Source organism: Centruroides sculpturatus, unplaced genomic scaffold, assembly GCF_000671375.1.
Source record: "Centruroides sculpturatus isolate CEXI.00-Female unplaced genomic scaffold, Cexi_2.0 scaffold492, whole genome shotgun sequence".
Classification (NCBI taxonomy): domain Eukaryota; kingdom Metazoa; phylum Arthropoda; class Arachnida; order Scorpiones; family Buthidae; genus Centruroides; species Centruroides sculpturatus.
In genome coordinates this window covers 409,318-481,406 of record NW_019385105.1, presented here as the reverse complement: position 1 = coordinate 481,406, position 72,089 = coordinate 409,318, and the positions used below count along the sequence as shown (strand labels likewise).

The window sequence follows — 72,089 nt, the reverse complement described above, 5'->3', positions numbered from 1 at the left end:
CTGGTGTACTTAAAAAATTTGCATACTTTGAATACTGTGTCAGCCGAAATCTATCGAAGGGACGGGTCGAAGAGGACAGGGAGAAAAAAAAATATAGGGAAAAAAAAGAACGTTTTCCCTTTCAAACTAAGACTGACAGCAGGAAATGGAAAAGAGATCATTTCAATTTTTATCTCAACCTTTTCGCCTCTTCCTAATTGACTTTGAAAAGAATTCTCAAGTAACTGATAAGATTGAAATGGTCTTAAACCAGAAAATGTTGAAGAAAACTAAACAATGAAGCTTTTTACGTTGACTGACAGCAAGCAATTCATGGTTTTTGTACTCTTTATGTAACTTTCTCATTTAAAATATCCGGGAGAGGATGGGGGTAAAACACGTCACACCACCGGTTAAAAACTGTCTAAGTAAACTTTAAAATAATATAAATATTAAAANTATCCGAGATAGACCACGTCCAGAAAAATTCTTGGGAATTTTCGACTGTCAGAATGCGATTTTGGGTTCTCCAGAGCCACAGAGTGACGCTTTGGCCATCCCACTGGCAAAGACGATAACTACTTTTTATATAATCAAAATCAACGAGCTAGAATATACTACATAGAGTGGCAGTGACCATGGTTACAGCACTCTTGGTGGAATCAATGGGTATTATCACTTTTACGCAACGAATTGGAATATTCTAACTCGTTGCCTTCACGCAACACAAATGCCACGTTCCCTTGACTAGAAAGAAAATGGCGGACGTGTATTCAATTTTCCTCAAACATGGCGTCGCTTCAGCTACTCTATGTAGTATATTCTAGCTCGTTGATCATAAGACTGAAATAGAGAAAGCGGGACTGTAACCTACGATAATAAGGATTTTGGCAGGTATCCGAATATCATCAAGAATGGCTTCTTTCTTCTTCGTTTTTTTTTTTCTCTTTTTTGGTAGATAAATCTGTAAAAAAAATATAGAAAAGTATATTTTAGAATAAAAAGGTAATTTCGATATTTATTTATTCTGGATAAGGAAGAGAATAATCCTCCCGTCTTCTCTGGATTAATGAAATAAGGTAACGCAACATTTGGAGATCTGCCAATGCCTCTTAGAGGAATTTCCGAAAGAAACTGGATCCTATTTAGGTGTTGGGTAAATGAATAAAATCTGAGAAATTCCACGCGGCTAGCATGTTGTCCAGGCGCGAACCCGCGACCACTGTTTAATGGTTTTGTGCCCACCAGTATCCATACGGATACTGGTGGTCACAAAACCATTAAACGTGCCTCCTGGAGGACCGTTCTATGGGGAAACTGGCTCCTATTTAGGTACTAGGGATGTGAACAAAATCCGGGAAACTCCACGCGGCCATCCTGTTGGTGAGGCGCGAACCCGCGACCAGTGTTCGGCGGTTTTATTCACTGGGCCACTGGTTGTCCGCCTTCCCAGACTACGCTCGAACCTGACGTTAAATAATTATATCCGTTTTATTCTTTAATTTTAAACAAAAGAAATAACCAAAACCAAGTTTTTTGATGTAGATTAACTGATACTAATTCTACGAAATGTAATTTAATCGGATTATAATGATAAGAATTTTAATTACATTTAATTAATTATAATTAAAACTACTGAATAACAAATCTTGAGTTTTGAATTTATGAATACAGATGTATAACGAAATGCATTTTTGTGACATGAAAGATCGGTAAATATGTATTGGATCAAAAATCAGTTAACCGAGGTGTAAGAAAGCGAGTCAATTCGGTTTTAACCGACTTTTGGGCCACCGTGTATATGAANATCTTGAGTTTTGAATTTATGAATACAGATGTATAACGAAATGCATTTTTGTGACATGAAAGATCGGTAAATATGTATTGGATCAAAAATCAGTTAACCGAGGTGTAAGAAAGCGAGTCAATTCGGTTTTAACCGACTTTTGGGCCACCGTGTATATGAAAATGATACTCCATTTAATTTTTTAATATACTTAAACACATAATGAACACAATCGAACTTCGATAAATCGTCTTCCGAATTAGCGCCACCATCGTAAAGTGCCAACAAATACTTGCTAAATAATCTTCTCCATAAATAACGTACCGTGAAAAGATTTGCATGAAGTACAGTTATTTTAAAGAAATTAAAATCATCTGTTAATCATGCTTGCGTTATGTGCCACGTCTTTCGCACGTAACCAAATAAAGCATAAAAGCATGGTCCGAACTGTGTTATTTGATTTGAAAAAATCGCGATGGTAAAGAGTGAGATCTTCGGATCTCTTCTGCCATTCTGAAGAGCCAGGAAGACTAAACTAGAAGCGAGTGAAGTTCGAAAAGAAATGCAACATAGGGCAACTGAAACACCTCGTGCATAAACATGGTATAATCGCGTGATGGACGCAAGTTACCACTCTGAATGGCAATGACTTGTAAGGAAAAAGATCGTTTTGAACCTCCTACATGTTCTGCCACTGACGAAGCCAAAGGCCCACCAGCAGAAGAGCGAATAAAACCACCGAACACTGGTAGTTAGTTGGTCGTGGATTCGCGCCTCGCCAACGTGCTAGCCACGTGGCATTTTCCTGGGTTTTTTTCACGTTTGTAACACCTAAATAGGGGCCAGTTTCTCATAAAAGACCTCCCGGGAGGCAGAGTCGCCCATGTGTCCCGTTGCCGTATACGAATATACCAAATAAAGCTAAATATATCAAGAAATATAAGTTTTCAAAGAAGGTGATGGCGTGATTGTCCATTAGCGAGTAAGGAATTTTCAGTTTGGATGGGCTATGAATGTTGCATAAAGTTGAAGAATTAAGGAAAAACGTTGCAAAAATGTCTTCTGAACAGATGTCGACAATTTCCCGTTATGTCGAAGAAACATTAGATGAACTGGAGAGTTTAAGGATTACATTTGCGCCAAAAGATTTAAATCCTCCTAACACGGGACAAATTTAAAGGTAAGCCGACTTCAATAATTACAGGGCTAAATCGATTATAAGCGGGAGATTCAGTCAGAGCTGAAGAAAACGGATAAACCGTTAACCCCTGAACTTCACTCCTGAACCGGCTCACCAGTGGCCAAGCTGTCTTCGTACCCTGAAAACTGAGAGTTCGGTTGTGGGTTCGCGCCTTGCCACGTGGAATTTTCCGGGTTTTCTCCAGGTCTGTAACGCCTAAATAGGGCCAGTTTCTCTTAAAAAGACCTCCCGGAAAGCATCCCCCTAGGCAGATCCCCCCAAATGTTGCGTTGCCATAACTTAACAAACACTCCTGAACCACCTTAATGAAGCCTTAATGTTTTTTACACTAACCTTTGACATCAAGCCATTTTTTTATTTTAGTTGACATTCGAAACAGATCCACAATAAAAGGGAAAAGACTAAGATGATAATTATAAATGATGATGAAGATGAAAGAGAAGATAATTTAGTTACATGTTTCTTTGCAAGGATTATAATAATGTAATTAAACATAATTAATTAACTGAGCTATCAATTAAAACTACTTCGATTTTTTATGGAAAAAAGCAAGAAAAGTAATTAAATAATTAAACTTTAAAATTAAAAAAATCGAAAATAGCAGAGCGTGAAATCAATTTCTTTTGTTTTTAATTTAAATATTTAATTATTACAATAAAAATAAATTGTAAAATATTTTAAGCATACCCGTATTTTTTTTNTTAGAAAAGATTTTTCTATTTTAAAACATAATTTTTTTTAATAAAAACATTATTTAAAATATTTAATATTATAATTAATAAAAACAGAATTGATAATCTTCAGTTGTAAGAATTAAAGGGTTTGCTCTTGTAATTATATAGAGAGGATCCATTCATAGGTATTATACGCCTTACAAGTGTGGCATTATATAAAGGTTTGAGTAATGAACTAATTAACTTATTATGATGTTTGCTGCTTGATTCTTTCCGCGTTGGGCGCAGTAAAAGGAGCTTTTAGTTCTAAACATCGTGGGTTCAGCCAGGCCTACATTGGAAAATAGCAGGATGATGAGGAACCGGGCTCCACTTATCCGAGATAGACCACGTCCAGAAAAATTCTTGGGAATTTTCGACTGTCAGAATGCGATTTTGGGTTCTCCAGAGCCACAGAGTGACGCTTTGGCCATCCCACTGGCAAAGACGATAACTACTTTTTATATAATCAAAATCAACGAGCTAGAATATACTACATAGAGTGGCAGTGACCATGGTTACAGCACTCTTGGTGGAATCAATGGGTATTATCACTTTTACGCAACGAATTGGAATATTCTAACTCGTTGCCTTCACGCAACACAAATGCCACGTTCCCTTGACTAGAAAGAAAATGGCGGACGTGTATTCAATTTTCCTCAAACATGGCGTCGCTTCAGCTACTCTATGTAGTATATTCTAGCTCGTTGATCATAAGACTGAAATAGAGAAAGCGGGACTGTAACCTACGATAATAAGGATTTTGGCAGATGTTATTCCGTTTATTTCGTTTTGAGATCTGAAACAACTTTTCTGAGCCGTTAAATTACTTAGTTGCGGATAATTTCTGACATTTTGAAGTTCATAACCGAATTATTTCACTTTTTCTCATTAGCAATATGTCACAGCCGTTCAAGCGGCGGTCGTGAAAACTAATGCCGCCAGATTCAAATCATCTTCATGAACACCATAGAAACTGCCGGATTAGTGAATCCCGTATTAGTGAGATTCAATCCTGTACTTTAATATAATTTATTTATTATTTATTAAAATAAATGCTAAATAATAAATATTGTATTTCTTTATAGATACATAGTTATAGAGAGAATTTATATTATTATTTTTTTTAAGTTTTAATGCATAAAATAATTAATATTTTATAATATTCTTGTGTATAACCTGCCGTCACAATAATTTACATGCTCTGTTACTTTCAGTAGATTATTAAGTTTGTTATTGTTATCGTGTTATACGCGAACTTTTACAATATTCAAAATTAAAATAGCATAAAATATTGCATTTATAATGTTATGTATATTATATATCACGTCTGTATAAACAGTTTAAATTTTGAAATAAGATTATTTAAATCTAATTTAATGCAGAAACATTATAACAAATTAATTTGAATTAAAACCTTTTTGCAAACGCGATAAGAGAGCCTCCAAGAGGGCAAAATCCATTTACATATGGATCCTCCTGATTGAAGCATGACTCGTTTCCTTGCTATCATTTTAGGAGGCTGTTATATCGAATTATACACCCTTTTCTACGTTCAAAGACCTTTAAATAAGTAAAATATTCCATTTTCAAGTGCCAAATCTGAAAAATTCATTGGAGTTTTATCTTCCAGGATTCGATTGCTGATCTCTCAGAACGGTACCTGAGCCCTTAACTTTAAAATAAAATAAATATATAAAATGCCATCAATCAAGAATACCTTTATTGAAGGCAGTAGCAGTGAATAAAAATAGCCGCTATAAAAATGCGTTATTATTGTATCGAGCTTGCCAAATTTATCAGAAACGTAAAATAAAATTATAATATTTTTATGAAATTTTATTTTTACAATATTATAGAATTAAATATCTATTTATATTTGTTAAAAGGAATAATTTCATCTCTTGGAATTAAATATGGCGGCCATCTTAATTGCGCAATTTTAATTAATTTATCTTCTTTGTTTATTGGATCTTCTATTATAGAAATCTTTGGCATAATTCGAATGTTTCTGTTGTTTAAATTTTGATAAAGCTGGTTCGACTTTGTTTCTATTTTTATCCGATTTTCTTCCGGACAAGCTTTGAGAAATTCCAGTTCTTCGATAGATAAACTCAAATCAATGCCCGGTTTACCACAATAACGATGTGGTCTTCGAGCGACGATTTCTTCGTAAATACTTTTCGAAGTGGAATTTACTTTCTTTTTTCTCTCTGGATTTACTTTTTTCAATGTAAATTTTAAGGATTTTAATGGTTTACAACTGGATTCGTCTTTAGGACGTTTGCTTTGCGCACATAAATCTGGAGAATCATCGCTCCAATTAAATAATTTCGTTTCTTTTTTTGACTTAGCGCCATGCTTGTCTTTATTAATTGAAAATTCTTTATTATCTTGTTTAATTAAGGAAGACCACGAGATGTTTGGAGACGAAATGGCGATAGAAGAAGGCATGACAACATCAAAGCTTACCAAACTCAAATATTCTGGAACTGATTCGGGATTACTGTTATTCATCATATGCAATATTAAAGAACTGCTATTGTATTTTACGTGTGTAAGAGCATTTGTAGAACATTCTAGAGAAGATTCCAGATAAATTTCAATACTTTCTCTTAATTTCAAATCGATGCCATATTTATAATTTTGAAGCACTTTAACTGGCGGCTGTTCTTTAAAAAGTGGAAGGATTATTATAATCGTATCTTCTACATTTTCTAACCTGCTATTCTCAAGAATTGAATCAGATTCACTAGTGTAATCATGATGATTTAATAATGGATACTTGCGATCGTTTAGTATTTCAAAAAATTGCATTTCATCATTGAATAAAGCTATATGTAGAGGATATTCATAAAATATATTGTTTAAGGTTGAAAAATCATTTACATATTTATTACAAATGGAATTAATTCTCGAAAAAAGTTTCTTTTCGTTCAATAAAGAAATAACTTCAGTCGACATCATATTAATTCCCAATTCTTCATTTGGGTTTTGTGTAATTTCTGATTGTTCATTGTTTATAAATGGTGCCATTTCGTTATCATTGGTGTGAATCGTATTGATTTCTCGAAATTTCTTCTCTCTCCGTTTAGATTTCTTAAATAAACCTTTTATGAATTTTGAAACAGATGAAGATTTCTTAATTTTCGTTTTTGTAATATAATTTTCTGAATGAGAAACTTTAGGCGAGTAAATGAATTCATCCTCGTTTTTTGATATTTTTTTCTCAGATACAGAAGAATTTAAATTTTTATTCAATTTACTTTTTACTGTTTTGCCACAGTTTTTAAATTTAAGTAAAGATTTTTTCTTACATTTTACCAATTGCTTTTGTTTGTGATTAGAGTCATTCGTTTCATTGTCTTTCGAGCAACTTTGCTGCTTAGGAAATTTTTCTAGGTTATCTGATCGCCAGGAAGATTCATCTGTATTATTATTATTATAAAAATTGTTTCTGTTTTCTGAATTTTCCTCACATTTTGAACTTCCACATTCCTTCTTTTGATATTCTGAATTATCCATAGATGATACTTTTATCACAGTTTCTACTGATGTAGAAGCAGATTCAGATGATTCGTACGGATGTGACATGGTATCATCTCTTTCTTCTTGCAACTTACTTTTATTTAAGGAAACGTCTTCTTCTGAATATTTTTTACTCGCGAACTTAGAATTTAATTTTAATGCCATGGGTATATTTATTTCATTGTCTGATTTCACCATTTCTTCACAATCACTTCCAACGTTGGAATTTTTGTTTAGAATTTCGGAAATTTTTATCTGTTTATTACGATTTTTCATGGATTTCTTGTTTCTTATTATACTTACGTAATTCTGGACCAGGTCAATTAATTCTTTTTCATTTTGTATTAAATGATTTTTTAAAACATTTCGAATGGCATTTTCCATTTCCTGGCGTACGTTTTCATTGGTTGATATTAGCTCAAGATTTCTTGTAAATTCTTCAAGTGCATCTTTTGTCAATAGATTGATTGCATTTCGAAATTCCGGATGTTGTATCAAATTCCATTCTTTAGCTTTGGACATGATTTCATCTCTAAATTGATCCATTCTGCTTTCAATTTTATCAATATTTTCCAAAACGATTGAAGAAACTTGCTCGATTTAATTAGTTTTATTGAGTTTTCTTGTCAATAAGCAGACATCGATACAATTCTTTATTTATTGAATTCAATAATTTAAAAATTGATAATTATTGAACAATGCTTTTGTAGTTATCGTTAACACAAAATTTCCTAAATGATAAGCTTTTCTACTGGTTATTTTATCAGTTTTACAATATTTTTATTTCGTGTTATAATATCAGAATAAATATATAAAATTCTTATATGTATATATTGGATATTTATTATCTTAATATCATGGAACACTCTTGTTTATATTTAAAACAATATACACATTTTATTGTTAAATTTCTAAATCTTTGATTCTTATTTTGGAGATAAATAAAAGAATTAGAAATAGGAACAATAGAAACTTCAGATTCCTCATGGAAATGGGAGAGCATTCGGCCGGCTGGACAGTTTTTACTTCTATTAAATTTATATTAATTAAATATATTTATCTGATTTATTACATCTCCAGGTCATTATTTATATTATTTAAGTTAGGTGTTTACCATCTATTCTAATAAATAAATATGAATTTTCGTTAATGAATAATATTAAGGTTTTAATTTTCTGTATTTTCGCAAATTGAAACTGAAGTTTCTGTTATCAGATAATGTGAGACGATTTTAAATTTGAATTTTGTATTACAAGCTACTTTTTATATAGGTTAACTATTGTAATGGATAACGGGGGTGACTCAACGGTACATCAACCTATTATTTGCTCCGTTTCGCAATTATTGAACTATAAAATATAAAATTACATATCCTCTCTGATTTTAAGAAGGCTCGAATGCTTCTAATTGAAATTTGATACCATCAACAGAATGGTCAATATATAAGTACAGTATTATTAATCAATAATATAGCCCATAATTTGATAAAAGACTAAATAAAGGCCTTATTAATTATTATTCTAATCAAAGTCTTCCATGAATTCAAACTCAACAGAACAGTTTTAGGATGTGCTATAGGGAAGATAAGCGAGCAGGATCGTCGGGAGCTTGTATGGGATCCGGAGGTAAAGCAGGTTCCGTTTGTCATTGTTTTTGGAACAAATAAAATACATAGAATATATCTTTATTAATATACTCGACCTTCCCATAACACTGTTGATAATTCTGTTTTATATGAATTCCATGTTGTACGAGTCACTTAGATTTTACAAATACGTGTGCCGGGCTGTGAACGACTCACGTATTTGTAAAATCTAAGTGGCTCGTATAACATGGAATTCATATAAAACGGAATTACAACAGTGTTATGGGGGTCGACTGTATTAATAAAAAGCAGTTTTAAAGATTCTTTTTTGTTAGTAAAAATAACAACTCCTCAGGGATATTTCGTGCGCGGTCTGTCCCAGATGTGTCGAGCGCTGTTCTTCACTATCCGGCCGAATCCACCATAGGTATGGATAAAAGGCCCTATTAGTATCCAGAGAAAGAAGAAAAAAGTACAACTTATTATTTTTAAAATAGACTCTAATTTATATTTTAAAATAACCAAATTCTTTCTTACTATTCTAATTCCATACCTCGTTGCGGATCTGATTGGCACTCGAACCAAATCTATAATTTATCATGGGCAGTACGGAATTGGGGATTGTGCCTACTCCCTCAAGCATACTGTCGATTCCATTAGGAATCGGATCCGTCTGCACTGAGCATATTTGTGATCATTGTATTGTGCTGGTTTTTTGTGTTAACTAATTAATCTTTCAATCTCTGAATTTTTTTCTATTTAAGATGTATATGATTTACATAAAAAATTTATTTTCTTAGCATGTTATATACTGTATACTGTATATATAGTATATTATACATACACATATCGTATGCTAATATTATAAATCATATATACTTAAAATTTGGTCGAGTATTAATTAATAGCATCACTTTTAATAATTGCTGGATCAGTTTACTGTCTTCTTTCGACAATTCTTTGATGAATCACTCCCTTCGTTTCTGATGTCATCACCACTTACTTCATTACCTTTACAAGTTTAATAGGTGTAACAACCTCTAGAAGGAAAGAAACAATAGAAGAAAGTATTTTAATGAGTATAAATTATTAATAGACCTCGCTTTACGACTTAACCAGTTGTTCCTAGAAACTCGTCGTTAAGTGACACGTCCTATTTCCCAAATTCAGGGATATTTAACTTCAACTGTATAATATCATACTAAAATGGCACTCAAGTGCGGCATTTCATATTTATAATAGAAAATTTTATAACAGTATCAAAAGAGCGAAAGGTCTTAAAGCGGGAGATATGTTTAATTAACCAGATAAATTCGGGCAAGATTTTAACAAAAAAATATTTAAAAAATTAATTTATTGCTGTATAAATCATTCAGTTCATTGCTACTTTCTACAATAATACATAATAATTTACAGAATCAATTAAAAATGATTCATTATTCAATTTTTAACACGAATATTCTTAATTAACACGTGGTAAATGCGCCGTAAAGTTTTACAAAATTACAGTTTTTTTTTTTTATAATTAGAAACACTATATTATTGTATTCATGAATTGTTTAAATGAGTATTTTTCCCCCTCAGCTTTCTAGTCACTTTGAAAGCTAAGTGCAAAGACAATAACCTATTTTTTTCTTTTTTTACTGACATTTTTACGTATTTCATTAACTCAGAACACTAGAGAATAAAAAGTAAAACGTTTTGGGAATGTCTGGAGTAAGCATTCGTATAATCAGTGCCAAGTTTTTTTTTATAAATGAACTGTTCTGTTTCTTTGTGTAAGTGACGTTTGAACTTTACGTAATACTAGAATACAACACTAAGTGGCGAGCCCCGGACCTGATTTGGATTGTGAAACGTTTTTATGATTAACAAAAACAAATAATCCAGTTTAAGTTTAAATTTTATATTTAAAAAATAAATATAAGTAATCTAACAGCGTTATTTCGAGGGAGCTTCCAAATCTGGAAGACCCTATACTCTTTGAAATCATCACTAAGAAGGTGTTTTGTAGACCGTGTGGCACTATATTGGAGGTGTTCGTAGTATTCGAATTTACTCTTTATCAACGTAATATCGAATACTTTCTAGTGTTCGAGTATTTTAGCGGATAATATTCTCCTATCTATAATAATAATAATGCATTAAACTGAAATTATTAATATGGGGTGAAATCGGGGATTTCTCGGTTAAGTAACTTTGGTTCCTATAGATCAGAGTTTAGAATTGTATAGAAGACATACAGACATTCTATTATATATATATATATATATACTGTATAGGATTATAGAGCATAATTAAGACGTAATAATTCGCAATTTATATTACTGCTTTATGCAAACTTAATTATCAATTTGTAAAATTTAAATTATTCTTTTGTTTTTTTATAATATGAAGGACAATAAAGTTTCGGTTAATTAATAATATGGCTGCTGAATGAATCATAATTTAAAAGATTGGTGTCGTTATGCTTTACTCGTGTAGATGTAAAAAATGATTAGGCCTATATAATAAAAATATATGGAATATATGGAAAATATATCATTTTTACTATTATTATTTGCTATTTATGCCTATAATTTACATTTTTAACCATTTTTCATCGGAAAAAATCGAACAGAATCTTAGGAAAAGTGAATATTTTTAGGAAAATTAATGTGAAGTAGCGTGGCTCGTTTTACGACGGTGGACGTAACGATGATTTTTCTAGGAACCAAGAAGTCTAATGCGTTATTATTAACTCTATATTAATTATAGTTGATAATGTTTTTAAAATTATTCACAAAAAATAGGACAGAGAGATAAGCTTCGCCCCCTCACTACGTCTCTGTGTAGATTCTCGAAAAATTCCCGTAAATTCATTATATACATGTGACTAAAATGAGTCATAATCAAAAGATCTTTAGTCATAAAAAGATTTTTTTTTTTTTTAAATTTAAAGAATGTTTTATACATTTATAAAATATTTTATCATATATATATATATAATTAATACAAATAGTTTACACATTTTGTTGTGTGTATAAATAGTACATAGAATCATAAATTCCTCTCTGCAACAATCACTTCATACACCTTACACCCACCATTAAGTAAAAAAATCCCAAATTAACTCGTGGCTCGCGGGTTTGCGCCCTAGCAACGAGTTAGCAGCCACGTGAAATTTTCCGGATTTTTTCACGTGTCTAACATTTGAATTTCCCATAGATCGTCCTCCCGGGAGGCATCTTTCTTGGCAAGTTGCCCTCGTGTCGGTTGTCATATTCCATCAAACCAAGTTAACAACGAAAGAAGAGATTCAAACTTAATAAATAAATTCGTGCATAGCCTACTTGGTGGCCCAAAACTAGATTAAGCAATACATTACAATTATTTTTTCGGTGTTTTTTTAAACCAGTTTTATACGTAAAAAAAAAAAACCTCCGTTTACCCGTACCCTTGAAATATATATATAGAACGGTTAACTGACTTTTGGACCACTTTGTATACGGTATAACGGTATAAATACGAGATTATATGCCTTGCTTTTACTTAATTATACTAAAAGATAAGTTAAATGTTTAATCGTCAAGGTGACGAGCTTTAACATTGAATAAAACTGAAAAAAAAAACAATAATAATAAACCGGTAGAGAAACTACATTCCAGAAATTCCGGTCTAGGTTAACCTGTCTATAATTTTAACTAAAATATATATAAGTGTGTGAAATTTAATACTTTTATTTTTGGTATTATTTCCCGTATTAATTTTATATAATAAAAAATTATCGTTGTTCCTTTTTTTTTTTGCAATTTATAATTTCGTTATACTTCCTACAGATGGCCAACCATGTTATGACGCCACCACGGAAGTGACGTCAAATAACGCGAGCAGAAAGATATATCCAGCAGCCTTCTGATCTGATTTGGTATGTTTAAGATGGCGTCGGCCTTGCATTGGATTCCCGATTCTTTGTACAATACAGCAATTACTACTGTCGTTTCGTGTTTTAATGTGTTTCAGAAAGAACTACGTACATTTCCCGAAAATGTACTGTTTGATATTTATTATAAAGTAAGTAATAAGGAGTGGTAATGGATATTTGTTAGATTTTTTTACATATGATACCTAATTTTGTTTCATAAAAATACATGTAATGGCTAATGTAAAGCTTTAATAAACTTACATTGGATATAACAAAAGAAAATGAGGGGTATTTAATGCATTAAACATAAAAAAACTGGCATGCAAATTCCATGTTATTAATTAATTACCATTTGTGGGAAGATTGCAAAGAAAATTACACATTTTAATCAATAATGCACAAATACAGATGATAATTTGTAAATTATCTTCCATTAAAAAACCCTAATGTCAATTCTATTAATTAAGTTATTTTTTCTTTTTTTAAATTAGAAAACATCAAATAAAATGATTATTAATACTCATAAAACAGTACATGTGTATATTTATGTTTGTATTTCAATTTTGTATACGTAATCTTGCTTGTTTTGTGTGAGAACAAAGCAAACTGTCCGTTGGCATAAAAGTTGTTTGTTTTTTGGTTATTTAAGTAAAAACGAGTGCTTTTTCACGTTTCAAAATGTCATCCTGATGATAAACATTCTTATTCTGTATCGAGCATGGCGAAGATTGTATTTATAGAAACTGCAAAGTGGTTGCCGTTCTCGCTTGTTTTGGACGATGCGGTTTTGTATTTTCTCGCTTTCCTGTATTTAACGTCCTGACGATTACGAATTTGTATAGGTTAATGGTAATTTTTAGGTTCTAGAGGAGGTCGCGGTATCCTCGTCTTCTGTAGATTGTAGATGGACAGCTTATTAAATGTCTCAAGTGTTGCCCGATCAAATACCGATAGACTTTATGAATAATTTATTATGGTATGTGTGTTAAATCTAACAAATAAATACATATATGTATTCACAGCTATTCTAATTCTAAGTATTATTGCTTTGTGTTGTTTAGTTAGCATTTTATATATTATTTTTGATATTCAAAACTGAATTTACTCAATTAGGATTTATTATTTTATTTTATTTTTTTTAATGTACTTTCATGATATCATTTTTCTTATTTTGATTGAATACATTAATACAGCTGAAAGAACTTACTGTTTTAATTGAGTTTTTAATAAAATTTTGTATTTTCTGTAATGCTTACAAGTATAATAAACAAACAATGAACTGGGATGATTTGAAAACATTTTTTTTATAACTGTAATAAAAAATATGGACTTCTATATTTTAATCTGTCTTGTTATGATTAGACAAAATTGTTTGAAAAAGTTTCTACTAATCTGCAATTAATTAATGTGAATATGTATTAATATAAACTATAATACTAATATTGGCTGTGTAAGTAGCCAAAAATGTTAGTATTAAAGCCTTTAACTAATTTAATTAGGTGTTATTTATAGGGATTATTTATATACGAAAAATTATATCCTAAAACAATGTTTATCAAATTTATCCTATGTTCTATTAACTGTTTTTATTACTTTGTAAATTATAATTATGATGTCAGTGTGACCTTCACAGATTCTAGTATTAGCTTTTTTGTAAATGATATTTTAATCATTTAATGTAAGAGAAAACTAGCTCAAATTCATCTTAAATTATTTAAATAAATTCTGTGAATATATCACTAAGTGTTTAGATGCATGGATAATGGGAAAATGTTTGTTTCATAAATTATTATAAATTGATATTGAAGAGAATGATTATTTTAAATTATTATTTCTTTATAAACAAACTAAATGCTTATTGATGTGACATTTGCTATTGTTAAGTTTATATTTATTTAATAACTATAGTTGAATATATAAAATTTTTTTATAAGATAAGCTTTCTATTTGGCTTTGTATATGTATAAATTTCACAGTAATTCTGTAGGCTATATCTTGGCATTAATGTTTTTAAATGCTCTGATATATACTGTATATGCCTGTATGTAACTCATATTTCTCTAGAACTAGGGGTTGACTTATATGGTGGGTATGAAATACAATTATTTGTTGCAGAATTACTACTTTTTGAAAATGATTGCATTTCATAAAGTGGTACAGTTCTTTTAATCAGTTTGCTATGGCTAATAATTGCTGTATGCCACTTTCATCAGACTTGCCACAAATATTTCCAAAAGTTAGAGTTCCAAAGTCTAAAAGTTGCATTTGATCAGCTTACTGTATGTAACATAATTAATATATAAGTAAAAAGTTAAATTTAAAAATTCATGCCAAGCTTTGTATAGTTTCTGGATGAAAATTCACTGAGGACGTTCTTAACGGAATTTCTGGACACATGGTTTGAATTTAAAAATTCTGTTGTTTTGGAACATTCTTCACGTTCGGTTTGTTAAAATGTGTTCATTTCACCTGAAGACGACAATTATACACTCGTTGAAAGTGCTTGTGTTAATGCTAAAGGAACTTTATTAATGCTGAACTCAGTGAATTTTCATCCAGAAACTATAATTAATATAATATTAAAAGTTTAGTATAATCAAACACTGTACAGTATTCTGTTTTCAGCAGTTTGATGTGTCAGCTTGAATAATGCCGATATGAATAGCAGAACATAAACAAAGGCATACTACAGATTTACTATCATATATTGTACGTGGCAGTATTATCAGCATACTATACTTTGCACACTATTAATGTTTTATTGGAGATATTGATTTTGTCTTGAATGTAATTTACCAGTAGGCCTGATGTACAGGGTGTCTCGAAAGGGAGTTTACAACTTCAAACTTTTATCATGGCTTTGAATTGACATATAGGAACCTACTATGATTCAAGTGATGTACCGGCTTAAAAGAGTTTTTACATCACCGTATTGGACTGTTGTTGTGAAAGATAAGCTGATCAAAACTTTTCTGGCATGTTGGATTGATAGAGGCAGCCTAATTGCCTGGCCTCCTAGGAAAATTCAACAACAGTAATTCTAAATTTACCATTTACAATACAAATGTATACATATCTTTCCTCAACAATGTTATAATAAAAAACATTAAGTGAGGACTTGCTAAAATTTGTTATCAGTTCATTCTGTAGTTGTGATACAATTACAACTACTGTAGTTAAATAAGTTGTAAGAATCTGATATTTTTGTAATGCAATTTGTAATGCAAATGAAATAAAAATACAAAATTCTACAATAAAATAGTTTGAAAAAACTAAAAGATTAAATATTAAAGAGCTAAATAAAATAAATTAGTATTTTTTGACTTTAAACCATTCAAATAACAAAATGTTTTAAGAAAAATGATTGTTGTTTAGTAAAATGCCTTTCTTTTTTAAAAAAATACTCATTCATTCATTTTTAGCTTATTCATTATTATTTTTCCTTATTCATCCAGGTATTTTTACAATAATTGATAAGTTTTACTATCTATAATACTATTTTACTATACAGTATTTGTTTATTTTTAACAGATTACATTTAGTAAATAAATGTTTTCTTTAATGTACTTTCATGATATCATTTTTCTTATTTTGATTGAATACATTAATACAGCTGAAAGAACTTACTGTTTTAATTGAGTTTTTAATAAAANATTCATTATTATTTTTCCTTATTCATCCAGGTATTTTTACAATAATTGATAAGTTTTACTATCTATAATACTATTTTACAATACAGTATTTGTTTATTTTTAACAGATTACATTCAGTAAATAAATGTTTTCATAAATTTATGGTAATTATGATGTCTCATTATGTGTTAAAACTGCAATGAATGAGTATTTTTTTTAAAAAAGAAAGGCATTTTACTAAACAACAATCATCATTTTTCTTTAAACCATTCAAATGACAAAAAATTTTAAGTCTAAAACTTCACTGTAGTTATCAAGAATTTTTTGAAAGTTGCCTTTTTTTGTTTTTTTTTTGTATAAGCTTTAAAAAAGTTGTTGTTCAAAAATTTTATCTATCTTTGGAGAGAGATATCTTTCACATTTGTCTTTTAATGTCATTGAGATTTTTCCATTCAGCCTTTGTTAAGTTAAAATTAAATATTATTGTCAGGATTAATACTTGTCATGAACATCACTGATTGGACTTGTAGTTTGTTGTTTAATTAATTAATTAATTTGGGTAGCTGTGGCACACCAGTTAAATTGTTGTATCCATTGTTTAAATTAGATATGTTTTCTGCTGTAAAATCATAATTTGAGAGTGTAAACTTTGCCGTTCAATGTATACATGGTTGTTAGAGTTAGTGCCATTGGTTTAAATATCAGTGTCAATCATTTTCTTAAATTTATTTCATGCCTTTTATTTCAAAGATGGATGTTTGTTACACTCACAAAAAATCCTGATAAGACTCATTTTAACACTTTTGGTACTTTGACACTGTAAAGAGATGGGATAGGTTGAGGAGGACAAACTGCATATTGCATACAGAACCTTTGCATTTTAGTGCATGAATATTGCAACATTGTATATAACAAGTCTAATACAAGACAATAAATATTAAAAGTATTTTTACAAAAATGTTAGGTTCTTTTGAACAGGCTTTCTTATTCATATCTTTCATAGCATTACAATTATCTTGGCTTAAAATTTTTATATGATTCTGTTAGTCACTGATTACTGGTTTAGATGATTATTTTGTTAAATGTGATTGATTTATTAATTTATTTCTAGTTGATTCGTTTTTTGAAACCGTGTTTTCATATTTATTTACTATTGAACACAAGACTGTGTTATTAAAACACTTGACTCTTTATTCAACTGAATAAAGAGGAAAAATGCCAAGTGTTTTAATAATAACACAGTCTTGTGTTCAATAGTAAATAAATTTATTTCTAATCGATTAATGTAGATATAAGCCATAATTATTTAGTATTTGTAAAAGCCATAAAAAAATCTTATTGAATGTAACATCAAACAAAAGCATAAGTTTTTAATTTTAAAATTTGCTGAAAAACATTTAAGCAGATGCACAACTCCATAAGAAAACACTAGAAATCATTGAAGAAATATTTTTTGAAACTACACAACCCATCATCTGATTCTACAGAATTGCAATGAAAAATGCCTTTTGTTTTTTGTTCCAATTCTATGATGATGGGAGTGTAATTTCAAAAAATGTTTAATCTGAAATAAATCTTGGATTAATTCAGTGATTCTAGTGTTATGCTATTTTTCTTCCAGAGAAATATTTACACATTTACATGCTTTGTCATTTTAAGCTATATATTCTTCACTTAACTAATTGACATAATTAATGACTAAATTTCTAGAATGACATTCTATTGAATTACAGTTATATTATCTTATTTTAAAATATATTTATTTATAGGAAGAAAATACAAAATTAAGGATAAAAATATTATTTTTTAGATTAAAAAAATATCCAAGTATTTAAGTAACCTTCTGATTTTAAAATCAGAAGGTTACTTAAGTATGCAAGAATTAAATAAGTTTACTAGTGAATGAGTGCCTTGGACCTTTATTTCTTAATTTTTGATTGATGTGGGACCAAAGGAAATAGAGTAAACAGATACACAAGAGGTCTAACTATTGTACCTTACCTTTAGTCATCTTATGTCTTCATTTCTACTTAATAATATAATTTTGTTTGAAAAATTATAGATATCAAAATTAATAAATATAATTCCTATAAACTTGTATTCTTTATTTATTTTTTTCTTTTTTTGTTGCATTTATATTGTGTCATACTTGGATATAAACAGAATAAATTCATTGGGCTACAATTTGAAAAAATTGTATACCTATAAATTTCCACTGTTGTCTGTCTTTCCTCAATCTTGAGAATAGATTTAGATGAAAGCCACGACCAGATATGGAAACATTAAGGGCAGGAGGCCCCAATTAACTATATACAAACTTCAGATGCAAACTGGAAATCAAGTTATTTTAATTCAAAACTTCCCCTAAATAGCAGTTAATAAAAGACTGGCACAACTCCATTGCTAATAGAAAAGTACAATGTACAGGGGCAAGACACTACAATACTAATTTGAAGTAGAGATTTGTATATTTTAAATGAAATAAATTAAAAATGTGATTAAAAATTGCAATTCAGCATTGTGATGATGTCACAATAAATAATTGCTTGTTTTAAGTACTTTTTTATATGACTATATCCTAAATATTTTTTTGTTTAAATATTAAAACATTCACAGGAAGACCTAAGCCAATAGATTTTTATCGAATTAGATAATAAATTGTGATAATTTGATGTACCAGTACCTAACAAATTCAGAGACTGCTGCTAGCTCTGCTTATTGATCTGATAAGACTGTTTTGCATATGTTACTATGAACTGCTTGGATACATGTAAAGGTTTCATAATCCTGTCAGTCAAAACAATTTAGTCACTTTTGGTGCAATTGCTAGATCTAATGAACTAACTACAGTTTCAGCTTTTTTGTATAATTGATATTGCTTGGTATTCAGACTTCAAAATTAATATTTTAGAAAACTTTTTTTAATTATATGCTTTTGCCACTGATTGTTTCAGAAATTTATTTTCTAGTGACTATATGTACATACTGAAATATCTTAGATCAGCAGTTCCCAATTTATTTTAATTATGGAACCCTTTTCACCTGGATAAAAAGTATTGAAACGTGACAATCTGCACTCTGATAATAAATAAAATAAATCAAAAATAGAATATACAAAAAGATTGAATTAATAATATTTGCTTTTTTATTATTAAACTGATAATTAATATGAAGGGTGAATTTTCACATGTGGTTTTTGTCAGTGGATGTGGTGAGAGTTCAATTACTGGAATATTAATCAAATGCATTTGATTTTTTTTTTTTTTTTGTAAATTGCTAATGAACACTGAAATATTCAAATATTACTAACCCTGGGCAACAGTTTCTTTGATAGGAATAAACACTTTAGTTTTCAAATACAAAGAATTGGATACATACAATAGGAAAAAATTAATACATGATTGATCTTCCACTGTTAGATTCAAAAATTGTATAATTTTGAATTTAACAGAAACAATCATTCTTTCTTGAAAATTTTTATATAAAAAAGTGTGTTTTCTATTTTAAATATATTGCTTTCTCATTACTCCATTCTTGATCTTTTTTTAAAACTTATAGCAGATTTTGTAAGTTGAGGCCATAATAAAAAGATGGTCACAGATAAAATTGTTCATTGCTACAAGTCTTTTAACTGTTCACATTTGCACTAATTGTATTATTTGAGTAATTTTAACACAATAAATTTTGTTAGTAGTGTATTATATAATAGTATCTTTTAAACAACAATGTTTCTGTATGAAATTATTGTTGTTATATACAGGTGATTGATTCTTAATCCATCAGTTATTTAGAAGAAAAACTTAAGTTTGAATATATAGAATTTCTACAATAATAAATTGAAGCTTTAATAACACCCATGCTTTTTGTCAAAAATTTCTGAAATTTTGCAGGGAGGTTCATATATTAATGGATTAATGCTATTAACTTTTGATGGTTAAAGGTCGAGGGAGTGGGGCGATAAAGGAGAATCGTGTCATATCTCGAGTAGGGTCTGACCTAATGAAGGTTGTACTCGTTATTAGCATTTACAATTTTTATAAAACTCATCCTTACCCTCAAAATTAAGCTTTTTCCTGTTTAGTAATAATTAATTATATAAAAAACTTTTTAAACTAAAATATCATAACAGATGGCACTCCATGCAGTTTTAAATGTCATTACTTAGAAAATTCAGCAATTCATTACTGGAATGTTTACATGTGATTTCTTAAGCCATGAAAAATTTAAATTACATTTAGATTTGAGATTGCAATTTAATTTAATAAATTCTCAAAAATTGAATCAAAGCATTTGTTAAGTGTTTCATAAAATATTTAAAAAAATTACAAAATTAATTTAATAGTAAGTATGTTTACAATTTACAGTATGGCCAATATTTAAAAATAAGAAATTATATCCATTTCTGTTTAGAAGATTGCATAATTGTGGTATCTTATAGAAACATAAATTTAGTCATTAAAATATTCACAAAATATGATATATTTATAAAAGTAAACTTATAATTTCATTATTAAAATTTTTATTTTAGTTGTATAAACAAGGACGACTTTGCCAGTTGGGATTTGAATTCTGCAATCTGGAAGTCTTTTCTAGAGTACTCAAGGTGAAAGATAAACGGTAAGAATAAAATTTAGAAGTCTACTATCTTTTAAAATAATATAATAAAAATGTATGCTGTTTATTATCATTGTATTATTATTATAAATTTTAAGGAAATTAAAAAATGATATAAAATTGTAATGCTAGATGATCTGCTGAATTATCAGGCTGTAAAATGCCTAATACAATTGTATATACAAAGTAATTTGTTTAGTGGTAGATGGTTAAGCTGTCATCTCATGATAATTATAGTAAATTAATTTTAATTTAGAATTTCTGGAAGAAAAAAATCAGCTCAGAGTGGGAATTGAACACAGAACTTCTAACTCTGCAGATGCATTACGAATTACGCTATCTGGCCCCCTATCTAAATAACCTGTACAGTTTTATCTAAATAGTTCTAGAAGCAAAGGTCAGGTGGAGATCTAGGTTGTGTAACTGGCAATGCATCTGCACAGTTAGAAGTTACAGATTCAAGTCCCTGCTCTGAGACAACTCTTTTCTTCCAGAAATTCTAAATTAAAAGTATCGTGAGATGGTGGCTTAACTACCTGTATCTAGACAAATGACTTCATATCTAATTATTAACTTAGTCTTATCATAGCCTAATTATTTGGCAAGATTGTCTGGCTTTAATCAAAATGTAGGTTTGTGGAGTTGTTGTTTATATATAAAATTGTAAAACAAAGTTTACTATATAGTATATAAATTTTTGATGTTGGGAATTAGTTGATATTTGAGATTAACACTTTCTACATTATTAAGTAATTTTTTTCCATAATTATACTATTTTAATTATTCTTTATTATTTTTAGTGTTATTAAATAATCCATATCATCTTACTTTACTTTTATTCTTAAAGAAAAATGAGTTGTTTCAGTTAATGCCTTTAAAAATATTTAATATTTAAATGGACAATTTGATATATACTACATGTGTATAATTTATAATAAATTGTTTTTTATACATGTAAATAATTACTCCATTGTTCTTTTTATATTAAAATATCTATTTGTTTTAATTTGAATTCAATCCCCTTACTTTATTTTTCTTTATATTGCCAATAAATGGATCAATTATAGATCTTGCTTTTGGATAATCAATGTAATTTATTTTCTTGTTTTCTGTCTTGTGACCATTACACAACTCTAAGCTGATATTTCTGAAGAAGAACATTTAAACTTGACTAGGGAAAAGTTGAGAATAAACTATATATTACTAGTTTGTGTATCATTAGAATACATTATTTTAGTACCTAGTGTACTGGTGGTTATGGGATTATGTTGGTACACAGCAAGCTTCAAGCCTGCAACTTCGTAAGAATAAAATGAATGCAGCCCTCTGGAAGTCTACAAAGTCTCTTTTCCACTCTCATCCAAAAAAAAGGTGGCTTATCACTGCTTTAAATTATTTGTGCATAAAATTAAGGTTAAGTTGTAATTGTACCTAATAACTTAGTTTTTAAAACAACTTTTATAGTATTGGAAGCAATTTTTTATTTTGGCTTTTTAATAATGGTTACCACAGATATGTCACTGAATAGTTACTGTATCTATCTATACATTTAATTTACATTGATACAGCCATGCAGTGCTCTTATAAGCCAAAACAAGATGGTACACACAAGCATCCTATGCTTATTTGCACAGAAATATGATATAATATTTTTAAGGTAATATTAAAATAGAATTTGTTTTTGCTTGTTTGTTTGGGCATTTTTAGATTATTTATTCTATAGAAAATACCTGTTCTTCTTTTATGTTGACAGATTAATTAATTGTGAAAAAATATATTGTATAAACTAATATGGTGGACCATGTTAAATTCTATTATTTCACAACTCTTAAATAGATCTAATTATCTTAAATTTAAAAAAAATATTGAAGTACCATATAACAATTTAAATAAATAAGGGAGATTTTGTAAAGTAAGTGAGAAAAGAAAATTTCTCTCATAAATAAAAAGCCATCTTTATTTAGAGGTCATTTTTGTGTCTCTCAAAGGAAACCTTTTAAAGCAGTTTTCACTGTATCTAAAAGATGATTATATGTATATAAATAGTGTGTGTATAACATGTAGATACTTGAGTCATGATGTCATGATTAATGAAAATAAAGCTGCTTTGTTGAAGAAGAGAAATGAGTTTTTCAAACAATTACTATAAACATTGTGTTCTGTATATAAAATTTTAGCTACTATACTAAAATACAGATAAAATTAATGATTACAGTATTTGCAATAATAGAAAATGGATTCTTCTCAACTAATTTTATTTTTAACACTGAGAAGATCAAGATGTTATAAAGAACCCAAGGAGTGGGTACATATATTAATTAGAAACTTTAATTATCAGTTTCATTATAGCAGAATTAGACCCAAAAAATTATTAATTTGATATTTACTGTTATTGATCATGTCTTGAAAAATTAGTTCACATTCATATTAATACAGGTATTAATACAGGCCAAAATATAATGATTAACAAAAAAAAAAACTTCAATATTCTTGTAAAGAATTTTTATTTTTGATTCATTAGATGTTATTTACTTGCTGTTGGTATTGCTAATGTATTTTCATAAGATAAAGCTTTTAAATTCTGTTTAAATTTTTACAATTATATTTTATTTTTGTATACAAATGTTATTTTATGATTATGACAACAGTAAGCTTTTAGTAATGACATGAAGGTGAACAGCAACTAGACCTTCATGTTGTTACTATATTCCTAAACAGTTGGTGAATAGAATAAAACAATTCTATTCACCAACTATTTGCTAAGTTGTTTCACAAGCATGGTCTCAGTGTTAAGTATCAGACAGAAGTCAAAGATTATAATTTGGATTTATACCATCAGAGTAGAGATTTTAACTTTTTTCATTTCTGTAAGTCAAGGTCATCAGATCACGCTTTTGCACCTCATTAAAAAAAGGCTCAATTTTTTTTTGTAATGCAAAATTTTATTATTACTTAAAAAATATTTATCCAAAAAGTATATTTTAACAAAAACTGTATTTTCTTTGAATATTTATAAATGTATATATGATTTATCCCTCTGCTTGTATTCTGTTTTTTAAAAATTTCAATATATAACTAGTTCAGACACCATTATTTTCTAGGAATTATCACATCCACAGACTCTGAAAATACTAGCCAATCAATGACTTTTTACTTATTTTACCCAGATGCATTTCAGAAATTATAATATTTTTCTCCTCGGTGGACTTTCTTTCATACAAGCTAAACTATGCACAAACACTTTTGTCCATAAACTAGAACCAATTAAGGGAGATTGTTTAAAAAATATTATGCAAAAAAGAAGGATGTTGGATATTTTAAAGATTATATCAGATGCTAAAATGACTTGTGACCAATTACAATTAACTATTTAAGATATGGACATTGATCTGACAGGTGGAACTACCAATAATGATAGAAGATAATAGATAATTGTAGGAACAAGTAAAAAATACAACTAGATATGAAGCAATGGAGTAGGATCACCTCAAAAACCTATAGAGTTTTCTTGACTTCAGTGAGTTCAACAGAAGTCAATCTGTCAAATATTCTTGATAATATTGTGGAAAAGGGTAATGAAGTTGCATCTAATATGTCTGTTTGAAATTGTACTTGGAAATTAACACATTTACAACACTACTGGTGAATTTGCATATTTAACTCTAGCCATCACAATGGCACATCACCATAGTGAAATGAATGCTGTTTAGTTAAACTTATATATGATTATCATTATAATTAAACTTATAATGAATTTAACTTCTTATATTGAGTTTATCCTTGATATGTGGCTGTACATAAAGAATTTTTACTATTGTATATCATTTTTAAAGCATAAACATTTATTTGATAGAAATGATATATGAAGTTGAAGTATAATGAATGCATAAGCATGTGTGTTGTAGCCAGGTTCTGGATATAAGTGACCACAGCTGTTGATTGACACATTTATAGCTATAGTGGCCATCATCTTGCCACCATAGCTCTAAATGTGTGCTATAAATAGAAAATGGTGGCCATCATTTTCTTGTAAAGCTGTTTTATAAAAATGGCGATAATACTGTGGCTGTACTTTGGAAATTTTGTCTTTGTCAGAGTTTACTCTGAGAATCACTACTCAAAGTTATCAGGAAAAGATAACTTGATTTGAGAAAATGAGATCTGAAAGTTTACCACAAAGCTATTACTTCATAAGTTGTTGAAAATGTCACTACAACTTTGAACAGTCAATGAATAATGTTACAGGTTCCAATAGTGTGTGTAGTGTTACAGCAGTCTTATATATTCTATTGCATAGTGTGGAAGATACTGAGAAAGTTGGTGTATTGTCATCTGGATAAGATCAGCCACAACCAGCAGTTGTTTGCATTTGGCAAGGAAATTCAATTGACCTTTGCACTAACTTATCTTGCCAGAATGGAAGTAAATACATCGTGGCCATGAAAAGATTCTTTGTAGCGACTAGTCTATTTGTGCCTAATACAAGATTCGTATCTGTGATCTGCAGAACTAGGAATTCATTTACTCTGCTGCTAGATTGATAAAAATTTAATATGACATAACTTGATGATTGAAAGTTGATTATTTACATAATGAATACTATCACTAGAATTTTTAAAAGATTAACACTTACATTTAGTTTTCTATATGAATTTTCATGAATGTTTGTATATAAAAGTAATATGAAATAATGGCAACAAAATTGCAAACAGTTTATATAATTTTAATTAAATAAATACAATAATACTATTTAATTTTAAATTTATAAATTAAACTATTTTTCAGTCATCTTCTACATCACTGTTTTCAAGCTTTAATGGATCATGGTGCTCATACATCTGAGCATTTAGCAGATGCTTATTATCAACATTGCTTAACTGTTAAGCATTCTTCAGTTCAAGTGAAAGATAGGACAATTCAACTTGGTCTTTCTCTAGGTAGGTTTTTGCATATATGTGAAAATATAAATTATATTGTTGTTCATATACACATCTAAAAGTTCTTTATAAGAAAATTAAAGTTAGTCAATATACCTGTATACAATAAAGAAAATTTCTTACAATTAAAACCTGTATAAATTACTCAGTCATGACAAATTAGAAGTGTTGTGTTGTTTTACAGTAGACCCCCCTATAACGCTTAGATACGTTCCACGCTAACCGAAAATTACGTTGTAGGAATGATTAAATACATGAGCCATTCGCAGCCCGATAGGTGGGAACTNATTAAATGCTTTAACTGCATGTGGTTTCCATGTGCCTGCCATGTTTGCATATTTCTAATACAGCATTTGTATATTGTAATAATATCTGAAAGAATAAATTTTGTGATTATAATGCCCATTTTTTTAATTGTTGTTGATTATAACACACATAACATAGCAAAAAAATATGTTAACATGTATTTTTTTGCTAAAAAAACATATTAGATTTATTAATTATTAAGATCTGTATAATAATGATTAATAATAATTTCATTTATTTAGACGGCATTAGATGTTCGCCAGTGTGTATTTGGTGGTCATAACTTGCATGTTGCCATAGCACACGAAGATCTGGCATATGCTTCTTATGTTCATGAATACAGTTCTGGAAAATTTCAACATGCTAGGTAAGGTTATTAAACAATTCTTTAATTTAATTATGATTTTTAAAAAACAAAACACACACTTTTAATAATTTTTTTTTACTCTGTTCTGTGGACACTAAGAGGGCCTTTTTTTAGCAAGCCCATTATAGGTTTGTCCTGACTCACAATAGGTGTTTTTTGGGGGCAGCTGGGTGGGAAGGACAGGACCATCCATGAAAAATTCTGGGGTTTTTCCATCATGTCTAGATTCAATTCTGGGTCCCCAGAGTGGTAGACTGCCACTTTAACTGCTTGCTCATCCTGCCAGTGCCTTTTTAATATCAATACCAGATTATTTTATCATTAATAATGCTGAACTAATGGGAATCTTCTTTAATATACCAGGATAAGTTACTTATTATTTTGGTATATATTTTAAGTCTTATTTTTCTGTTACAGTAATATCTAAAGATAATACTGTATATAATAGGATAAAGAATATTAATATCTACTGTTTTTTTTTTTTTTAATTTGATACACTAACAATTTTATATACTACTTATTATTTAAATATTTTAATTAGTGTAACTGTTAGTATATTAGAAAAGATAGTTTGTATGAATTTTAGATGTATTTTAGTTCTGCATTGTCCATATTTGAGGCAGAGCATTAGCAAAACCTCAAATAGAATTGAATTGTGTTCATTCTCAAAATCTTTTTGATCAATTTTGATTAAACATTGTCATTTTTCATTAGTTGAGATGAGGAATTCAAGAATGCAAACAAATAGGGTCTCTGACTTCATTTTCAAGATATAAGGTCATTTCATGAGTGCATGCGACAAAACAGTATCACAAATTGTGCAATGATGTCCCAAGGTCACTAGCACATCTTCTGTGTTGCTTATTTCTATAAGTTAAGTTTGTTCTCAAATTTGATGGCCTAATTTTGATAAAACTTTGCCATTTTATATTGCTTGCAATAAAGAGTCCAAAAACAATAAATTTAAATGTAGAAACTGGTCCTTGATTTTATTTTTGATATAAAATGGGGTCAAAGTGATAATGTCCATGCTCCTTGAGCACTTCTTACAGAATTTAGGGGTGAAATAAAAAGAAACAAAGCAATTGGCATCAATTGCTTTTAGTTTTGGTTTTTTTTTTCGTATATGGCAATGCGACACATGGACAATTTGCTGAGGCGAATACCTCTCTGGAGGTCTAGGGAGTTTTATGGGAAATTGGCTCCTATTTAGATGTTACTGATGTGAAGAAAACTTGGAAATCTCCACATAGCTCCCATTGGCCAGGCATGAACTCAACCAACTACCACTGTAAAGTGGTTTTATCTACTTTGTCACTGGTAGGCATTGGTATCCATTACTTTGTTCTTGGATTGCCTCTCCATGTCATAAAGTGCAAGGATCATCTGTGTGCCCAGCCAGTGAAATGATCACCCCTCTCATGACTTGCAGATGTAAAGAGAGTCTGTTTTATAGTGACAAATGTGTCTGAGATGGTCAGGTACAAGGATCACCTTCTCTGTGTCTAACAAGTGCAAAGATTGCTTCTTTCTTTCCGACTCTGCCTCATTTCTCCTACAATATGACAAAGTTGGACAATGTCCTCCTTAAAAATCATTTTATGTAATTGACATTAAATGATTTGTATTTATGTTGAAAACCTAAATATTGTACATTTACAGGTCAGTTATAATAAAATCTTCCATATTGTCCACTGTGATAATTGGACGAAAAATATTTGGAAGTTAAAGCTTTATTACCTATTCAAATGAAAAACTAAATTAAAAAAATAAATACAATTTATTATTGAATAGTAATTTCTCATATAAACTTTGAAAATAAATTCTTATTTCAGGTAGTATTTTGAGTGATGCAGGTTGGTTTCTTGATGCTGAAAAAATAATGAAATCATGTATGGAAATCTGTAAACAGTTGAAAGATCCTCCTCATCTAAATATATTGTTGGAATGTTGCATTAGGTAATTAACAAGTATATTTATAAAATTTTCATGCATGTTACAAAAATCTTTATAAATTTTATTGTTAAGAATATATTAAAAATGTTTGATATCAGTTTTGTAACTATATCCTTATATATATATATATATAGTGTTACATAATACTAACTATTTTTATATATATTTACAAAATAGAAATTTTAAGTCCTTTGGTTTTAATAAGTAGTTTTGTAAACTAGTGTTTTGAACAAATGATAAGTTACCACTTTCAGCAGAATATATTTTATTTGTGAAATGTTTATTGGCTGACCAGACAGCCATCCTCGGATTGAACCACTAATAGATTGAATATAGAATACTGTATTTCTGCACTTTTTTTTGTTTTTTGCCATTTTTTATTAATCGAGATGCCAAAAATATGCAAATTATTTTTAAAAGTACATTATATCAGTATTTATTCACTATTTATTCAACATTTAGCACAATACAGTTCTATATAGAGAGAAATTTTTCCTCTTAAATCTGCTGACCCATCTTTGACTAGCCTTAAATTCAAGGGAAGAAATATTTTGTCTGAGCAATATACTGCAAGCCCATGATTGCAGAATATCATGTGTTACAGCACAGCCATCGTTGCATGTTTGTTCAACATATCGTAACAGTTTTTTCTCAAGTTATTTATACTTTCCAGTCGTGGGACCACAAAATGTTCTCACATTGGACCTTTGTTGCTTAGAGCTTGTTTTTGTTTACACCAGTAGTGAACAAGTGCCTCACTGATACCAAATTTTCATTTGTCCCCTCAATTTCTGTTCTGCTCTGCAAAGCAGATTAGTTCAACAGTTTTACCAGACAGTATAAAATTAGTTTTTTATTGCATCTTAAAGTTGCAGTTAACTCTACTCAGTATGACACTAATAAACCTACTAAAGTGCTATAAAGCATTACAGTTAAAAACAGCCTTTATTCTTCACTCTTTTAAGCCTCCAGTAAGTACAAAGATAATGTACTGTTAAGTTTATACAAGGAAATGAGGGTAAACGAAGCACCTATATACTGTGAAATTTCTTGTTGGCTGATTTATCCTATCTCCTACACTAAGTGATTCAGTATGAGAAGTCTTGCATTTTTCATGTGAAAAATACTTTAATATTTTGTTTTCCCTAAAAACATTTCTTAGAAATATGGGAGCAAAAGATATTCAGGTAAAAATATGCATGGAAATATGATACATACAGTTTCAAAATTTAAAAAATGGTTAATGCTATTTATGATTAAATAAGAATTTAAGCGATTTTTCATAACATGTTTGCATATTGCTAACTTTTCAATGTTGAAATTGTTGATACATTGTAAAGTTAACAATATACAAACAACATACTATGAAGAGTTTATGCATCAATTATAAAGATGCTAGTTACCTGCCCACAGCTTGTAAGTACAGTATGTTTTAAACCATTAAAAGGGACATTGATACTTGTCTTCAGTTTATTAATGAATTTTTCTCATTTATAGTGTATTTTTATTTTATTTGTATTTGATGTATTTATTTTACTTATCTGTTTTCACTTCTTAAATTTTAAAAATATATGTATTCTACAATCTGTATTTGAATTTATTAATGGTTAATCATGAGGATGGTTTCCCAATCAACCACAAATGTTTGATAAATAAGATATTTTTCTGGAAGATGTGAGAACTGTTATTGTTTGATTTTTACCTGAAAAGTTACATAAAATAAAAGCACAGTTAACACAGGAAGATTATTTAAGATTGATTTTATTTTAATATATATTTACTAGAAAAATTTAAAACATTTTTCTTGCCATTTAATTGAATANTATGAAGTAGCTTTATCAGTTGGTCATTTAGCTTCTCTCTATAATTATGATATGTTACTCTTTGAGAAAGCAGAGAAGTTGTATTGTCGATCAGTAAGCATTGGTAAGAGAACATTTTATTATATATTTTGTTCTAGAAATATATTAGTGTTCAGAAAATTTTGTGAATAAACTTTAGCTATTTCACGAATTTATATTACACTTCAAACAAGTTTTTTCATTTTCCTGATTCAAAATAAATTAATTTTCTAATTTATTGTTGGGCTGCAGTTTTTAAATTGTAGACTTATACATTCTCACTCTTGTCCGTTGTCTGTCTTTTGTTAATCTTGAATGGAGTTAGATGAAAATTGAGATCAGCTAGGGCCAGAGGTTCAAATAACTATATACAAACTTCTGGCCAGGACTGGAAGTCACATGATTTTTCAAATTAAAATATGATTTAAAATTGCAGCTCAGCATTGTGACAATGTCATAATAATATATACTGTGTTTGATTTTTACTATTTACTTCTAATGATTGGTAATTTTTAAATGATGCTAATTTTTATTAATATTAAATGAATAGATAAAAAGGTTTCTGTAATTGTGTAATGCAGTGCAGCATATTAATGATACTGCACTTTGTGCATTATCATATTAATATGTCAAATACTTTCTAGCATTATAGGTCTATAATATAAAATTGATAAAAAATGAATTTGAATACTACAAATACTTTCAACGTTGCATCATATGTACAGACAATGCTTCTAGCATCTCTGGTGTAATTTGAGATAAGTAGTAGACTATATCAATGGAAAAAATTTTTAAAAAGGATTAGCGTATGAAAAAGATTGGGAACTGATTTAGAGCAATGCACAAATAAAAGAATTAACTGAAATAATAATTCATAGCAGTATAAAATACGGAGTTTAAATCTTAAATCACAGCAAGAAAATTCTCTAGTAAAGCAGATATATAGCCTATGTTTGTAATGATATACACAAATAATACACCAGAAATTTGAAAACGTTAGAAAAGTTACGTTAATGATTAGATGCTAAAGTAAATCTTGATATATGTAACTGGCATAAAAAATTAGTATATGAAAAAAGTATTTCAACAATATAAAATATTTTATGCTTTAAATGTAAAAGTATGAGTTCTAATGTTAAAAGTTTATGAAAAATTTTTAAAACTTGGATACCATATTTTTATTTCTTGGATGAGATTTCTTCTATAATTTTAAATGTAATATAAATCTGGAACTTTGCCTTAATTTGACGTTACATTCCAAAACTTGTATGAGCTGAAGCTGGGTTATGAGTCTGAAAATGTTTCTCATTGATTAAAAAATTTTTGGTCTAGATTTTTTAATATTTTAATCCTATAGAATCTTAGTTTTTCTAAATTTATATTTTTACAGAGTACATTTATTCTGTTTATATTCTGTTGATTTACATATGTAATATTTATGTAAGAATGTGAAGAGACAATGTAGTTATTGACTAATCTATGATTGAGAAAAACATTTTCTCTAATTACTCAAATATTTAAAAAACTGATACAATTATTTTTTGAAATCTCCATAATTATCATTTCAGGAAGATATGTAAAAACTTATTTATTCACTTATTAAAATCTTATTCCATATTACAGGCATATAGGTGGAGTTTAGAAGCATTAAAATGTTTAAACTCAAGTTTACCTATTAAGGTAAGATAATCTAAAAGTATTCTCAATTCAGTTTAAAAATTGTAGTTTTCTTATTATTCTAATAAGTTAAATTGTAAAATTTAGGAATAAGATTGATTTCAGAAATCAGATAACTTTTGGCTTTGTTATCAAAGTGAACTGTTGAAAATAATGTAGTAATAATGTACTATTTTATTCCATATCTGTACTTCATTATAAGAATGTTTTTGGTCACATCTTGATATCTTGAATTATAAATTTTTAATAGGATTTTATATTGAATAATTTTTCTTTAAGAAAATTTTGTGAACATAATATAAATTGATTATAATATAATAATAATTAAATTTGATCAGATTTCTTATGTTTTATTAATGCATAAATATGTATATTTTTAATTTAGACAATTATTCATGTTCTTCGTCAAGCTGCTAAGGTGAGTTATTTTGCTAAATAATAGAATAAAAATATTTAAAATTTTATATTAATTGAAATTCTAAGAGAAAATATTTTTTAAACTTAGGCCTGTGTAATAAAGAGATATTTCAAAAAAGCTGGTCTTCTAATAAAACAAGCATTGCATCTGTCAAGGTAAGTTATTCAAATTACTTACTATGCTGCTAGGTTTTTAGTATTTCTACTAATTACCATCAATAAAATAACTAGAAACAATAATGTTTTGCTATTTTAAAAATTGTTAATGGATAATTTTAGTGAAACTTTAATTATGAGTAGAGTTCATTGTATATGTTTGTAGCAGTATATGTTGTTGATAGGATTTTAACTTAGGATATAAAATTGTAGCAAAGACACTTTCTGTATTTGTTAAAGGTGTATTAGTCTGAAGTTTGGCAGAATTGAATTATTTAATAATTGAGAACTGTCAAGAATCAATTGTGTCCAAGAATAGAGTTCTCAAGAACAAGGAACAAATCTTACACAATGATGCCACCTTGCTTTGCACGGCTTTGGAGTAGTTTGTAATTAATGATAAAAGTATTTAAATGAAAGAATGAAGAACTATCCAGTTTCAAAAAGCTGATTTTTAGATAGATTGTAAATAATGTGACTTGCTTGGCTTAGACACAGATTAGTTAAAAATTAGAGTATTAAAATTATTTGAGAATTCATATTTGGTCATAAAATAGTTTGGTCTGTTTGATCCAGCAATGTTGAGATTAATTATTGAATTTGCAATGGCTGGACATGACTAGTTCTCAGTTCTCAAATTGGCTTGTTCGTTTTCATGTGTGCTCATAAGGATTACTTCTGAGAACTTTCAGTATTCAAATACCTAGCACAAAGTTCAAAAGAACAATGAGAACTTTTTGGAATATAATAATTCTTAATTCTTGTATGTGAACACTCTCATCACTATTAGTGTACAAGTTACATTAATTTAAATATATTTAGATGTACTATTGTTGTCACACTAGAATGAGTTTCACAATTATAATTAAATTAAATAATTTAGAAAGTCCTGGAAGAAAAGAATTGGTCCAGAGCAGGACTTGAACCCACAACTCCTGCTTACCATGCTGCCAGTTATGCTACCTGAGCCTCCTGACCAATCTCCTCTTCCATACATATTTAATAATTAAATATATATGGAAGTGTACATATTTAATAATAAAAGTAAAAGTAGAGTGCCCATGAGTTATCCATATCTGGCAGACATTAGTTTTGATAGCCATTAATGATGGTGAATGACTACCATTATTATTAAACTAATATTATAAATTTAAATCAATATATAAAACCTATTTGACATGAGAGTTTTAGAAAAATTAGTGGTGTTAATAGATGGATACAGTGGCAAAATCATATTAAAAATGAAGACATAAGGAAAAACCTTGAGATAACAAATATTCAGTTGAGAGTAAGCAAGGCTAATCTGAGGTGGTTTGGCCATTATGGAAAGAAAGACTAGCAAACATATTCAAAGCTAAAATCAAAGGGATGATCTAGATCAGTGGTTCCCAATTAGTTTTTCCTGCATACCACTTCAAGAAAGAGCTCAAACTGGTGTACCCCTTATAGCAGAAATTCATATTAATCCATACTAATATTATAAATTTGAAGGTCATTCTGCCTGTCTGTCTGTTACCTTTTCATGTATAAACTGCTGAACAGGTTTTAATAAAATTTGGCACAGAGATAGCTTACATGTTGGAGGTGGACATAGGCTGCATTTTACTGCGAGAAAATATCTTACTCCCATGAGAAAATTCAATATAATGCAAGCGAAGCTGTAGGTAGACAGCTAGTGATAAATAGAATAAGTTTTTTTACATTTATTACCTTTAAAATACAATTCTAATAATAATGAAAATAACATAAGGTTATTTAATTTTAATGTGACAAATGTGCACGATTTTCTTTGCACAACTTTGTAAAATCTGGTTGCTTTTTGGTCAGCTTCAGTCTTAAGTCATCTTTGAGTTGAAGTCGGTGACGATGTTTAGTTTTCATGTTTGTCATGACCAAAAATCCACTCTCGCAGAGAGATGTTGTGCAAAATGGTAGTGAATATTTTATTGCTGCTTTGCTGACATGATGATAATGATAATTGTACAATTAACACAATTTGAATTTGTGTTAATTGTACAATTTTTGTTTCTTGCATAAGAATTTCATTTAGGTATTGTCACAAATGCATTTTTTTAATGAAATTTCGAGAATATTTTTAGTTATAAATAAACAAATTTGTGCATTTGACATCATGTTGTAAATTGCCGAATTTTTGATGGTCCACTTATTATTTTTTTTCGATTGCTTCATCTCATGCATTTAAATTTTAAATTGACCGATTTCAGATTGCCACGCATACCCCTTCATGCAATTTCACGTACCCCTGGGGATACGCGTACCACTAATTGGGAACCATTGATCTAGATGAAGGTGGATTGATAGTGTTAAGCAGGCTTTAGAGGAAAGGAATTTAACTTTAATCCAGGCTAAAAACTTGTCTGTTGATAGGAGAGTTTGGGGAAAAAAGTAGTGGTTGGTAGTATAAAAGTGTGATATTTTTTTTAACCATGTTGACCTGTACACACTCTGGGTATCAGCAGAAATTAATGATGATGTTTGTTACTTCTAGGCAGTACTATGAGCAAATAAGTAATTTTTTAAGGGGGGAAAGTGTATTTACAAAACATGTCATGAAATTAAAATCATTGAATTGTAATGGAATTTTTTAAAAATTCAATATTTTTTATATTTAGTAAGACAATTCAAAATTGTAACAATTATATTTAGTTTGAAAAAGTACAAATCAAGTTTAGTTAAATATAGGAATTGTTATTTGAAATTGAATGAAGTTTTTAAATATATTTACAGAGAACACTTTGGATGCAAGCATCCAAAAACAGCTGACACATTACAGGATTATGGCTTCTACCTGTTAAATGTTGATTCAAATCGCCAGTCTGTTAAAGTCTATCAGGTAAGTTTTTAAATCAAATTTAACCTTGATGTAAAATGAATTAATTAGTTTTTAAACAAACTATAATATATTCTTGTACTCATTATTAAATGCTTTAACTGCATGTGGTTTCCATGTGCCTGCCATGTTTGCATATTTCTAATACAGCATTTGTATATTGTAATAATATCTGAAAGAATAAATTTTGTGATTATAATGCCCATTTTTTTAATTGTTGTTGATTATAACACACATAACATAGCAAAAAAATATGTTAACATGTATTTTTTTGCTAAAAAAACATATTAGATTTATTAATTATTAAGATCTGTATAATAATGATTAATAATAATTTCATTTATTTAGACGGCATTAGATGTTCGCCAGTGTGTATTTGGTGGTCATAACTTGCATGTTGCCATAGCACACGAAGATCTGGCATATGCTTCTTATGTTCATGAATACAGTTCTGGAAAATTTCAACATGCTAGGTAAGGTTATTAAACAATTCTTTAATTTAATTATGATTTTTAAAAAACAAAACACACACTTTTAATAATTTTTTTTTACTCTGTTCTGTGGACACTAAGAGGGCCTTTTTTTAGCAAGCCCATTATAGGTTTGTCCTGACTCACAATAGGTGTTTTTTGGGGGCAGCTGGGTGGGAAGGACAGGACCATCCATGAAAAATTCTGGGGTTTTTCCATCATGTCTAGATTCAATTCTGGGTCCCCAGAGTGGTAGACTGCCACTTTAACTGCTTGCTCATCCTGCCAGTGCCTTTTTAATATCAATACCAGATTATTTTATCATTAATAATGCTGAACTAATGGGAATCTTCTTTAATATACCAGGATAAGTTACTTATTATTTTGGTATATATTTTAAGTCTTATTTTTCTGTTACAGTAATATCTAAAGATAATACTGTATATAATAGGATAAAGAATAAAAATTTGAAAAACTAAAAAAAATAGAATTTATTTATTTATTGTTATTTATTAGTAAACTAATACATTATTAAAGTGACAAATCTTATCAAAACTAACAACATCAGAAAAATTTACTTTCATTAAGATAATCAAAATTTAAAAAGTGAAATTATACTGCTAAATTACATGTACTTTTTGCATCACCATTGCCATTTATATACATAAATATGTTTTTTACATTTTATACTTTCATTCTTAGACCAGTTCATTAACAACATAATGAACTAGTCTAAAAATGCAGCTTGTACAGTACATATTAACCACTCTGCAGTGATTGACGGATATACCCATCAAGGATGATCATGTGGCACTGGAGAATGATGTCTATATCTGCAAAAAATTTTTTGCACAAAAAAATATCGCCAAAAACTAGCCAAAAATTATTGCAAAAAAAATTCACATAAAAAAGGAATTATGTGACAATAAAGAAAGATTTTTCTTTACTAGACATAACTGTATAAAAAATTTTTCTGAAATGGAAACGAGAAAAATGCGTGGGAAAATTCTTTAAAAGTTTGTTACACTATTAACCTTTGTACAGAGGATTAGTCAGATATGGCGCTATCACGATGTAGTGGAGAATAAACGTGGAAAATTCTTTAAAGGTTTCCCACGTTTATTCTCCACTACATCGTGATAGCGCCATATCTGACTAATCCTCTGTACAAAGGTTAATAGTGTAACAGACAATTAAAATTGATATCAGAAAGTGACTGTACTACAGAAAATTTATTACTAAAATAATGAATGGAAAAGAATTCACTTTAACATTAGTGACATCTTATAATATGTGTATTAATGTTTCTGTTTGAATCAAAAAGCTAATATATATACAAATGTTGTGAATGTCTTTAATTGAATTTAAAAAATATAAAATAGTTACTAACTTCAAGGCTTTCTTAATAACAATTAATCATTGTTTGAATATCACTATATTACATACCATAGTTTGTGTAGACCTGTCTCTGAATTTTTAAAAGAATTTAGAGAGAGTAATTGTTTGATAGTTTCTGATAATATAAATGCTGTTAATTGTAATTATTTTAATAAAGGGAAGATATTAAAATGTTTATAAATTTAACTTTTATTAGAGAACATGCTGATAAAGCAATGGCCATAATGAAGCATCTTTTACCTGAAGATCACCTACTACTGGCATCATCAAAACGAGTTAAAGGTAATGATTTTAGTATTAGTATTATTCAAAGTTTAATTAATAAAAGATTTGATCAAAAATAATAAAATTTTGTTCACTAGATTTTTTAATATTTTAATCCTATAGAATCTTAGTTTTTCTAAATTTATACAGTCATTTATATAAATTCAGAAAAACCAGAAATTCGTTAGGATTGAAAAACCAACAATTGTCTTCACAACAGTTGTCTACATACACTACTAAACAAACAATTCCTGAAAGAGAATAGAAAATGCTACAATCTTAGTTTCAGAACACTGTTTCCTCAATTTGTCTTTTTATTTATTTATTTTTTTAGTTGAGATTTCAATAAATTAAATTTTTCACTTAGTCGTGAATAACTTTTGACTTCTTTGTATTCTAGCATTTAGTTAATAAATGATCAGTTGTTTGACCTAAGGCTAGGTCAAACAACTGATCATTTATTAAATTCTTCAGACATTATTGTATGATTCAAACTTCAGTGTATATGACTCCAAAGTTTTTCATCCTGTGGAAACTTCCCATTCTGAGAATTACCTCACTACAATTATAAATAAAAAAACAAACATGATAACTAATTCTATATTATTCCTCTTCAAGCTTAGGTGGTTATTTTTTTTCATTCTGAAAACAAAGTTTCTTATTAGAATGTTTTCTTTGTCAGACTATTCACAAGACATCTTTCAAAATCTGCATTGTATGTCACACAGATCATTCTAAAATGTTTATTTAAAATTTCTTAACTTGGTATCATAATAACATAAAGAAAATGAATGCATGCTTCAGGAAACCAAATGATTTTATTTAGAAACTTTTTTGTTTTCTTAAAGTAAGAAAAATATTTTTCCATTTAAAGCAGCATGCTGACAACTACCTTATCAATTTTTCAGAAGATTTTTCTTTTCGTTTCTTTCCCGTTTAAGAATTTTGTATGTTGTGTTTAGGATGGATCTATTTATTATGTGTGATTTTTATTTCATCCAGTCTTATCAATGACATTGATGTCTGTTTCATTATTGTATTGTTTTACCTGTTATAACAATTCAAGATATCAACTGAAATTTGAATTTGTTTTGCTCTTTGTTGTTCAATGTGTTTGAGTGATGTTTGTGGAATAAAGTTTCTGTTGTACATTCTTTTTAGATCAGTTCATTGTTTGGTTTGTTTTGTTACTTTAATAGATACAGATCATGCTGTCATTTGTGCCAAGTGTCACTTCCATTGACATATTATTTTGTTTTAGAGATCTGTTTGTGTTGTCAGCAAGAACAGTGTTCAGACCATTGATATAGTAAGTTTTTGGTGACAGTTATACTATAACCAAGGAGACTGGCATAATTTTTAATTGTAAGCTTCTACATAATTTACAAGTGAAAACTATTAGTTTGGATGTTATCCAGATCAGCACAATCACTTGTAATTTTGAATAACAAACTGATATGATTGGAAGCAGGTCACTCACTTTATTTACAAGTGAGTGAGTGTAATTTTTATACTTAGAACTAGGTGTTTGAATCAATTATCATAATATGAATTCCTGTTTAACAAAATTTATTTTATGATTGCTTTGAGTTGATTTTATGATTAATTGGGTTTGATTGCAAACTCTTCTGAAGTTTTACAAGAAAAATTATATATAAAATAAATATGAATTTCATTTAAAAAACATGCATTTTAACTTGTGTTGAAAACAATAGTAACAATGTTAAAAAGTGAAATAAATGTAGAACTTAGGAGTCAATGATATAATTATTTGTTTTAACAGCTCTTATTTTAGAAGAAATTGCCATTGATAACCATGATAAAGAAGCAGAACAACGTTTGTTATCCGAAGCTCAAGATTTACATATGTCAGCTCTTTTTGTTGCACAAAGAACTTTTGGAGAAATGAATGTTCAGACAGCCAAACATTATGGAAACTTGGGTCGACTATATCAGTCAATGAAGCGTTTCAAGGTAAAAATAATTAAAATTTAAAAGTTTTTTTTTTTATGTGTAATACTAACATAGTTTATTAATTTTAAAAAAAAGGAAGCTGAAGAAATGCATCTTAAAGCCATTCAGATAAAAGAAAAATTGTTAGGTGGAGATGATTATGAAGTAGCTTTATCAGTTGGTCATTTAGCTTCTCTCTATAATTATGATATGTTACTCTTTGAGAAAGCAGAGAAGTTGTATTGTCGATCAGTAAGCATTGGTAAGAGAACATTTTATTATATATTTTGTTCTAGAAATATATTAGTGTTCAGAAAATTTTGTGAATAAACTTTAGCTATTTCACGAATTTATATTACACTTCAAACAAGTTTTTTCATTTTCCTGATTCAAAATAAATTAATTTTCTAATTTATTGTTGGGCTGCAGTTTTTAAATTGTAGACTTATACATTCTCACTCTTGTCCGTTGTCTGTCTTTTGTTAATCTTGAATGGAGTTAGATGAAAATTGAGATCAGCTAGGGCCAGAGGTTCAAATTAACTATATACAAACTTCTGGCCAGGACTGGAAGTCACATGATTTTTCAAATTAAAATATGATTTAAAATTGCAGCTCAGCATTGTGACAATGTCATAATAATATATACTGTGTTTGATTTTTACTATTTACTTCTAATGATTGGTAATTTTTAAATGATGCTAATTTTTATTAATATTAAATGAATAGATAAAAAGGTTTCTGTAATTGTGTAATGCAGTGCAGCATATTAATGATACTGCACTTTGTGCATTATCATATTAATATGTCAAATACTTTCTAGCATTATAGGTCTATAATATAAAATTGATAAAAAATGAATTTGAATACTACAAATACTTTCAACGTTGCATCATATGTACAGACAATGCTTCTAGCATCTCTGGTGTAATTTGAGATAAGTAGTAGACTATATCAATGGAAAAAATTTTTAAAAAGGATTAGCGTATGAAAAAGATTGGGAACTGATTTAGAGCAATGCACAAATAAAAGAATTAACTGAAATAATAATTCATAGCAGTATAAAATACGGAGTTTAAATCTTAAATCACAGCAAGAAAATTCTCTAGTAAAGCAGATATATAGCCTATGTTTGTAATGATATACACAAATAATACACCAGAAATTTGAAAACGTTAGAAAAGTTACGTTAATGATTAGATGCTAAAGTAAATCTTGATATATGTAACTGGCATAAAAAATTAGTATATGAAAAAAGTATTTCAACAATATAAAATATTTTATGCTTTAAATGTAAAAGTATGAGTTCTAATGTTAAAAGTTTATGAAAAATTTTTAAAACTTGGATACCATATTTTTATTTCTTGGATGAGATTTCTTCTATAATTTTAAATGTAATATAAATCTGGAACTTTGCCTTAATTTGACGTTACATTCCAAAACTTGTATGAGCTGAAGCTGGGTTATGAGTCTGAAAATGTTTCTCATTGATTAAAAAATTTTTGGTTGCTTTAAAGTAGCTGTACTTTTTCCTTATTTTTTTTAGCTGAATTCTGAGAGTTAGAAAGGCGAATTAATCAATTTTAATTTTTTTCTAATAAACCAAATTATTATTATTATTATTATAGTGGCATTGGTGGAATATATTGTATATTGCATATTTAAGTTACCAGTGCCTAGCACTATACCAAACCAGGGTCCACATAGCACTAGGGATAACTACCTTACATGTTGTTATGTTTATCTGCTGTTTGTGTATGTATCCATAAGAATTTCTTGATTGTGGCATATGTTTGTGTGGGAGCCTTTTGTAATGACACATAGGGCTTAACACTCTTGTGATGCACTAATGTTTCTAGATATTGGTGTATGTGGCATGACGCCTGTGCAGGAGATGACTACTGGCACAGTAAGTCCTTTTGAATCATATTGTAATTATTATAGCTTGAATTGAACATTATCAGTTCTTAAAATGAAGACGAGTGTTATTAATTTTATAAATTTCCTAGTATAGATGAAATATAACTGTATGAAAATTGCAATAAGAAAATGTATTTATAATAAATCTTATTAAAATTTAAGTTGGCTTACAGAATTCTTTCAAGTAATAATTTAAATCAGCAGTTTTAAAACTTTTTTGGCTCACAGTCCACTGTAAAACATTTAAAAAATTTATGGTGCACTTTGTGTACAAAATATACAATATATTAATATATATTAAATTATACTTAGCTGTACTATAATAACTGATAACCTGTAGGCCTAACCTAGTTATTTATTTATCATGAATGTAATAAATCTTTGTACAAATTTTTCTTCCCATTTTTAAAACATACTTTCATAACATTTGCAGCACATTTAGCCCTCTCTTGGGATGCATTGGCACACTGCAAATCAATGATTTAAATCATAATGAAATATAACAAGAGTAAAGAATTCTTATCAATTTTGTTTTTAGGTATTAAATTATTTGGAAAAGGATACAGCGGCCTGGAATATGACTACCGGGGACTCCTCCGAGTCTACACGACTTTAGACGACTACGAAAAGACCGCGTATTATACGAGAATCCTCCATCATTGGAAACAGCTCCGCGACCAGACCACAAAAGTAGAAAACGAAATGTCTCCTCTCAATCTGCAAATTTTACCATTGAGTGTAGAAGAGATTTTTCCTATTTTTGAAAAACTGTAATAAATGTTAAATAATGTACTATAAGATTTGGATATGACTGCAGTTATCTAATGAAAAGTAATTATTAACGTTTGTGTAAATGTATAAATTTTTCAATTGTATATATTGACTTCCATACTTAATTTTTTTCTGGATCTTGTTATCGGTGTCATGTGCAAACTTTTTCAAAACAGCTCTCGTTTTCAGAGACACATTTTATGCAAACTCAATCTTTCCACATGTATTAAAATAAATGTTTATACTTAACATACATATTTGTACAAAACATTTTCTTAATCTAAATTTAAGATTAAGCAAATGTTTTGAAGAGTGAGTCTGCTTATTGGTTCTTTACCACTCTTCAGTGTAATTTTTGAAATTACTGATCTGGATTATGACAGTTTGCCAACAACTTTGAGGAATCATTTTCACATAATACACAGAAGAAAAGGCGGAGAATGTAACATTTGTTGCAATGGAAGCCAAAAGTTTCTGCAGAGATGACAAGTATGTAATACTAGGCGAGATGCTACCTTCCTTACATTACATTAAAAATTGAAAGAAACAATTTTACAAATCCATTCTAACCTAATTTCTGGGGGGAAATCTTCAACAAATTCTGATAATTTTTACTTCCAGTTTAAGTTTCATGATACAAAATACTTAATAAATTTTGGCGCTCAAAGTTTGCACATCACTGATCTACACTGTGAAAAATTTAGTGATACAACAATTAATGATAATCAAAAACAATAATATGTATTTTATTTTGGTCTGTTTGATGAAATATCCATAAAAATCCAATTTTAAGAGATAAAATAATGAATTAAATTTAAATCTTCCAGATGATAATTTAATATTGTCTCTGACTTAGAAGAATTATCTCATCATTCTTGAGTGTTACACTTAATTTTATTGTAAATAGAATTGGATTAGTTTAAACAAACAAACAAAAAAAAAAAAGAATGTATCCTGTGATAGATTTGTGTTGTTTAGATATAGGTGATAACATGTTAAGTGACTTGTACAGAATAAATTTATATATTATCTATTGACAGATATTGTTATTTTGTTCCTAAATTATTTCATTATACAACAGTGGATACCTTTAAAAATGTTCTCAACAGCTTTAATTAGCTGGAATTTAAGCGAAATACGTGTAACGATGCTTCGCAAATGATAACCTTCCCTCATATAGCGTCACAGGATTATAACTCTAACCTTTCATTAATAAATCGCGGTTGAAAATCCGTATCCCCGTTATACCGTCCGAGATTAGAACGTTAAGAAAAATTGCGGATATTACATAGTTCGTTGCAAGACAGTTACTCAAGAAGGTCAACTACGTCACGAGGTAAAACGAGTCCTCTCCCCTCGAGAAACCCGGAAATCGTTTTGCGCCAGTCACGTGATTCCGAGATGCGAAGCGTAGAGCCAAGGTCCTGGAAGGTGCAGCTAGTTGAATGACCCGTAGCACGTTGACAATTTACGAAAACTCGCGACTAGTTTCTAAAGGTAAGGATAACAAATGATCTTCGCATGCGAGTTTTTACCCAATTAACTTTAAATTAATCACAAAATTTTAATTATAATAAAAGGGCCTTTATATCTGACGTCACAAGAGTGGCGATTTCTCCATCCTTCAAAGTTCGAGATGGCTTTACTACCAGGCAAAAGTAGATTTTTATCCCGACTTTTAGGGCCGAAATTATTTTAATAAGGACTTAAATGTATTTAACTCTCGTTTATTTTTTAATTTTAAATAGGTTAATCTTTAATTTTCAGCTCTAAACTAAAAACTTCCTACTAGTTTAGGGCTGAGAAATGTAAGATAAAACTTTGTTTTCGTGTATTTAAACTGTCACAGACCACTTTTTACTACGTTTAATGTATTTATAAGGCTTGTATTTTTTTAATATTTTCTATGGCGTCAGTCTATTAAAATTTCCTCCGGCGAAGTTTAGTAAGGATTTAAAATTAACCCCTTGTTAATTTGCTTTATTGTAACTTCAGCACAATTGTAATTTATAAATTATTTTGGCTTTAAAATAATAAACTTTGCTTGTGTTAAGACTTTAAAAATGCGTTATTTTTGTTGATTATTTGGGGTTTAAAACCTTTAAATATTTTTTATCTTTAGGCCTGTTTTCAATTTTAAAATAAATGTATTTTATTGCTTAATAGGATTGTAAATAAACGGATTTTCTTCGGTTTTACTCGTTAAATTTACCAACTTAATTTGAATTTAAGCAAATTTTAATTAAAGTTTATAATAAATTATCGTAATTTTAATTGATAAAACAATTTTTTTTTTAAAGAAGTTTCATTAAATTACACTTTTTATAAGTTTATGTATGGTGAGATTTTCGTGGAAATTAATTAATCTGCGTTATTTGCACGTTTTGCTTAATTTTAATTAGTTACAGAATTTGATTAATAGTTTTGACTAAATTTGGATAGTTTTAACCGATAAAACTTTCTTTTTTAAAGGGAATTTTCGTTAAAAAGTTCGGAACAAGGAAACTTTTCAAAGTTCATTAAATGTTCCACTAAAAAATGTAAGTAGATGATATGATTCTTAATGTAATTAAAATGAAATGATGATAAATATAATTAAAATTAAAGATGATGATGATGACAAAATCAATTGAAATGATGATGATAAATACAATTAAAATTGAATGATGATGATAAATACAATTAAAATGGAATGATGATGTTAAATACAATTAAAATGGAATGATGATGTTAAATACAATTAAAATGGAATGATGATGTTAAATACAATTAAAATGGAATGATGATGATGATTTTCCGATCAAGAAAATTTTAATTTCGATACGATTTGATAACAAATCATCAACCCGAAACTTAACCTAAGTTACGGCCTAGTTCTCGTGACCCGGCTTTTAATAAACAAACAACGCAACTACACGCCGATGAACAAATTTTAATTTTAAGTTGGCAATCAATTTTTGCGCAACTAACCCCCATTTTTCCCCCTACACTTTTATATAATTGCGGACGTAACCCCGGTTTTTCTTTTCAGTATCAAAAATGAAACCGGCCTACTGGTGCGTGTCTGGTTTCCTCATAATCCTCTTCTACATTTATCTGACGGCGGTGCAGTATGTCCGCGGTATGCAGGTTAATTTTAATTACCACAATTACGATCAGATCACCACGCTTCTGCATCAGATAAGTCGGAAGTATAGGGATTTTACTTTGCTCTACTCGGTTGGGAAGTCCGTTCAAGGTGAGTTTGGAGTGTTTTAAAGGTTAAAGGGAGTGGACCATTCGAAATTAAAGTGCGCTTAATATTTACAGGTCGAGATTTGTGGGTGATCGTGCTTTCCAGATATCCTCAAGAGGAACCGCTTCTGAAACCCAATGTCAAATACATAGCCAATATGCACGGTAATGAGGTAAGTAATCTGTTTAATTGTCATTAAAATTTCCTTATGTAATTGTTATCGCGTGTAATTAATTATCTGATTACGTTAGTCGCGTGTTTGCGTCTGATTAATGACTAATGGGCCGGGCACGTGAAATTTTCGGGGTTTCTTCACGTGTCTAACACCTAAATAGGAATTCTCATAGGAATTCCTATTTAGAATTCCTATATAGGAATTCATATTCTCATAGGAATTCCTCCCTGAAGGCAACCATTTTTGGCAGATCGATTGCCTTATTCCATTAATCTGATCTTTAAATACAGGGTGGTCCAAAAGTCAGTTAACAGTTAAATTGTCGACTTAATTTTTAAAACAATTGTATAAAATAATACATTATTATAAAGTCCATTTGATATTTACACTCACATTGGCAAGCGTATCTAGAACTTGGGCCTCTTGTGTGGGATGGAGTGGGCCCCTTTTGTCTTTTGTTTTGAACAAATGAAATGTGAAGAACCTTTGATTAAAATAAAAACAAAAACCAATCTTATGATTAATTTATAGAAGTAGGAACCACTAAAGACACTTAAGTTTTCTCCGGATCAGAGTAAAAATCCTCAGTTCCCCTCCCGTTAACTGACTTTTGGGCCACCCTGTATACGTTATTGTTGAGCATAGCGTTAGATCGAATATCAGCAAAATATCGAATAAATGCAAATATAGCACACAGATTTAAATCAACTATATTCAGAATAGAGCGCTGAACTTGATTTAATGCCCTATTACTTTCTCTTCTGTTCGTTTTTCGACCGATCGTCATACTTTCCCTCTGTTATAACAGAGGGAAAGTATGACGATCGGTTGAAGGAAAAACGACCCCCTCCAAGATTTTTACATTTTTGGACTAGGAGGAACTTCAACAGTAAGAAATTTGGAGGATTTTTCTGTATGTATGGATGTTTGTGTGTAGAGGCAAGATCTCGTTCATTCACTTTGAAGCTTAATAACTCCTGTGTCTTCTGTCAAAATTTTCTGAAATTTTGCAGAGAGGTTCGTATATTAGGAGGATCGAGGATATTAAATTTTGACGATTAAAGGTCGAGGGGGTTGGGAGATTTTACACGTTATTAGAATTTACAATTTTGTATATAGCCGATTACAGGAGACAAATTAATCGATTATTGACATCGATTCGTGATTATTGCAGGCTGTAGGAAGGGAACTGATGCTACACTTAATTATGTACCTGATAAATAATTATCCTACGGATTATTACGTTCGCTGGTTGTTAGATAACACGCGGATACACATCATGCCTTCCATGAATCCGGATGGTTTCGAAGTAGCGGTTGAAGGACAATGCTCCGGGAATCAAGGAAGGTAAGAGAAAACTTTTAGCGCTTCGTTGCTCTCACGATACTTCTATAAAACGTTTTTCTTTTCTCTCATTTAGGTATAACGCTCGCGGGTTCGACTTGAATCGCAACTTTCCCGACTATTTTAAAACCAACAACAAACAACAACAACCGGAAACAAAAGCCGTTCGCGATTGGTTGCATCAGATTCAATTTGTCCTATCGGGAAGTTTACACGGAGGAGCTTTAGTCGCTAGTTACCCCTTCGATAATTCCGCCAATTCGAGTAAGTTCACTTTGTACGGTAGAACCTGTCTAAGCCGGAATTGCAAGCTTCTCGGTTTGGCATCTTTCCAAAGAAAAATCGCCCCGTTCCGAAGATGTTTCCATTTTATACGGGTTCCGTTTTAGACAGGTTTTATTCTATAAAAATGCGTTACTCTTTATAGTTTTTCAGACGTACGGAACACCTTCTCTAACTCCTGATGATGATGTGTTCAGACTTTTGGCTTCCACTTATTCCTTCAATCACGAGAATATGCATCTTGGTATCCCCTGTTGGCAGGATACTTCGGGATTTCCTAATGGAACAACTAATGGTGCAGCCTGGTATCCTTTAACAGGTAGAATCTCTATGTTTATGGTCTCATCCTCGGGTCTAACGGGAGTAATTAATTAGAACTGTGTTTAGAACTTAGTTTTTGTACATAGGTGGGATGCAAGATTATAGTTACGTATGGGGAGGTTGCATGGAGTTAGTTTTCGAAGTGTCTTGCTGTAAATATCCGTACAGACAAGAGCTACCTAGGTACTGGACGGACAACAGGAAGGCTCTATTGAGGCTTCTCGGTGAAGTCCATCGAGGTGAGTGCCCGTACACACGCAATTCTCGTGTAATTTCTTACAAACTAAACGTATCTTGATGCTTTAAGGAGTGAAAGGCATCGTGAAAGACCCGAAAAATCGGCCCATATCTAGAGCTAGCCTGAAGGTTAAGGGTCGAGATGTGGGTTTCCACACCACCAACAGAGGCGAATATTGGAGGATACTACTACCCGGAACTTACGTTATTGAAGTAAGGAGAATTTATCTAGAAATTCACTTATCCGTGAATGAAATTGTAAATATAAACAGGTACTCTAAATGATACAGGCTTATGCGGAAGGATACCAACCCATCGAAGTGAAAGTTGTAGTAAACGAGAAAGAAGTGACGGTCAGGAATATCACAATGTATCCATTCAGGAGAGTAAGTATAGAAAGTTTTATGACATTATTTTATTAAAGGCAAGTATTGTTAAATTTATTTACCTGTCAGAGTGAAAATTCCCAAAATTAATGGCCCAATCATTCGATTTTCCAAGTTCCTGGTGTGCTTGGATTTATTAAATTCCAAACCATTTGTCTCGGATAAACAGGAACTTTATTATAGAATAACAGCTTATAAATTTAGCAAAGATGTAGTTTCCTATGTTTAAAATTTGAGTCAAGTTTTGTCATTTGAGTCAAGTTCAACTTACGCCAGATGAACTTGACTCAAATGACGTAAAGTTATTTTAATTCGTACACGCCCTTCCTTTCGAAACAAAAAACATTTAGTTCAAAGACAGGTTGATTCGTTTATAATTTACTAAAGTAGCCCCTCGTTATATTGCTCATGTAGGATGACAAATCGGTTATAACGCACCTTATGGTGCGTTTTAACCGATGTATTTATCATTATTGGATAAAGCTCATTTGTATTTGGAAGACAAACGGAATATCCGAGTTTAGGATATAACGAGGGGCTACTGTACTAAAAATAATTAATTTGAAACATCAATTACAGTTAAGTCTAAAAGACTGACTCATACTACTTGCATTTATCTATGATTTTTAATATAAAACTTGATGTCTAAACTGGGTTTATAATGCTCTAGATGAATTCTATTAACCTTCGTCTTCTAATGGCTAAATAACAAAAGTGATTAATTATCAAGATAATAAATGTATGGCCTAATTTCAGGAACAAATAAGAAGGAACGAGTCCCACTTTAACACTGTAGTTAGACCACCTCATCCCATTCGACGCCAAGGGCCACTGTCTTCCATTTTTAGTACCATCACCAATAGGCTCAACACTTGGATCAGCATCTTAGGATAGAATTTCTATCGTCTTTTGCCTTAAAAGATCCTGTTGATTCTTAGAATATGGATCGTTTCCTTAGACAATGGAGGAAATTGATCCCGGACACAGAATAGAAAGAACTAGCAGACGCTGCTTTAATTAATGGCACATACCAGCAGCGGATTCTCATCATCATCTATGGCAAAATGTATAGATTATCAGAAAAACCGAATATAATTTATTTAAATATGTTTACATAGAAAAATAATAATAAACATTAAGTTTTTTAAAAACATTTTCCGTGTCTTGTGGTAAGAAGAAATAAAACAACGCCATTAATTTAGTATTGATCGACTCTCTTCCCTGTGGGCACTAAGAGGGCCTTTTTTGGCAAGCCCATTGTGGGCCGGACGATGAGGGACTGGTCCCGACATATCCGGATCCCCAAAAAATTTTTGGGTTTTTCGATCCGAGCCCCCAAAGAGGTACTCTGCCTCGTTAACCACTCGGGAATTCGTCAGAATGATTTATCAATTAAAATAACAGTAGCGTGTAACAGTGGTTCTCGGGGGATCGGAGAATAATTCTAGGGGGGAGAACAAACAAAGTTCGTCCTTTTCATCAGGTAAAAAGAAATATTGAGTTTAATGGTTTCCAGATATGGAGAACAATGCAAGGTAAGGACACAAAGTATGAGGCTCATGGAAAAATTTTTCTAAGAATATTTCCAAGATTTCCCCATCCATGGAAAAATGGATTAGGGGGCGTTGGGTATAAGTTTATGGAACCAAGGGGATGGTGGCTCACAAAGGTTTGGGAATCACTGGTGTAATACAATAATAGAGCCCAATAGTGGCCGACTGGATAAAACCACTGAACACTGGTCTTGGGTTCGCGTCCGGCCAACGGGCTGGTCACGTGGAGTTTTCCGGGATTTCTTCAAGTTTATAACACTTAAATAGTGACCAGTTTCTCACCTTCCGGCAGGCATCCATCCCCTCGGCAGATCACTCGCGTGTCGCGTTATCGTAATCAAATAGCAAAATAATGGATTAATTCCTCTCGAAAAAGTTTCTTAATCGCGTATTGACACAAATTTAATCTATGTCGTTCTCATTGTCCACTACGAAACTCTTCTATCTCAAAAAAAGGTGGGAAATAACCGATTTTGTAATTGGAATATTACGTTATTGCATTGATTTTTACGTAAATTAATCGGTTTATAGACCTAAATTTGTATGTGTGTACTAAAATTTGACCCTGAAAATTTCATAATTAAACCCTCCTACAGAACTTAAACAAATTTATATGATTAATGGCTTCGATACAGTTATTAAATATAATAATTTTCGTTATTTTATACATTGGCCAACTAGTGGCCAGTGAATAAAACCACAGAAAACCGATTGCGGGTTGGCGCCTGTCAACAAGATGGCAGCATGGATTTTTACGGATTTTCTTCATGCCAATGGGCTAGGCACGTGGAGTTTTCCGAGTTGTCTTCATATTTTAACACCTAAATAGGTGCCACTTTACCATAGAAAGTCTTCCCGGGAGACATCTTCCTCGTTAGATCGCCCACGTGCACGTTGATTAATTTCACAAATCCAATCCAATCCTACAATCCCATGAATAATTTCTGGCATTGCTCGCCCAGATTCGAACTTTTTAAGGAAAAAGAAATATATATATAGACTATATACATAAATTCTGAAAAATTTCCTCAATTTTAACAATTACATATTCATTGTTAAAGTTGAAATCATTTATCCGTTGTTGGAAGTTCAAACAATGGCGATGGACAAGAAAATTGTTGATAGAAAACTCGTAATGAAATTGGAAGAAATGCGCGAAATCCTATGAAGAAATTGATCCGAAATTAAGATAAGCTAGAACTTGTTTAGCCAATAATTAAATGCCATATTGTAAACAAAAGATACTTTGGACTAATTACAATTTAAATGTAACGACTTAAACAGAATCCATCAGTAATCGAGTAGATGAAACCACTAAACACTTATAGGGTCGTGGGTTCTCACCTTGTTAATGGGCTTGGTTACGTGCAGTGTTTTCTTTACGTTTGTAACATCTAAATAGGATCAGTTTTCTAAACTTTCTCAATAGAAAGTCCACCCAGGAAGCATCCTTCCTCGGTAGTTCGCCCACGCTTTCTGTAACCAAACAAAACCAAACTGCAAATATTTCATGCCTCAAGCAATTCTTAATAAGTGTGGAGTGGAATGATGCAGATAATCAAATAAGGCAGCGTAACACAGGCCAGAGTCTCTCCAGACGTCTCAACGGAAACTGACCATTATTTAGGTGTTATAGAAGTAAAGAAAACCCGGAAAAGTCATGGAATATCTTAGTGTAATTCAAAATATACTTCCACGTCTAACAAAATGTCGCCGTGACAAATGAATGTAGAACTGAGATTACCTGAACCGTATGGCTATGATTCTAGTTCTTAAATGATACTTTCTTTCTTTCCTCACTTTTTTTAAAATATTGAAGGGTTTAACTACATTTCGATATGACAAAGTGCACGTTGGAAGATCGAAGGTGATCTCAAAAGTTAAAAATGTATTTAATGAAAACATAGAAGCATGAAAAGTAATCATGTTTATTACGATACCATTATGAAATTAAATAAACGAAGAAACAATATAATATTGTCGAATAAGAAACAGATTTATAACTTGATTTTATGGACAGTTCTGGCGTAGAATAAAAGGTATTCGTGTAAAAGTTCAGTGACGAATCCAAAATTCTAAAAATATAGCTGCTGCTTAAGGGTAATTCGGGAAGACAAAATCACGGCCACAGTCGTTTTTCGAAGAATATTACTCGGTTACTTTAGAATTACTTTAGTTACACTATATCTGACAGAATTTAAAACACAGATATACGTTATTATGTTTACTTTTACTAAAAAAACATAATGTGCGGTCGTTCGCGTCTTTTGGAGTTTATGTGTTTATGTTTTAGAAAATACAAGGGAAGCGGTGCTTCCACAGCTTTCCTGGACGGCATGCTACTGTTAATATATAAATTATATTTCCGCGGGGATCACAATCTCAAAAACGGGTGACCTCTTTTCAAGTTTTTGACCTATGATTGGATATATCTTGAAAAATTTTAAGTACGGTTAAACGGGAGTCACGTCGACCGCTTTTTACCGGGTTTTTAATTTGTACTGTCATTGGAAGCGGTGCCGCTTCCTTTGTATTTTCTAAAAAAATAAATACATATTAATTTTAATTATATGAAAATAATCGAATTAGTTAGAAAACAAATGACTATTAAGTTTAACATACTGTATTTAGATTTTTACAGCTATGGTGAGAAACGTTTAAAATCTACGACAGCCCTGTCGCGTCCTTTTGAGATATACTAATGATGCGACAAAAGAGGTATTTGACATTGACCGGTATCGGCACCCTGGGGATTTGGCAGTCCGCGTGTATGCACGTCTTCGATTCCATTAGCCACTCGTAGGGAGCTATTTGACTAAGTGCGTTGTTTTAAGATTTAAAAGTAAAGAATATTTTATATTTTTATGTACGTTTCTTTACAAAGCTATATTTAATTATAATTTTCTTTAAAAGTATATTCGTAAAATTGAAGAATATTATATACCAGGTTTGTAAATCCACCACACATTTTATTTCACCGAGTAAGTTTTTATCATTTTATTTTAATTGTAGCCCTTATATCGTGGCTAGCGAATCGGAATGTAATTGCGATATTAAAAATGCATTTAGAGTACGATTTTTACTGGCTTATCGAATAAACGATACGAATGGGCCCTAGACCATCACTGACGCGCGATTGACTGATTGCCCCTGGATGTTGGCTTCTTACAGAAACACAGCTTCCCTATCATCAAATGTCATGCCGCTGATTTATAGAGATATTTCAAGACATTTTTATGCAATCCGATGAAGTCCTTCAAAGACCATGGACGTAAAATCACGCTCATCCAACATTAGCCTAAGAAAATAAAATGCCGAGTAGTTCACCGCCAGATCCTAAAATGAATATTTATGTTTCTCTGGATTGTCAAAGACTAATATACATATTTTTATATGCATTGCATGAGCAAATTTATTTAGGGAATATTTCAGTTGTGTTTAGGGAGTTTTCACGACGGAAGGCTGGCAACACTGTACGAATGTGGCGCCATTTTCGTTGATGTTAGTTTTGAATTGAAGTCTTGTGGATTGCGAGATTTTTTTTTTTCCATTTATAAATTATGGCTTTAACAAGTATACCGAATCCAACAACTTTATTACCTTTAGGTAAGTTTACTGTCGTCACACAATAAATATAATTTCAATAAAATGTAATTGAATTAAGTAATATAATGGATAGCTGTCGAGACCGGCATGCAGCTAGTTGGTCGGTGCGCCACTCGACGGTAGAAGTGGAATTAATTAAAGCGCTATCCTCTTTCACATGCCGACATTGTGGTTGTCTGTTTCCAAGTAGAACTAGAATTCGTTGCTAAAGGTGATACAAGCTAATTCAGGGCAGTCCATAAGCTTGTATCACCTTTAGCAATGAATTCCACTTCTCTACTGCAAATGAAGTTAATGATGTTGGATGCTAATACAGTAGGGTCCCGAAAACTCAGCCTAATGTGGACCAAAGTGTGGCCGAGTTTGTGAAAATGCTGGGTTATCGGGATTGGGGTTAAAAAAGAATAAGTACGAGTGTTTCCTCAGAAAATACTGTACTGTACTTGTATTTATTGTTTGCTTGAAAATACAACAGAGAATAAACTGCCAAAATAACCTTAAACAAAGGAAAAGTACGTACTTTATGAAGGCATAGAGCCTTTACTACATGAAAATGAAAATTAATGAATACACAATGTATAGTAATTTACCTGATAAGACAGACTTCAGAAAAATACTTTGAGGCATAAAGCTGTCTATAATGAAAATTAATTAACTAAGGATTTTTTTGCCCTGCCAGGTGTGACTGAGTTATCCGGACTGCCGGGTTATTGAGTGCAGAGTTTTCGAGACTCTACTGTAGTAGAATGTGTAATGATCATTGTGTGACAATCCAAATTTGTCTCTGCTAGTCACTCGATGGTATGGGAAGAGATGGGGTTCTGTAGTGAGACTCTTGCACCTATCTGAATGGTGGACAAAGATGATGTTACAGCCATTCGTACTTCTATTGCAATCGGATAATTATCTCTTCTGATCTTTCTGTCTGGAACGTCTATGTATGTGTGCCCTGACAAATTGTTTCCAACACCTTCTCACAGTCAGATCAGATGGCAGGCAGTTTGGCAAAATGGCAGTCTTGCTTTCCTTAGCCTGATGATGATGTGTTTCTCAAACTCATCACTTAATATCATTTATTGTATGGGCATAAGGTCTTGCAATATTGGGCGTGCCCAATGCTCTAAGACAGCCAAACGAACAGATATACTAAAAATTCTGAACACTAAATTACATCACGTCACGCCAGGATATATGTAATAACAAACACGGAACCAATTTCCGGTGCACGTAACCAAAAAAAAAAACAATCTGCAGAAACATTTTCTAACTCTTTCTGAGTTCTTTGGATGTGACTGTATGGTTACCCAATGGAACTTCCTTCAGAACAAACGTAAATTTATAAAAGTTTTTAAAATAATGTAATTCGAATGACCAATCAAACTCTAAATATAAACTTAAAGCTGTGCAGACGTCCTGCACATAACAATCAATCGATCAATGACTATGTCATGTCGAGCAAAGCCTGCCATCGGCAAAACTATTTCCTCCTTTAAAGTTATACATGATGCAAAGTTAGCTTTAAAAATTTCTATGTCCTCCAACTGTCAGATGTGTTTCGTGTGCGATGTGAGAAGTTTGGCCCATGAGAAGTCTGCCAGAATTTCTGAATTTGCTGTATAGGTAAAAGAGTTAATTCTGAACACAGTGAGCTCTGCGAGTCTTTTTATAGTATACTGGGATATCAGTTTTAAAGCTTCTGTCGGCATTACTGGTATACAATTGAACCACAATTCTAATGATTTATGTACCTGTCTGAGACATAACTAAAACAGTTTTGCAGTAATTGGACAATTCTATCTTTTTTTTTTATCAATGAATGTGTGTGTTGGTTTGAGAATGACATAATGTATGCCAAGAACATTTACAAATAAATATCTATGTAACTTTCAGACTTTGTGTAGTTGATTAAAATATTTTAAACTGTAATAATATGATGGCAAATATGTAATTAACTTTCAAATATGTATTTCGTGTGGGTGAAGTAATTGAATTGATCATTCCCAATCATATGCAGTAGTTCTTATTCAGTAAGGGTAAAAAATTAACTTAGAGCTTTTATAAGCCACTATTACATCTCTGATGGGCAGATTTACCTTGAACATGGTAATTTATATGAAATTAAGCATATATGAATATGAGGAGAAAAATATCAATCAGACTAACTGCATGTATGTCATTGTTATAGAAAAATCACTTGTTAATTCAGCATAAATGCATCTTAATGAACTAATATTCTTTGTTTTATCATAAACTATCTTTAGGTTATAATTATAGTGCTCAATATAATAATATATTATTGAATAAATTTCATTATGAATATTGTGTGATGTTCACTCAAGTTAGAATTTATGCATAATATNAAATAAATATATATATATATATATCTCCACTAACATTTTAATGCTTTACAGTAAATTTTAACGTATCACAAACATGCAAGGTCCACCATTTGTGATATGTTAAAATTTACTGCAACACATTAAACAGTTAGTGGATATATATATTTAAAAGACAAGAGTGTTTACTCAGAATGTAGCATAAAAAAGAAAGATTGTAATATTATTTTAATGTAAGGCCTAAAATGTTTGTGTGTGTGTAAGTGAATTCTCTATAACGTCTACTACTTTTGTCCACTCCAGGTGAAATTTTGTTTTGTTGCTCTTTATGTTGCAACAGATAATAATATTACAAATTAAATAGTTTATACTAACAACTCTTCTTGAATTTCTTGAAATCTCTACTATTCTCAAATCTTCAATCTCTACTTTCTCATAAAAAAGTATTACATCATGCTTGATGGGAATTTCTAGTATATACATAAAGAAATATACTTATCATCATGTTTTCTTTTTAGTTATTTAGCTTCTTAGCATTTTCAGTATTATTCCTTTGGGAGTGGAGCACTTAACAATATACAATACAATATGTAGTATCTCGTACACAATATATACAGTATATGAGATACTGCATTATTATAATGTTAGATATTACAACAGTCTTCGTTCAAATGAAGTTTTTTACATAAACATTGTTTTCTCCAGTTCCTTGGAATGGAAAAAATAAATGTCCTTTAATATGGATCTACTATATAAAACAAATAAAAATGCTTTGTTAAGTTAATCATTATTTATATAAAATTATTCATTATTCCCTGAGAATTCACTTTTTAAGAAGATTATTAAAAATTTTATATTCAGTAATAGCAGTCAGTCCTTTCAAACAAGTTTTTTTTATATGAATAGCTATTGTAATTGAATAATGTAAAGAATATTCAAGATGAAAGCATATTCTTTGATCTATACCAGTAAATTCATTTTAATATTAGTTCATTTTTCATTTAAATATAAAATAATATTGATAATGCTGCATTTAAAGAATTATATGACAGAAGTTAATAAATACATTTCATTATTTTTGTTATTGAATACCTTTTCATTTTCATACGTGATAAAATTTGGTTCTTTTTTGTTAATGGGATGCCAGTTGTATCTTTAATCTGATGTGTGGTACTGTCATCCTCTAAGACTATCGCATTTAACTATTTAGCCCATTCTGATTAAGATTAAGAGATTAAGCTGATTGATATGAACAGTCAAGTGGGCTTTGAGTGGCCCACTTGACTGTTCATGGGGTACTTGATGTTATATAGTTTTACGGGATGTGGGGACTTGGCTCCACCTGGGCACTGAGGTGCGAGTGATAGCGAGCAGCAAAGTGCACAACTATATATGAACCATGTAGAACAGGCAGTATACCAATACATGTTAAAAACTGATTTTTGGATGCAAATATCTCACAAAGGGTCAACAATTCTGGGATGGTGAGAGCTTGAATCTTACCTGTTGCTGTACATATCGGCTGGTGTTCCATTAACAAAAATGTTGCCATAAATTTTTATCTTTTCCCTTTTGTTTGTTGATCATTCCTATTATATTATTAATATAAAAGCTGTCGTGTGTGTGTGTGAATTTCTTACAACTCCTGCACCTTTTATCTGATCTAAATGGAATTTTGGTTATATTCGTTTTATGTTCTGATGGAAAGTTTAGGCTACTTATTTTTGCAGAAATATTAGCTATAAAATGGTGTTGCAGTGATGTCAGTGACCTCATTTAGTTTATATTTGACAACGAAATTTCCTTTAAGTTACATTTTTTAATATTTTGGCAAATGGCATGTTTTAAACATACTTCATTAAATTTAAAATTTAAACATTAAAAAAAGATAGCTTCATTGTGTCACTTCTATAACAAATTTTATAAAAATCTTTCCATAGTATCCTATTGAAAATAACAATCTAACAAGCTCATTATTTAGAAAGTGTTATCGCTCATCTAACTAACGTATGTACAATTTAGCTTTAGTTTTATGAATTTGGAATTAAGAAATGGCTTTGTCAATGGCTGCAGAAATAGCATCATGTCGTCAATCAGCAAAACAATATTAAGGTGTCTATTACTAAAAGAAGACACAAGGAAATCTTTTAAAAGACAATATAAAAGCCACTCAAGAAACAAAACGTTGATAAATAAATAAATATATATATATATATATATATCTCCACTAACATTTTAATGCTTTACAGTAAATTTTAACGTATCACAAACATGCAAGGTCCACCATTTGTGATATGTTAAAATTTACTGCAACACATTAAACAGTTAGTGGATATATATATTTAAAAGACAAGAGTGTTTACTCAGAATTTAGCATAAAAAAGAAAGATTGTAATATTATTTTAATGTAAGGCCTAAAATGTTTGTGTGTGTGTAAGTGAATTCTCTATAACGTCTACTACTTTTGTCCACTCCAGGTGAAATTTTGTTTTGTTGCTCTTTATGTTGCAACAGATAATAATATTACAAATTAAATAGTTTATACTAACAACTCTTCTTGAATTTCTTGAAATCTCTACTATTCTCAAATCTTCAATCTCTACTTTCTCATAAAAAAGTATTACATCATGCTTGATGGGAATTTCTAGTATATACATAAAGAAATATACTTATCATCATGTTTTCTTTTTAGTTATTTAGCTTCTTAGCATTTTCAGTATTATTCCTTTGGGAGTGGAGCACTTAACAATATACAATACAATATGTAGTATCTCGTACACAATATATACAGTATATGAGATACTGCATTATTATAATGTTAGATATTACAACAGTCTTCGTTCAAATGAAGTTTTTTACATAAACATTGTTTTCTCCAGTTCCTTGGAATGGAAAAAATAAATGTCCTTTAATATGGATCTACTATATAAAACAAATAAAAATGCTTTGTTAAGTTAATCATTATTTATATAAAATTATTCATTATTCTTTTATAAAAAGAAACTACTTCCAAACTTTGGCTCTAGTTTGTAAAATGAAGAAAACTTGAATACTTCTAAGTATTAATAAAGTTTAATAAAAATACAAAATTTCTTTAACACTGTCTTTAGATATGGTTTTAGAAGATGTGACTGAATAGTGAGTATTACAGAATACATTTATATTTACTTTTAATTATACAATGATTAATCTTTTATCTATAATTATTTAATTTATACATTATATAATTTAGCATGGCTAAATTCTGCCAAATTATATCTTATAATTGGATTAGGTCTAATTATAAAATATATAATATATTAATGGCAAAAGTAAGTGTAGGTTTCTTTTTGAAAATTTATTTATTTTTATTGCTTCATACTTTATCAGGATTGTTATAACAACCATCAATTTGTTTATTATCATTATGCAATACATACTTCAATATTAATTAATTTGTAGAATTTCGTTGGATGCTATAAGTTTAAAAAATTAAATTGAAGACACAGTCTGTTGAAAAAGGATTCTCCATTTATTCACTTTCAATGTTCCAGAATACAAACTTTTGATGACCAACCTTTCATTGTGAGCTACTTGGCCATCAAAATTAAAACTTCCCTTAAAAACAGAGAAAAAATATCCTATTAAAAATACAAGCGTAAAAAATCGGAACTGGTAATGGCACAGGTATCTTTTCTTCCATCCTTACCATTTGGGACTAGAAACAAACTACTGGAAAGATTTGTCACCAGGGGGCAGCTGAACATCTACATTTACCAGTACTTGTTTTTCTAGTATATAAATAGCTCTATCATCCCCAAGTGATAAGGATGGAAGAAAAGAAGACATCTGTGGCATTATCGGTTCTGATTTTTAAATTTGTGTTTTTAACAGGATATTTTTCCTTTCACATACACTGAACCAAATTTACGGTGTGGTACGATAAACGACGAAAAATAACGAAAAACAAACGTTTTCGAACCCCTTCTGGGCTCTTCATCAGGTTCCTACAGTTTTAACTCGTAAATTCAAATAACGAATCCTCGTGAAACTGTAGGAACTGTAGGAACGTAGAAACGTGAAACTGTAGGAACGAATCCTCGTTATACGAATTTATATGAAACGGATCCCTGTCACATATAACCCATATCTAAGATCTATATATGCTAAGATCGCCAGGAAGCGCCAAATAAGTATTGCGTACAGGAGGTGTCCCACCATTTTTAACATCTTAAGTAATGGGAAGGACCCTCCTAACCCCAGCAGAAGATCTGGAGTCTATAGGGTCCCTTTGAGAGACAACAGATTCAATAGGGATTTAGTATATATAGGCTCTACTAAAAGGTCCATAGGCATCAGAATGCAAGAACATCAGGCAGATATTCGTCACGGGAGAACCAACACGGCCCTCGCAACATACGTAACGGATCCAGAAATAGTTGCCGACTTTACTCGGGCCAATCTCCTCCTCGGTGCGCCTCCCAATGATCGTCTCAAATGGTTAGAGGCGATGCACATCTTTAAAGCCTCTATCGATACTACGTGCATAAATTTTAAAGAGGAGATGCTTTTGTCGATGGCCTGGCAAGAGTTGATTCACAACACGATTTAGCCGCCTGTTATATCCGAGTAGGCAGACTCGGCACGCATGCGCGTCGTATAATTTTGAAAGAATGATTCGAACTGAAGATCGTACTTATTTTAACGACATTCGTTATTCGAATTTACGAGCTAAAACTGTAGGAACCTGATGAAGAGCCCAGAAGGGGTTCGAAAACGTTTGTTTTTCGTTATTTTTTGTCGTTTATCGTACCACATCGTAAATTTGGTTCAGTGTATGTGATTATTATTGAGGTGTGGTGAGTAGTTTGTTTTTATATTTTTCCTTTCTTTTTAAGGGAAGTTTTAATTTTGATGGCCTAGTAGCTCATAATGAAAGGTCGGTATTCAAAAGTTTATATTCTAGGACATTGAAAGTGAATAAATAATGAATCCTTTTTAAACAGACTGTATCTTCAATTTAATTTTTAAAACTTCAATATTGTTTTTGTTTACATTCATATACAAGAATGGATAACCATCTGTCATCTGGAAAGGGTTTCACATTCCTTTATTTTGGTAGAAATTGCCCAAAATTGTAGCATCAAAAGTAACTCACTTCTAAGAATATGCCCTTAGGTTTATTTTTGGAAGTGATCTATTTATTGATAAGTGCCACAGATCTATCTCCCTGTATCTCATGGCTGACAGACTGAAACTTGAAAAGGTAATAATGCACAAGGTTTTGGTTGTGAGCAATATGAATAAGCCATGAGAAACTCCACTCAAACCGAAAAGTAATAAAATTTGTTCTTCTTTTGGGTGTTCTACAACAGTGTTCCGCAACTGGTGTGACGTGAACTTTTACGTATTTTGTTAATTTCAAATTTTATTTATATATTTTTATCACAGTTGTTGTGTTTCTTATGCTTGTATTTCATTTTCTGCTGCAGTACTCATGAAATAAGATGATGTTTGTTTATTCTTTATTACAAACCACGCATTTTTATGTATTCTAAGAAATTATATGTAAAAAAAATTTGCTCACAGGTATTGATGTCTGTTTAATAACAATAATAATAGGTTAGTGGCATTACGTAATTCTATTAATAGTATCATATCATACGTTTTNATTGAAGTAATTTAAACATAAGCATCCATAATTTGCAATTACACACACTACTCCATATTTTAGGTAATAGGGTACTTTGTTATAATTATTATTTTGAATGCATTTGATAGTATCATTTCTATATAATGATACTATCAAATGTATTCAGAATAATAATTATAACAAAGTACCCTATTACCTAAAATATGGAGTAATGTGTGTAATTGTAAACTATGGATGCTTTCATGTACAAATTTAAGCAATTTGCCTACAAAAGCAATAAAATGATATATTTTTGTACGAAACTAGCAGGTAAGCCTGGTGTTGTCTGGGCATAAAAAATAAGAACAAATGTTAAGATTATTTTGTACTTTTATTCACTATATTATATATAATAGTATTTGATTTATATAACTACAAAAGTTACCTTCATAAGGTTTATCACACCGAGTGACCAATCTAACACGTTTTAAAAATTCTTTAAATTGTGTACAGGTAAGAAATAAAGAATTTTTAATTTAAAATGTGTTTGTTTGGTCATTCAGTGTGATAGTCCCTTATGTAAGTTAACCTTTGTAGTTATATAAATCAATTACTATAAAAACAAATATTAAAACAAAAACCATATAAAAAGTTTGGTTATTTTAGCCTACCATTTTCATGTTTATTGCAATACTAGGATGGTATGAAATGGCTCAATTTCAACAATTGAAAATAGATATCTTAAATTTTTTATAGATTCATGTATATGTTTTTCTAATGTTAGCTCTAATAAACTGTTACATTCACAGCCAAATATTAAATGGTGATCTGCTAACAAATCAAATTTTGCAAAAAATGAACCAAATATTTAAACTCTGTACCCTCAAAAACAAGTTAAAACATATTTTGTGCTCACTGGTAACCTTGTATTATGTAATTTTTCTAATTCGAATGCCACCATACTGCTGGATCTGATAGGAAGAAGTGACGGTTGCAGAAGGAGATTGAAGTTAATTCAACAAAAGTAGTAGTTGACATCATCCTGGAAGATAGGATGTCAATGATTACTACTAATTAATACTGGTCTACTATTAATATTTGAAAAGTGATCTGTGTTGGATAGGTTGTGATGATCCCATACGTGATCGAAGTTGCTAACCTTAACATGCAAAATACTTCATATAAGACTTGTTTAATTAAAAAAAATATTGTAAAAATGCAGAATAATTGATTTTGTAGAAAGACTTATGTAAAGCTGGCCCCAATTTAAGTGTTACTAATGCTAAGAAAACCCAGGAAACTTCACACTGCCAGTTTGAAACCAAGACTGACTACCGATGTTCAGTGGTTTTATCAACTCGGTTACTGGAGGGTACTCATTGGGCTGCAATTGAAAAAATTGTAGATCTGTAAATTCCCACTGTTGTCCGTCTGTCTCTGTCCTTCCATATTCTTGAGAACGGAGTTAGGTAGATGAAAGTCGAGACCAGACATGGAAATTGTAAGAGAAAAAGAACTAGATTAACTATTTATGAACTTCCGATTTGTACCGCGAGTCACGCTATTTTAATTCAAAAATTCCCCTGAATGGGGTTAGATACATAACCGGCATGACTATTGCTAATAGGAAAAGTATGATGTACAGGAGCAAAACTACTACACAACGCAGGCAAGTGGTGTGTGCCCTGTCGCAGTAATGATATAATCGTGCATTTATTTCACGCTATATCATTGTCGCAGTAATTCAATGAATAAATATATTTATATATATATAAATGAGGATGTTTGTTTGCTATACACTCCTGGACCGTNATTATATGTAAAAAAAATTTGCTCACAGGTATTGATGTCTGTTTAATAACAATAATAATAGGTTAGTGGCATTACGTAATTCTATTAATAGTATCATATCATACGTTTTTGAGGGGAATAACATTTTGGTGTGCCGTGTTGAAGTCATGGGTGTGCCGCAAGTAGAAAAAGGTTGTGGAACACTGTTCTACAAGGACCAGTAATAAAATTAGTTTGCATAGATTTCCCATTAATCAAAAATTGTGTTTGGAATGGAAGACAAATCTGAAGATTGGAAAGAAAATCACAAGCAACTTTTATGCATGTAGCAAGCACTTTTTAAAAGATTCTTTTTTCATTCTAGGTTAGTATTTAAAAGAACTTTTTTGTTTTAATCTATGATACATAAATTGTTTTCAAGGTGTACAACATCTAATTCACATGTATGAAATTCTATTTAGCAAATCCTCATGTTCCATGCACAGCTGAGTTAAGACTAAGACCTGGTGCCATTTCTTCTCAGAATTTTCATGCAAGTTTCCACAAACATGTTCTTACTCTGAGAAAAAAAGCTCAACTGACAACAAGGAAGGAGTGAGCACAAAGGAGGAATGGTGTCCAAGCTTTGCAGAATTTGAATGAAGAGCCTGAGCCTCACTATTCAACTACTACTGTTTTTTCAGTTGTAAATACTGTGGTTCAAGAAACAGAATTATCTGAGACTGAAGAAGATAATATTTGCAGGTGCTAAAATTTAAATTTGCCATACAAAAGATTAAGCTTATTACATAAGCTTAAACTTAAACTGGTCAGGCTTAACTTTTTACTGGAATTATAAACTAATTTTTATCATAAAGCAACATTCTTGATGATAAATCTTATATACTTTTTCATAATTACAGGAACAATTGTATCTATGGAAGATAGATGTCAATGCTGCATTCACATTATTTAACATGAAGAGTGAAAGGCATGTTGTTGACATGGGAGTTCAGGTGTCAATATCTGATTTGACTCCTCATTTTCATCTTGCATCTATGCTACATACAGATGCTAAGCATAAACTTTTCACTGGAATTCCAAAGAAATGTACAGAAGTTTATAAAAAAACAGGGGCATTTTAACAACTGAAGATATTGTTATGATTTTTACCAAACTTGCATTAAACCTTAAAGTTTTGTGACACTTGTAGTGTTATTTTCAATTTCATCATCATCATCTTGCCAAAGGTATTTCAAGAAAATTTTATCTCTGTTGAGACTTTAAAGTGTGCAATTATATGACCATCTAAAAGTGAAATTTTACAGAATATACCAGAATGTTTTTGCCATTACAGGAATGTTCATGTAATATTAGATTGCACTGAATTAAAAATAGAGAAGCCTACCTGTTTACACTGAAGAATTCTAACATATAAAGTATTCCCATTATTATAATGGATACAATAAAACTTATGGTAAGAATTTCTCTAGCTGGACTAATCACATTTATCAGCAAAGCGTGCTGTGATCTTGCATCTGACAGTTATATCACATTAGAAAGTGGCATCTTAAAGAAACTAAAAAAACATGATGCTATTATGGCTGATAAAAGATTTCTAATTGAAAAAGAGTACTTCCAAGAAGGACTCAAATTAATAAGACCTTCATTTCTTTGAAGTAAAAGCCAATTTTTAAGTGAAGAATCCAATGAAAATTTTGCAATTGCTTAGACATGGGTTCACGTTGAATGTGCCATTCAAAGAATTAAAAGACTTTAAAATATTTTCAGGAACATTTGAGTGGTGCTTAATGCCATACATTGATTGCATGATAGTTGCTCTTGCAAGCATTGTAAACTTATCTCCTATTTTGAGTGGTGAAAAAATATTAAGTAATTAAAATTAGTTCAATCATTATTCTAATATTTTTATATAAGTTTGTGTTGATTGTGTGAATTTTTTTTATATAAAATAAACATAATTAATTACAAATACTTATAAATAGATGAATATACTTAGATACAAACATAAACATTATTATTAAAAATCTTCATTTTTTAATACATTAAAGTATTTATAGCTAATATACTGTGAAATTAACATACTGTGAAGTATATATAAGAACAAGTGTTCTCTTCTTAATGTTACTTACAATTGATCTCCTCTTAATGTTTTTTTATGGGATTAACAAATTTGCTATTACAGTCAGGATTGAAGTTGTTACATTATGTAAACAGGTTTACAGGTAGATTCTTAGGTTTTGAGTCATGCAATTCAATCGTGTTTTATTAAATCTGATGATAATGGGTGCATTTCTTTTTAATAAAGTTTGATGTCTGCCATTGTTGTGTTTTGAAAGTGCTTCACAGTTTTTGTACCAGAATTTTCTGAAATTTTTATTGCATTTCACTGCTTAATTAAAGCAGGACTATCTACTTTGGATATGCAAAGCTGGGATATGGTGTGGCTTCATAAGTACAAATCAAGGATTTCACCCTACCCCATTGCTTTTTCATGTCAGTGAAACTAAGTTCCAACTGTTCCAAAGGATACCCAAAAAATAAACAATTAATGTTCACCTAAGGCATGTAAAAGAATATTGTGCATTTTTGTTCTTCTCTTCACAGTTTTTTTGTAAATATTACGAGCTATCTGTGGACTTGGTTTATTTTTGTATAAGAACATTAGGGTTAGTTATGTTGTTGATAGATACTGCAAGATTTGGTGTAGAGGAATAGGTTTGCAGTAAAAATTGGTTTTCAAAATGTAATTTATAGTAGTAGCTGCCTATTTAAATCATTAAAAGTAATTGTCTGGGATTATTGTTAATAATGTCTCCAGATAGCTCTTCTTAATATTTACTCTTAAGTTTTATGAAGAACGAAACTTATCTGTTAAGAAATAGGAGTGCAGCAACAATATGCTTGCAGTTAACTGAACTGTATTTGCTGGAGCACTGGGCTTCTATCATAGCTTTTATTAAAATCTCAATTTCATGGGGTGTAGATTGTGGTGCTGTGATCTGTCTGTCATCACAAAACAAGCATGTGCCAATTGCCATTAATGTTTTTTTTTTTTTTACTCCACAAGAAATATGGTGACTTGCTTTTAAATCCTCTTCACCTTTAATCAAGCAGCATTTCCTCTTGAGTTTTTCTAATTTCAGATACTCTAATACATCATTTAATGACGATGCTATAACTATATACAAGATATCGAATTCTAATACAGTTTACACCTGGATAAAAGAAAGTGCATGTACCCAACACACACATAAACAAACAGCTATAATCTTTTCACTGAAACTCTGAGTAACCTCTATATGAAGTGGCACTTCCCAATAGAAATAGCCTGTTAGCATAGAAAGTGATTCAAGAATTTAAAAAAAATCTAAAATCTTAAATATATTTGTTGTCAATAATTCCTCATTTAGGACAAATTATATTACAATACACCAAATAACTTGATTTATGTTTAATGAATTAAGCAATTTGGTGAATTACTTCATGTTTATCAAATTTTAATATCACATAATTTTAAAAATAAATTATTATTACTTTTTAAAATTAAAATTTTTAAAAGTTGCTACACATGTTTTTTTATAATTTAATTTATAAACAATAAATTTTTAGTGTAATAAAATATGATGAAATGTTTTTTTATTTAAAATAAATCCATTTTCAGTGAAAGCACTCCAGAAGGTCGAAGAGTCACAAAATTAGATGAAATTTTGTTGAATGGCAATAACATAACAATGGTAAGTTTAATTCCTTAAAATCAAAGTAAAAATTTATTTAAATTTGAAATATAGAATTAGTAATGTAAGTTAAGTTTTATGTACAGTGTTTTAAGTGTAATCAAGAAACTTTAGTAATAAATAGAACAATAATTACAAAACAAAAAACTGTTACACATGCAAGTTCTTACTTTGTTTCTAAGTAAAATATAAACAGTTTTATAATGCTTTTAATGTTTATTTTGAAAACCAAATAATTGTTATATTTATTGGAAAATCAAAAATAACCTCACAAAATTATAAACCATTAAAAATTTCAAGGAGTCTTAATTATGTTTTTATTAATCATACAAGAGACATTAGAAATTTTTCTGTATTAAACCAAACGACAGCCTTAATTATTTGGGTCTTGGGATGTTTATATTACTGAATTTTTTTGATACAAACTGAAAAAACTCAGATACTGTTCAAAACTGTTTATATTTTTCTCTAATTGTCATGAAAACAATTTCAGTTTTCTCAATTTATCTGAAAACTGAAAAATTTCTGCAGCTAATACTAATCTACTATGAGAAAAAAATAAATAGCATATTTCCATATATAAACACATGATCTTTTCATTCCATTATTGTTATTCATACTGACCAAGTAAGATTGTGCAGTTAGATTAGATTGTTTCTCCAAAACAGAAGTTCCAGTTTTATAGATTTTAAATAAAATAGATCAATGGATATTTTATTATTTACATTTTACATTTCTGTCATATCAACATGCTATCAAAATTATGTAGACGATTTATTAAATGCAAATGAGTTTCTCATATAAAAAGGACATTTTAATGACTTGTGAGCACTAAGATTGGCCTTACTTTACCGCTAGACTTATTACACCAGCACAGGACATCAAATTAGACTTAGAAAAACACAATTTTATTTTCAGAATGCATTTTGGATGTGGAGTCCCTCATCAGCTTTTTTGCTACAAAATTAAAAGGATGAAAATAATTTTTTTTTTTTTTTGTTTGTTTTATGGCATTGTTTAATCTTTTAATGTTCTAAACATCGAATTGACATGTTAAATGTAAGTCTACAGCCTTTTTTCATTTGTGTCAATTATGGTACTTTAAAATTGTTAACTTCCTTTTAATTTTGTAGCAAAAAAGCTGATGAGGGACTCCACATCTGAAATGCATTCTGAAAATAAAATAGTGTTTTTCTAAGTCTAATTTGATGTCCTGTGGTGGTGTAATAAGTTTAGCGGTAAAGTAAGGCCAATCTTAGTGCTCACAAGTCATTAAGACTAGACAAGAAGCATATCATAGTATTCATAGGACATTTTAAGTAAATAGTATTTTTTCTTTAAGAAAAACAAAATGGTTATTTACACAACTAATTCTTTAATACTATTTACATAACATTAATATTAATAAATTTATGAATATGTTTAAGAGGAGTAATTACTTTTTAGGGTTAAATAGTTTTTCAGTAATTTGGGATATAAAAAGCTGTCATAAAGGAGAAGTTTGGATAATTTATCCATATGTTGATAATTTTTTAAGTTAATGCCTGAGATAGTATCAGCAAATGTAAAATTGTTTTGAATTTACAAGAATATTGAATTTGTTGAATGAACAAAAAACAGCTTGATCACTTAGACACATGCATGAGAGCTACCTAGATATTTGAAATCAAATTCAAAAATTCATAAAGTAATATTTTGTAATATTGACTTTACTAAAGTATAATTTAATGTATTTTAATCTTTATCATGATATAGTATCTTTTTTTCTGATTTAATTACTTTCTAAGGCACTCAGTATTATGATATTNTTATATTATATTATATAAGGGTCTTTCAAATGAAACCCGATCAATGGATATATGAAGCGCGAAATGTGTCTATATGAAATGTAGATGGAAACACTGTAGGCTCACACTGCAGTGTCACGTGACGGTGCTGTCACGTGAACCTTCGTTCGTTTAGCATGTCAGGCAGATACTCCATCCAACTTTCAAGCATGGATGCATCAACAGTTGATCGGATGGAATTTACCGCCTATCGAACCACCATAAATGCTGCTCGGTACGTGGAAACTTTAAAATCTCTGCGAGCTTTCATCAAGTCCAAGTGGAATGGTCTGCTATCGCAAGGGTCATCATCCTTCATCACAACGGCCGCATCGTGCAGGAATTCCTTGTCAAATCCAAGTGGGAAACGCTGCAGTATCCTACATACAGTCCTGACTTGCCCCTCTGCAATTTCCATGTTTTCGAGGAGCTTAAGAGTCATCTGAAAAGGCGTAAGTTTCTATCGGATGCTGAGGTGGAAGATGCAGTCAATATACAATTACAATCAAACAGGATCATTGNTGTTATCCTCTGTTTTACAAAGTTTTGTCAAATATTCATTCCATCTTACTAATTGCCTTTCCTTTTGCATTAAAATTTCTCCATTCTCATCCTTTATTGCCCCAATTTTCACCCTTCTTTCTTTCCTGAGATTAAATTACTGAATTACTAGGACGATGATATAGCGCGAACAAGAAAACAATGACAGATAGCCTGACAAGAAAATGCACCGGTGCCTATTTTGGCCCATTACTCAATATAATGTACACGGAATATTGTATAACAAATACAAGAATAACAAAACGGAATTTGTCGGATTGACAAGGAACGCTTCAAAGTCACATTTGCTGGGAAATACAATAGTGAAAAGGATGAACTGATCAGCAATTGACACGCATGTCACCATGCTCACCTCCAACTGCGATGCAACAGTCTCAACATAGTGGCGGGCTCGTCACCGAGTGACTTTTCTTGTCACAACATCAATTTTATTGGTCGTCAAGTTTTTGTCACAATGTGAATTTATATTACATCGTCATCCACGACATATTTCCCAGTGGAATCTTTATGCTTATTTCCTATGCTTAAGATTTAATATTTTCTTTTAAATTAATAAATCATTATGAAATGGAGTCTTAGAAATTCTTTGATATCCAAGTAAATTTTTCAAGGAAGTTCGCTAAACTTTATAAACAGAAAACTATATCAAATTTAATAACTGTATCTATAAATTGACGTCATTCACGACAACAATTATGCAACGAGCTTTTTCGGTAATTGTTAACGAATCAACAATTCAAATTCCATTGTTCTTTGTTTGAATCAAGACGCCATTTTCGTCTTTCTGGCATTTTCAAAGAAATAACGTAAGAAAAAGACGAGAAATTGCAGAATGATGGATGGAAGTGGAAAAGACAGTGTTTTAGTATAAGAAACAGATCATTCAAAGAACAATGGACTTTTAATTGTTTATTCGTATATACGTGATATGCATATAGGAATATACATTAAGTAAATGTAAATACTTAAATATAAAATATTACTACCAAATATAAATATAATTGCTAATTAAATTAGAATTGAATAGAATTAGAATTAAATATAAATATTTTATATATATATACTGTTTATTACTATTTAAATTAAATACGCTTATTGCTTTAAATTTAGTAATTAAACTGCTAACCTATTATTTACAGCTATAATTATAAGGGCTTATCAAGTCGCCTATGGCCGCCAGTGCTGTGTCCTTACACAGAACCGGTGGCCATAGGCGACTTGCAGTCCTCGTCGTGGGTGGAAAGCCATCAATAGGCATTCGACGACGGCCAGTAAGGCACAATGGCCTTCGTCGATGCTGGCCAACCATCTTTTTATATATACAGTACATCAGTTCGTGCATCACTTGCTGGGTGCCTTTTAACTTGTGCACTAGCACGTGCGTGCCGTTCTGTGTNGGTGGAAGATGCAGTTCGAAAATGGTGCAGACATCAACCCACTGAGTTCTGTGAGCAAGGAATCGATCGTCCAGTGTCACAGTGGAACAAGTTCCTTACTCATCAGAGCGATTATTTTTAATGTAACGTACTGTGCTATATTTACCAAATAAAGTCATTGATAGGGTTTCATTTGAATTACCCTCGTATATAGAATTAATAAATTCTCTCTCACATTAGAAATATGTATAAATATTATATTTAATTAAATGACCTATGTATTCTATTTATTAATATTTAAATTAAATACTCTTTAAATTTAATAATAAATAAAATGCTAACTTATTTATTTACAGCTATAATTATAAGTGTTTATCACATCGAATAAGACGTCATAATAGGCATAGCCGTATTCGACGACGGCCGACAGTGCCAACGAGGCACACCGGCCTTCGTCGATGCTGGCTAGCCATCTTTTCATATACAGGACATCTGCGCGTGCATCACGTACAGGGCGCCTTTCAACTTGTGCACTAGCACGTACGCGCCGGTCTGTGAACTACAAAATAATGATAATTGTCCAGTATATATTTTCAATTATGTATTTTAATATATAAGGAGCAATCAAAAAGTTCCCGGAATTTACATACAGTTAGAAAATCGGATATAAGATAAGGTTATGTATTGCTTTGGCGGAAACCTCAGCGTGTCTATTCGCAGTGTGATAATACTCGTACAAGTTTAGACTTGCAGAGTGGTTACTGTAGTGTCTTTGTTGGGGGTGACTGCTTATCATTCAGCGCAATGTCCCAGTTCGAGCAGCGTGCAAATTGGAGAAAACTGCTGTAGAGACGCTGTTGACTTTGCAGCAAGTTTACGGTTATAAGGCACTAAAGAAATCCACAGTTGACGACTGGTTTAGCCGATTTAAAAACGGAAAGGAGAGGTATTGGAGGATTACGAACGCAGCGGGAGACCGTCAACATCCAAAAGTGAAGAAAACATTGAAAAAGTTCCAGAACTGATTAAAAATGATCGAAGAATAACCATCGCTGAGATGGAGCAAGAAGTTGCTATCTCTCGCGGATCCATTCATGCAATTCTTTCCGAGGATCTGAAGATGAGACGTGTCTGCAAAATTCTTCGCTGACAACATCATTCCTGTCATCATCCAGTCACCTTACTCTCCAGATCTTACTCCCAGGGACTTTTGGCTGTTCCCTACTCTCAAAATGGGTCTCAAAGGGACGCGTTTCGCAAGCAGGGAGGACATCATATCGAATACTATGGCCCAACTCCGGAAGATTCCGAAGGAAGCATTCCACGCCTGCTTTCAACAGTGGCGGGATTGATGGAACAAGTGTGGTGGTGCGGGAGGGGCCTATTTTGGAGGTGATTAGGTCTGCGTTGACATATCTACTACAGTGCAGGATCACAATTCCGGGAACTTTTTGACTGCCCCTCGTACAATATTTATAACCTGCAAA

General features: G+C 30.5%; 3 protein-coding genes and 2 long non-coding RNA genes across 5 annotated transcripts in view; 4 read left to right on the top strand and 1 right to left on the bottom strand.

Moving 5' to 3' along the window:
• The window catches only part of LOC111634775, a 21,353-nt gene extending 13,948 nt beyond the window's left edge, over positions 1–7,405 (bottom strand). The window contains exons 1-2 of the mRNA XM_023379612.1: positions 7,159–7,405; positions 5,941–6,513 (exon numbers count right to left, since the gene is read on the bottom strand). Coding sequence (XP_023235380.1) covers positions 5,941–6,513; positions 7,159–7,405 — 820 coding nt within the window. The remainder of the gene's footprint in view (positions 1–5,940; positions 6,514–7,158) is intronic.
• A 5,229-nt stretch (positions 7,406–12,634) lies between these two features.
• Positions 12,635–43,245, top strand: LOC111634774 (amyloid protein-binding protein 2-like). The gene is made up of 13 exons (XM_023379611.1): positions 12,635–12,845; positions 20,857–20,945; positions 25,728–25,879; positions 28,388–28,511; positions 31,894–32,029; positions 32,412–32,444; positions 32,532–32,599; positions 35,348–35,453; positions 35,799–35,923; positions 37,515–37,600; positions 39,366–39,556; positions 39,632–39,797; positions 41,993–43,245. The coding sequence occupies exons 1-13, from the start codon at positions 12,702–12,704 to the stop codon at positions 42,226–42,228; spliced, it is 1,656 nt and encodes a 551-aa protein (XP_023235379.1). The 5' UTR covers positions 12,635–12,701; the 3' UTR covers positions 42,229–43,245.
• Positions 43,246–43,367: 122 nt separating this feature from the next.
• On the top strand, positions 43,368–49,319 carry LOC111634767 (carboxypeptidase M-like). Its single transcript, XM_023379606.1, has 11 exons — positions 43,368–43,722; positions 44,698–44,765; positions 45,257–45,463; positions 45,535–45,632; positions 46,810–46,982; positions 47,056–47,243; positions 47,407–47,580; positions 47,669–47,821; positions 47,890–48,032; positions 48,110–48,205; positions 48,962–49,319. The coding sequence occupies exons 3-11, from the start codon at positions 45,265–45,267 to the stop codon at positions 49,097–49,099; spliced, it is 1,362 nt and encodes a 453-aa protein (XP_023235374.1). The 5' UTR covers positions 43,368–43,722; positions 44,698–44,765; positions 45,257–45,264; the 3' UTR covers positions 49,100–49,319.
• Positions 49,320–58,736: 9,417 nt separating this feature from the next.
• Positions 58,737–72,089, top strand: part of LOC111634785 — a 15,500-nt gene continuing 2,147 nt past the window's right edge. Inside the window, exons 1-2 of the long non-coding RNA XR_002758283.1 lie at positions 58,737–58,838; positions 66,767–66,839. This is a non-coding gene — a long non-coding RNA (uncharacterized LOC111634785). The remainder of the gene's footprint in view (positions 58,839–66,766; positions 66,840–72,089) is intronic.
• Positions 69,215–72,089, top strand: part of LOC111634786 — a 2,983-nt gene continuing 108 nt past the window's right edge. Inside the window, exon 1 of the long non-coding RNA XR_002758284.1 lies at positions 69,215–70,183. This is a non-coding gene — a long non-coding RNA (uncharacterized LOC111634786). The remainder of the gene's footprint in view (positions 70,184–72,089) is intronic.

Coding starts and splice junctions, on each gene's coding strand:
- LOC111634767 (XM_023379606.1), top strand. CDS start 45,265: ATGAAACCGGCCTACTGGTGCGTGTCTGGTTTCCTCATAATCCTCTTC. Junction 45,633..46,809: donor CCAATATGCACGGTAATGAG/GTAAGTAATCTG, acceptor TGATTATTGCAG/GCTGTAGGAAGGGAACTGAT. Junction 48,206..48,961: donor CAATGTATCCATTCAGGAGA/GTAAGTATAGAA, acceptor GCCTAATTTCAG/GAACAAATAAGAAGGAACGA.
- LOC111634774 (XM_023379611.1), top strand. CDS start 12,702: ATGTTTAAGATGGCGTCGGCCTTGCATTGGATTCCCGATTCTTTGTAC. Junction 20,946..25,727: donor CTCAAGGTGAAAGATAAACG/GTAAGAATAAAA, acceptor ACTATTTTTCAG/TCATCTTCTACATCACTGTT. Junction 32,600..35,347: donor CAAGCATTGCATCTGTCAAG/GTAAGTTATTCA, acceptor ATATATTTACAG/AGAACACTTTGGATGCAAGC.